At 36.7% G+C, this 67,795-nt stretch overlaps 12 protein-coding genes, 1 long non-coding RNA gene and 1 pseudogene across 23 annotated transcripts; 7 read left to right on the forward strand and 7 right to left on the reverse strand.

Annotated features, from left to right (window-relative positions):
• The first annotated feature begins 1,415 nt into the window (after positions 1–1,415).
• On the forward strand, positions 1,416–4,253 carry LOC121785712 (alpha carbonic anhydrase 1, chloroplastic-like). The gene is made up of 6 exons (XM_042184123.1): positions 1,416–1,566; positions 1,860–2,077; positions 3,319–3,425; positions 3,520–3,622; positions 3,698–3,877; positions 3,997–4,253. The coding sequence occupies exons 1-6, from the start codon at positions 1,500–1,502 to the stop codon at positions 4,123–4,125; spliced, it is 804 nt and encodes a 267-aa protein (XP_042040057.1). The 5' UTR covers positions 1,416–1,499; the 3' UTR covers positions 4,126–4,253.
• Positions 4,254–7,756: 3,503 nt separating this feature from the next.
• LOC121785800 lies at positions 7,757–9,180 on the reverse strand. Its single transcript, XM_042184242.1, has one exon. It carries the CDS (start codon positions 8,811–8,813, stop codon positions 7,941–7,943), a length of 873 nt encoding a protein of 290 aa, XP_042040176.1. The 5' UTR covers positions 8,814–9,180; the 3' UTR covers positions 7,757–7,940.
• A 1,190-nt stretch (positions 9,181–10,370) lies between these two features.
• Positions 10,371–15,978, reverse strand: LOC121788051 (heterogeneous nuclear ribonucleoprotein Q-like). 2 transcript variants are annotated; one of them, XM_042186910.1, is made up of 9 exons: positions 15,868–15,978; positions 14,004–14,429; positions 13,811–13,927; positions 13,545–13,685; positions 13,246–13,416; positions 12,541–12,748; positions 12,032–12,204; positions 11,139–11,224; positions 10,371–10,685 (listed from the first exon to the last, which is right to left on the reverse strand). In XM_042186910.1, the coding sequence occupies exons 2-9, from the start codon at positions 14,391–14,393 to the stop codon at positions 10,541–10,543; spliced, it is 1,431 nt and encodes a 476-aa protein (XP_042042844.1). In that variant the 5' UTR covers positions 14,394–14,429; positions 15,868–15,978; the 3' UTR covers positions 10,371–10,540. The 2 variants fall into 2 exon arrangements, with proteins under 2 accessions (XP_042042844.1, XP_042042843.1); XM_042186909.1 differs by having other exon boundaries at positions 14,004–15,016; positions 15,868–15,972.
• Positions 15,979–16,572: 594 nt separating this feature from the next.
• LOC121786602 lies at positions 16,573–18,317 on the reverse strand. 8 transcript variants are annotated; one of them, XR_006047229.1, is made up of 3 exons: positions 17,450–18,020; positions 17,260–17,350; positions 16,573–16,945 (listed from the first exon to the last, which is right to left on the reverse strand). XR_006047229.1 is itself a non-coding variant. In XM_042185241.1 (2 exons), the coding sequence occupies exons 1-2, from the start codon at positions 17,901–17,903 to the stop codon at positions 17,265–17,267; spliced, it is 540 nt and encodes a 179-aa protein (XP_042041175.1). In that variant the 5' UTR covers positions 17,904–18,013; the 3' UTR covers positions 17,208–17,264. The 8 variants fall into 8 exon arrangements, 1 of the variants encoding a protein (XP_042041175.1); XR_006047225.1 differs by having other exon boundaries at positions 16,573–17,125; positions 17,450–18,019; XR_006047224.1 differs by having other exon boundaries at positions 16,573–17,129; positions 17,450–18,017.
• Positions 16,845–25,063, forward strand: LOC121786601 (signal recognition particle 54 kDa protein, chloroplastic). 2 transcript variants are annotated; one of them, XM_042185239.1, is made up of 18 exons: positions 16,845–16,985; positions 17,064–17,135; positions 17,208–17,278; positions 18,968–19,696; positions 19,790–19,925; positions 20,377–20,444; positions 20,523–20,624; positions 20,771–20,923; positions 21,033–21,110; positions 21,747–21,872; positions 21,938–22,040; positions 22,399–22,499; positions 22,810–22,947; positions 23,041–23,184; positions 23,566–23,641; positions 24,178–24,263; positions 24,352–24,477; positions 24,610–25,063. In XM_042185239.1, exons 4-18 carry the CDS (start codon positions 19,541–19,543, stop codon positions 24,712–24,714), a joined length of 1,698 nt encoding a protein of 565 aa, XP_042041173.1. In that variant the 5' UTR covers positions 16,845–16,985; positions 17,064–17,135; positions 17,208–17,278; positions 18,968–19,540; the 3' UTR covers positions 24,715–25,063. The 2 variants fall into 2 exon arrangements, with proteins under 2 accessions (XP_042041173.1, XP_042041174.1); XM_042185240.1 differs by lacking the exons at positions 16,845–16,985; positions 17,064–17,135; positions 17,208–17,278; positions 18,968–19,696 and having other exon boundaries at positions 19,789–19,925; positions 20,303–20,444.
• Positions 25,064–25,293: 230 nt separating this feature from the next.
• On the reverse strand, positions 25,294–26,755 carry LOC121786604 (probable small nuclear ribonucleoprotein G). Its single transcript, XM_042185242.1, has 4 exons — positions 26,631–26,755; positions 26,530–26,552; positions 25,657–25,778; positions 25,294–25,546 (listed from the first exon to the last, which is right to left on the reverse strand). The coding sequence occupies exons 1-4, from the start codon at positions 26,663–26,665 to the stop codon at positions 25,484–25,486; spliced, it is 243 nt and encodes an 80-aa protein (XP_042041176.1). The 5' UTR covers positions 26,666–26,755; the 3' UTR covers positions 25,294–25,483.
• Positions 26,756–28,243: 1,488 nt separating this feature from the next.
• On the forward strand, positions 28,244–33,054 carry LOC121787463 (phosphoribosylaminoimidazole carboxylase, chloroplastic-like). Of its 2 annotated transcripts, none has more exons than XM_042186193.1 (16): positions 28,244–28,807; positions 29,083–29,298; positions 29,371–29,482; positions 29,670–29,732; positions 29,851–29,989; positions 30,215–30,270; positions 30,709–30,782; positions 30,876–31,023; positions 31,127–31,300; positions 31,446–31,533; positions 31,630–31,746; positions 31,826–31,923; positions 32,028–32,145; positions 32,228–32,322; positions 32,496–32,602; positions 32,711–33,054. In XM_042186193.1, the coding sequence occupies exons 1-16, from the start codon at positions 28,608–28,610 to the stop codon at positions 32,802–32,804; spliced, it is 1,899 nt and encodes a 632-aa protein (XP_042042127.1). In that variant the 5' UTR covers positions 28,244–28,607; the 3' UTR covers positions 32,805–33,054. The 2 variants fall into 2 exon arrangements, with proteins under 2 accessions (XP_042042127.1, XP_042042128.1); XM_042186194.1 differs by having other exon boundaries at positions 29,086–29,298.
• A 3,655-nt stretch (positions 33,055–36,709) lies between these two features.
• LOC121786579 (indole-3-acetic acid-induced protein ARG7-like) lies at positions 36,710–37,303 on the forward strand. The gene has a single exon (XM_042185218.1). The coding sequence runs from the start codon at positions 36,740–36,742 to the stop codon at positions 37,145–37,147; it is 408 nt and encodes a 135-aa protein (XP_042041152.1). The 5' UTR covers positions 36,710–36,739; the 3' UTR covers positions 37,148–37,303.
• An 869-nt stretch (positions 37,304–38,172) lies between these two features.
• On the reverse strand, positions 38,173–41,321 carry LOC121787633. The gene is made up of 3 exons (XM_042186427.1): positions 40,459–41,321; positions 39,470–39,638; positions 38,173–38,750 (listed from the first exon to the last, which is right to left on the reverse strand). Exons 1-3 carry the CDS (start codon positions 41,227–41,229, stop codon positions 38,302–38,304), a joined length of 1,389 nt encoding a protein of 462 aa, XP_042042361.1. The 5' UTR covers positions 41,230–41,321; the 3' UTR covers positions 38,173–38,301.
• Positions 41,322–42,578: 1,257 nt separating this feature from the next.
• LOC121786939 lies at positions 42,579–45,061 on the reverse strand. Its single transcript, XM_042185532.1, has 3 exons — positions 44,279–45,061; positions 43,319–43,484; positions 42,579–43,079 (listed from the first exon to the last, which is right to left on the reverse strand). Exons 1-3 carry the CDS (start codon positions 45,059–45,061, stop codon positions 42,625–42,627), a joined length of 1,404 nt encoding a protein of 467 aa, XP_042041466.1. The 3' UTR covers positions 42,579–42,624.
• Positions 45,062–51,716: 6,655 nt separating this feature from the next.
• On the forward strand, positions 51,717–58,160 carry LOC121786125 (kinesin-like protein KIN-5C). Its single transcript, XM_042184666.1, has 23 exons — positions 51,717–51,898; positions 51,986–52,115; positions 52,377–52,535; positions 52,626–52,975; positions 53,071–53,209; positions 53,363–53,460; positions 53,553–53,709; positions 54,096–54,165; positions 54,272–54,348; positions 54,575–54,628; positions 54,706–54,786; positions 54,856–54,967; positions 55,052–55,138; positions 55,221–55,396; positions 55,548–55,709; positions 55,802–55,909; positions 55,993–56,151; positions 56,228–56,311; positions 56,390–56,595; positions 56,670–56,771; positions 57,064–57,173; positions 57,322–57,473; positions 57,710–58,160. Exons 1-23 carry the CDS (start codon positions 51,840–51,842, stop codon positions 57,905–57,907), a joined length of 3,030 nt encoding a protein of 1,009 aa, XP_042040600.1. The 5' UTR covers positions 51,717–51,839; the 3' UTR covers positions 57,908–58,160.
• Positions 58,161–58,606: 446 nt separating this feature from the next.
• On the forward strand, positions 58,607–59,584 carry LOC121786221. Its single transcript, XR_006047128.1, has 2 exons — positions 58,607–58,734; positions 58,866–59,584. It is a non-coding gene; the product is annotated as an uncharacterized LOC121786221 (long non-coding RNA).
• A 3,056-nt stretch (positions 59,585–62,640) lies between these two features.
• LOC121786500 (pentatricopeptide repeat-containing protein At4g21065-like) lies at positions 62,641–65,466 on the forward strand. The gene is made up of 2 exons (XM_042185135.1): positions 62,641–64,529; positions 65,338–65,466. Exon 1 carries the CDS (start codon positions 62,678–62,680, stop codon positions 64,451–64,453), a length of 1,776 nt encoding a protein of 591 aa, XP_042041069.1. The 5' UTR covers positions 62,641–62,677; the 3' UTR covers positions 64,454–64,529; positions 65,338–65,466.
• The window catches only part of LOC121786501, a 2,746-nt pseudogene continuing 81 nt past the window's right edge, over positions 65,131–67,795 (reverse strand).

Here is a 67,795-nt window from a genome sequence, read left to right on the forward strand (position 1 = left end):
TCACAAGTCCATTCACACACATATAAGTTTATATCGGTAATTCTAATTTTTTTATACATGTAAATGGACTAAATTAACTTTTTATGGCCGGCCACATTATGGCCATTTAGCATCACTCATTTATTTAATTGGTCTCTAACTGTCGTATATAAATTCAAGTTTGGAGAGCTAATGTGGTCAGCCGTCCAACCAAGACAATCGGCTCTGTCACAAATTTCATGCATTAAAATTAGTTTGATTATAATAATAATAATGTCTCTTTTTTTTATTATTATCACGGGTATCTATCTGTTAGCTTGATTTGGCATATATATGCTAAAAAAAAATATATCCCATAATTCCACGTTTCTTTTTATCGCAAAAATTTTTATATCTTAATATCTTAAAGCAAGACATGAAAGCATTATCATTAATTAAAACGTCGAATCTTATGTGTTTGAAACCTATGAATGCTTTATTCAATGAAGTAATACTATCACATAAATGTCATAACCTTGATTTGTCAATAGATTACCTAATAAAACAATTTGGTATGACCTGCTAAAATATCGAATAGAATGTTAAAAATGAAACTGAATAGTCTTTCACAATAATTTAGCAAAGTATTTTATGCTCAAAGTCGGGGCCACCAAGAACGGTAATAATACAAACAGCGATAAAATCAATACGGCTTCAAATGTACATCAATACATTACATATGATGAACAACACACAGCAATATAAGCCTTTGTACTTTAGTAGATGTACCGATTTCGCAACATGCAATATATCCAAACATCACACATAAAGTAAATAACACAATCTTTCAAAACTAGGCAACCGAATAGTAAGATAATAACCACAGATACAAAAAATATAAAATCGATAAATACAAACAATTACTAAACCAAAGTCGATATATTACTGATCAAAAAGAGGAATCTACTTCAACCGATATGCCCTTAGGCACGACTATACATAACATAGTAATCACGCTTGGAAAAGATGGGGTATACTAAAATACGAGATGAAAATAATATTTTTTCATATGTCCCTTGTTAAGTGATTCATATTTCCTTTTAAGATATTTCAAGATGAGTCATTTCTTTCTTTTTCATTTTAACAAATCTAACACTTTTTTATCGGTCTTACTTAATCCTCCATTCACTTTTCGCTTAACCAAACATAACTATCTTAAATGCCGGGAAAAAAATGTTGTACTTAACATTTTTATTTTGAAAAAAGAGAAGGCAAGAAGAAGTGGAGAATAAGGTGGGGTGAGGTGTCTGCAGCAAAAAGACAGAGATATAAAGCTAAAAAAAAAGAGTGGCAGTGGTGAAACTCTAACATGAAGTGTTGCTTGTTGTCATCACTCTCACTCACACACACACACACACACTCATATATATGTGTGTGTATATATGTATATATATATATATATATATATATATATATATAACATCATCCTCATTATTCCCCATTATAGGAAGCTAGTTAGTAAATCAAATTAATTTTCAACCATGTCTTCTCCAACATTAGCTCTCTTCATTGTCACAATCTCCCTTCTCTTTGTTGCCTCTTCCCAACGTATGCCTCTCTCTCTCTCTCTTTGTATGCATTTTTAGTTGCTTACTATGTGTGTGTGTGTTTTCTTTCCTAAGCTCCAAGTTTCTTGGACCATAAATAAAAGTTTTTTTCACTTATGATTTAAGTTGTTTTTGTAAAACACATTGAGTATGAAGCCTGAAAAGAAGTTAATTACTGCACACATATATTCTAGGCACAATTCAAAAGTTATAATCTGTGGCGGCCTGTCATCGCCCTTAGACATAGATACACATCGTATCGAACTGAGTGAAATTTGTGTGTGGATGATGCAGAGGCTGATGGATCTATTCAGTTTACATACTCGGGAGGGACAGGGCCAAACATGTGGGGGAAGATAAACCCGAATTTCAGCACGTGCGGGAGTGGGAAAACGCAGTCGCCGATTAATATTTTGACTGACAAAGCTGTCCTAAACAAGAAGTTGAAGCCTTTGATCAGATCATACGGCTCTTGCAATGTCACTTTGGTCAACAACAAGTTCAATGTTGGGGTGGGTAATTACTTATTTTCTTCCTTCTTCGAACATTTTTGCTAGTTTTCTTGAATAAATAATTGTGTGATTAGTTGAAGCTCGAGCTCCCTTGTTAGCCCGGTTTTAACGAGACCGGTGAGCACGCGTGGGTTAGACCTGCTCACCCGGACCGGACTTGGATCAGACTCGAATTGACACATTTTTTTAACACAAACTTTTATTTATTAACATAATCACTTTATGGGAACGGTAATTTTTAATATAATAGAATCAGTTCTTTTTAATAAATAGTAGGAGTAGTTTTTTTATTACGAAGAAGTAAGAACAATAATCACTTTGAATTATTATAGGTGTCAATTTTATGAAATAGTGTTTGGGTCAATTTCAGGTAGGGGCCGAGTTGGGTTTGGGTTGAGTCCGGCCCACAAGAACTGTAGTGTTAGTAATAAGAGTGTTTGTCTTTTTAACAAAGAATAAGCTCGTTAAATTAACTTGGTGTAAAGGCCAAAACTGGTCCTGAACATATGTCTTATTTTACGATTTTGGTCCTATACTTTATCTTTTGAAATTTTGCATCCTGAAAATTTCAACTCAGATCACAATTGGTCCTACACTAACATTTCCGTCAATTTTTAAACGGTTATAACCCGATTTTGATGATTTTAACAGTCCCATTCGGGTTAAAAAATCGGTCAAAATCGAATTAAAACCGTTTAAAAATTGACGGAAATGTTAGTGTAGGACCAATTGTGATTCGAGTTGAAATGTTCAGGATGCAAAAATTCAAAAGATAAAGTATATGACCAAAATCGTAAAATGGGCGTATGTTCATGGCCCGTTTTGGCCTTTACTCAATTAACTAGCCTAATTTGATACTACTACTTTATACTTTAATCGATAAAAAACATATTTATTATCTAATTATAAATTAGTATAACTAGATGGCGAATTTAAGATAAATTAAAACTACTAATTTAATAATATCAATTTAAATTTGAATCTGAATCTAAAAAAGTGGTGATCCCTTAAAAAAATCGATAAATAAAGCTTAGGCTTGGCTCAATTCGATTATATACCTAGCTAATTTTGAGACGTGGGAGTTGATGCACGTGCATCCTAACAGATCTTTGGGGTGCTATGGCAATCAAACATTTGTATTTATTTATTTATTTATTTATTTGTTTATCGCAACACTTCTCGTCGTAAAAAAACTCAGTTTTACTTATCTGAAAACTAATTTTCTGTCTCCGCCACTGTAGGTACGGTATCCAGATCATACTGGGGGAGTCGTCGTGGACGGAAAGATGTACAGCTTGAAGCAAATGCACTGGCATTCCCCTTCCGAGCACCGAATCAACGGAAAGCAGTAAGCAACAACACAACTCATCCCCAAGTGTGGTGTTTGTGTTGTGTGTGCTTGTTGCCATTTTAGTGAAGAAAATGTGAATTGTGTAATGCAGGTATGCTGCAGAGCTTCACCTAGTGCACGTTACCGATGAGGGGAACGTCGCCGTTGTCGCTATTCTCTTCGACTATGGCCATGCTGATCCACTCCTAGCCAAGGTACAACACTAACTCATGCAACAAAATTTTTTCATAAAAAAATAATTTAGTTTTCAATTGCTACATATTTTGCAGATGCAAAAAGCACTTAATGAGCTTGCTTACGAGGTAAAGAGGCACGAGGACAGCCCGATCACGTTCGGGCCATTTCACCCGACCGAAGTGAGGAAGAGTTGCCATAAGTACTATAGATATGTTGGCTCATTCACCACACCTCCTTGCACACAAGATGTCATTTGGTACATTCTTGCTAGGGTAAGAAACAAATATCATTTGAATTTTTTTTATTAGTGACAATTTGTTGGATTAATTTTTGTGTTAATTAAATCTTACTATGATTTAAAAATATAATAATTAATTATCCACGTGTGTAGGTGAGATCAGTGTCCAAAGCCCAAGTAGAGGCCCTGAGAGCTCCCTTGGATTTGAGATGCAAGAACAATGCTAGGCCTTGCCAGCCAATGAATGGGCGACACGTGGAGCTATACGACGAGGATGTCTAGTGAAGGAGAACTCATTTGTGACATGGTGTATGGCATTGACAAATTGAAATGGAATGTACAATAAAGAATTCCAAAAAATTAAAAAATAAAATCAACCAATAATACCAAAGCTTAAATGTTTAGACAAATGCCCTATATGTTTCAAATTGATCAAAGTATTACTAATACGAAAATCTATGAATAATAATAATACAAAAAAATGAATATGTAATATGGTGGAAATTGGCTCAATTAGGTATACTAGAGAGAGAATGTAGCAAATATACAATGGCAACTTAGGTATTTTTATTGATTACATTTGATAGAATGAGATCATTTTCATGGCGCAGTGTGATCCAAGTCCATTACCAAACTTGGGCTTAGCCCAATCATCTTACATTTTTGGGCCTATCTTACATGTTTGGGCTCTGGGGCTTTATAAGAGGGTGTTTGGATGGGGTAATATAATTAAAGAAAATGAGATTTAATGATTTAAGTGGAGGGAATAAAGTTATTTTTACTGTAATTAACATTTTCTTTCTATAGCTTATAAGCTTAATTATCCAAATACTCTTATACAGGAACTTATAAACGCTATCCTACAAGCACTTGTAATATTTTATAAACTTTTTTAGGGTTTTAAACTCTCTCCAATAAGCTTTAGCTAAATATCCCCTAATTATTATTCCCTTTTTCCAACATTACTTCTTTTTCAATCTTTCACAACAATATATTTCTATTTTTTTAAAAAAACATGATTATTATTATTAATAATTATTATTTTTCTTTCCATTATTACTTTTTTTTTCTCTCCTTCCATAAATACATTTCACTATATTTTCTCTATAAACTTTAACATTATGCGAAGTGCAAACTTAACAATTATGATTTCTTTTGTGGGATAAGAGTGTCCACAATAGAAGCGGAATAGCCACACCACAACCAAAAAAATTTGTCCGCCCAGTCAGCGTAGCCACAAAAATTTGTCCACAGCCACAAAAATTTGTCCATCCCAATAACAACCACGCCACAGCCACAAATCACATTACTTTATCAATTATTGGTATATTTTAATTGGACTATAATAAAATGAATTGGAATGAAAAAATTAGAAATAAAAAAACATCTTCATTAACAACTAGAAGACCGCCACTACTGCTCCGTCCTCGCCGCCTTCTCGGTGCTCTCTCCACGGCCGCAGCTGTGTCCTGGGCAGCAACAGCCGCGGCGGCGGCTCTATTGTGGACACTCTAAGCAAATAGTAGTAATTGTTCTCTAATACTAACAACTCTAAGTAAACAAATTGTTCTTTATAAAGACCAGAAGGATAAGATCATTATTCGAATACAACCACAAAAAACTATACTAAAATTTTCAAATTTCATAATTTTAGCACTCAAATGTGACGTTGAGCCAATGAAGTGCATGGCTAAATTTTTGCAAAACCCCTTGCTGATAAGTATTGAAAATTAGGCAACTCGACAAAATTGGGATGAGATTGCAGAATTGTAACGACTTATATCACGATGTTTTGTAATAAATGAGTCAAAACTAATGACACACAGTAGAATTTAATAATATAAATTCAATGATCTTTAGTTGATGGTGGGTCCAAGCCCTCTACATTCTCTAAATATAAGATTGACAAATTGTGCGGATTGGATCATTATCGGATCAATCTGATATCGGATTCTTATCGGGTTCCAACTCATTAACTTTATGTATGTTCGTATGGATTATCGTGTCATGTCGAAAATTGTTAGTCCTACCGTTGGCGTTGGTAAATTACTATTACTATGCAATTTAGTTTGACACAACATGATAACGACCCAAACATAATATTACATGATTAAAACTTTATGTATCACAATCAAAACCAATGGAACATGATTAAAACTTTATCACAATTTTAAAATTTAAATAATAAAATTAAAATATACTAGTAATATTTTTATAATTAATGAAAATAATAATTTTATTTCTTATTAAATGATCTGACTCAACGTGAACTCAACATGAAATCATTTTTATTGGATCGACTGATAAGGATCCAAATCCATTAAAACTGCGAACTCAACATGAAATCATTTTTATTGGATCGACTGATAAGTATCCAAATCCATTAAAACTTGATCTAAACTATTAGTTTCGTGTGAATCCGACTAAGTGTAACACACAGAATTAATATTCTCTTCAAATCAAGAAAAATTTTAATTCTTGAGAGATTCATTAAAGATAAAAAAGGAAAAAGCGTTTTTGCCCTCACATTGTTGCATTAATTAGTTGCTTTCAATCGGAGCGACATTGCACACGTCAGTTTTTTCAATTGGCAACAACAGAGTGTGACGGGCGAGAATGAGAATGTAAGGAAGAGGATGAAAATATATTCTTTAATGTATTAAATAATATTATAATATTTATAAATTTATTAACAAGTGAAATCTTTTTTGACGTAAAAATTACGAGAAAATATACTTTTATTATTTTTGATAAATAAAATTTTGAGGGTACTCCACCGAGATCGTGATATATGCTACCTAGATCCTAACTGAAACAATCTAAAAATGAACCGTGTATAAAATAAAATAGTATAATAAATTAAACATGAATGATGCGGTATCTAATATTTTTGCAAAATAAAATAAAAATGAAGAATTCAAAGATTCAAGAGTTAAAAATTAATTTAACATTGATTATATTCCTACTCTAACGTCCACCAAACTAAATAAAAACTTAATAATTCGGTTTTCTGAAAAATCTTCTATTTGGAGAGAGACACCACAAAGGAGTAACCAAACTATTATAAAGTCAACAAAATGATGCTACTCGAATTTATTTAATCACATAAGTCCACACTTACCTATATCTGACAGCAATTCCTATTTCGAATTAGACATTTCCTAACCCACCATTGTTGACTCACACCTCACTTGATTTTTTCTATTCGATCATAGTATAATTTTATTATTTTATGGGTTGCAACCATTCGCTCAACAGTCACCACCACACTAAGCTATATATATATATATATATATATATATATATATGCTCTATAATATTCTTAGTGCAATACTCCCTCCGTCCCGGACTACTCGCACATTTCCTTTTTAGCACGAAGATTAAAGAATGAGTGTATAGCAAAGTCAACAATTGCGGCTGTAGGTGATAATTTTTACTAAAAATGGAAAGAGTGCAAATAACTTGGGACGTCCAGAAAGGAAATAAGTGCAAGTAGTCTGGGACGGAGAGGGTACTATTATTATAGTGTCACACCACGTCATAAATACTAGTAGTACTTATATCAAATAATGGTATTCCACTAATTTTTTTCAATTTAAATTTATTTATATTATGAAGACAATGAGATTTACATTATAATTATTATTTGATGGAGGAAGTGTTTAGCAATTAGTTAGTGAAACAAAGTTTCACAGATAAAGATATTCACATCTCATAAAATACAGTTGTAAAATGTGCTTGGTAAAATTCACAATAGAGCCCAAATCTTGGTAAAATTCAACAGATTTTGGAGCGATTTTTATGTCCAACACTATGACTGCTCTAATATTACCCTAATATTGCCAGATGTCTCTAAAATATTATCAAATAGCTAAATCCCTTTTTTAATATAATTCCACCGACTTAAAAGAAATAATCAAACGACTTACTTGTTCTAATTCTCACCAAAAAAACAAGAAAGTGTACTTCATTATTTACATGAATTTGATATGCAAATTAACACTCATTTCCCCATTTCATTATCCATTTTGTTTTTTTTTTCTCTAAATATCCCACTCTATATAATTAAAAACACAAAAAAACATTCAATGCACGCGTTAGCTCCAACTCACAACTCCCACGTGCCAGTCCGAACCGGAAACCGTCTCACTCAAATCCTCACCCGCCCACGAAGAAGCCGACCGCCGCCCCGAAGCAAACCGGTTCAACCCACCCAAACCGGGCGCCTCGCCCCCACCCGCCACCTCCCGCACTCTCGAACTCGCGCTCCACCGCTGCAGCTCCGCCCCAGCCTTCGTCTCATCCGCCGCCCTCCTACACCCTGACCGCGGCGCCTTCTTACTCCGGCTCCTCTTCGACCGGAACATCCCCATCATCTTTGAATAAAACCCGGCCTTCTGCTTCTTCTCCCCCTTCTCCCCGCCGCCACTCCTCAATTTCTCCGCCGCCTTCTCCCTCCTCCTCACCGAACCGGACCGGCGCCGGCCGCGCTTGGACCGGACCCTCCCGATACAAGAAACCTTGGGCGAACCCGGTTCGACCGGAACCGCCGATTTCCCGGCCGGTTCGGTTCGTTTCGGGAAAAGCCGCACGGTCGCCTGTTTATTGCACCGCCGGCGCTTCGGATCGACGAAGGTCGCCTTCTGCGTCTTCGGCAATCCAAGGATCGCGGCTTTCGACTTCCTGCTGAAGGAGAATCGCTGCAAGCTCGAGTTCGACTGCACGTCTGCAGTCAGACCCGAGCCGCCTTTGCCGCCGGAATCCTTCCGCTCGAAGAAGGTGTGGTGTTCGAACCAATCGTACTCCGCGTCCTTCGACAGCCAGAAGGACTCCGGCGGAAGGTCGGGATCGGCGACAACAACGCCGTCATCGTCGCTGTCGCCCGCGAGCGTCTCGCATGTGACTTTGCTGTCGCTGCAGACGCCGCCGGCGCAGGCGGAGACCAGATTCTCGAGATCGACGGGAGGCATGGGAGATTTTGAAGAGAGAGAAAGATGGTGTGATTTAGAGAGAGAGAGATGAATGGTTAAGATTTGAGGGTAAGTTGAGAATGGTGGAATATTAATGCATGTTAATAAGGTTTCAAATTATCAATAGTAGGCTGCTGATTTGGTAGAGAGATGCCACTTTTTTATTCTAGAAAAAAGAAGTGAAGAGGGAAAGAAGGTTCAAATTCTCATGTCAAAATAAAACAAAAAGGCATAAAGCTGTGGAGAAGAGAATGGATATGTGTATCATCATTTCTGAAAGTTTTCTTATTGTAGTACTATATTTAAACGTTACAATAGTCAATGAATTTCATGTGTTTCAGTGTATATTTTGAAAATAAAAGTGGAGAGGATTGGATTTCAAGAATTCACTTTAGCTTTTTATGAAAAAAAAAGATCTCATCTAATTGGTTATATATATAGCTATTCCTTTAAATTTTGTGAGCCTAATAATTATATTAGTGTTAGTAGGAATGTGGCATATATGAAATACAAGTTGGGATATTATCGCTCAAGCTTCACATCGCCATTCACATCTACCAATAATAGTCTTTAATATTTATTGTAGAACCATTTTTAATGTACTTAAGTTTTTATTTTATCAGAAGCTATGTAAGCTGCAAAGTGATTACGTAGGATTTTTTTTAAATAAATTAGTAATTTAGAATTGTGGTCATGGTAATTCTTACAAATTTGTTCTATACATCATTACATTGTAGGTATAGGTTCATGCTTAATAATTTGTTAAAGTATTCATTAATAAAAATCTTAAAGTTATTTTAATTTTTATATAAATAGATACTGTATTCTTTTCAATAGTCGGTGACTCGGTATACATTCATATATACGGAGTATTATTTATTTATTATCGATATTTTGAAAAATAAAATACCAAGACCGTGGTACTTTTATTAAGTGAACTTTTAAAGAGAGAGCAACGGTCCAAGAATTCCACACTTAAACTAATCATATAGATGATTAAAGCAATTCCATTTTCAACTTGCATAATTAGTTGTTTAAACTCACCAATGTTGACTCGAACCCCACTTTATAATCTATTTTATATCCCATGAATCAAATATATTTAGTTGAAATCAAACATGATTATTATAATTAATTAATTTTATTCTTTCCATTGTTACTTTTTTTTCTAATTGAAATATATTTAGTTGAAATCAAACGTGGTTCATTTTTCTGTATTATGTGACGTGCATGCTAGTGACCGAACAAAAATATTACTCACTTATTTAGCTATACTCCCTCCGTCCACAAAAAGTATGGCACTTTTATTTTCAGCACTCATTTTGAAAAAATAATAATAAATAATTTAAGTAGAGAGAAAGAAAAGTAAGAGAAAAAATAATATAAACAAAGATTTACTTTCTCTCCACTTGAACTATTTATTATCATTTTTCAAGTGTAAAATATAGGATGCAAAATATTCGTTTTTTTTTACTAAATTATAAACTTTGACCGAAATATAGCATTTCTTGTTAGCGTAAAATTTGAAATGAATTGAAGGATTAAAAGGAGAGGTTATGCACTGAACTACATTTTTGCAATAATTGGCGATGGCATGTTCACTTGTCATGATAGATTCAATATAATATGACACTCACTCCCACGATCCATAAATAAATTCAGACACTACAGGCACTAGATTCATGCTCCTCACCACAACAGATACCAGAAGCCAATTTAAATCAGAATCAATAAGGATTATAACGGCTACGCCCCCGCCCGCTGTCATGACCATGGCCACGTCTTCCCCCGCCTGAACTTCCGCCTCCCCCACTGCCACGGCCGCCTCTTTGCTGTGGTGGTGGGGTGTGTGGCTGCACTCCAGGCTGTTGCCTAGACAAAGGAACCAATACAAACACAATCCATGAGTCAAACAAACTACAAAAACTGGACTACTTGCGTGTTGGGCATTGTTGATTTTTGGCATCAATTCCGTAAGTGGTGTCAAAGATAAGGCTCATCCCCAATCAAATGGTTGTCTAAAAGGATCTTCTGAATCCGACAGATCATTCAATTATGATAGAATGCATTCACAAACAACCTATTTCAATGCATCATACAAAATGGTAAAGAGAGACAATAGATTTCGTATGATAAGGCACCAATACACTAAGTAGTTATGACGTCTGGTGTCTTTTTCCCCCTAATATGATTTTGCGATAAACTCAACTTAGCGAATATCACTACAGTTAGAGTTGATTTTTGTTCGCATGGTCAGTTATCTTGTTCGAAGACACAAATATCAGAAACTCCAGCAATTAAAAACCCTAAACTAATTGCACTTACATGACATATCCAATCCTCCCATCGGGCAAAAGCATGGGCATCATGGCCATTCCAGGAGCACCCCCCCTTCCATAGATTAGGGGCGGCTGCATTACAAAAGCACTGTCAGCAGGGTAGCATGATAAAGAGTAACACAGATAGTATACATATTATTTGACAGTTCTCTTAAAAAACAACTTAAGGAAAAAATATAGAAGAGGATGCCAGCCAACAAATTGCAATGATTAATAAACAATCATCTTCATCAACGAAATAGATGGGCATGAATTGAGTACCTTGACGCGGTCATTCCATGAAAAGAGGTTACACATGAATAATAGTTATAGGCTAATTGTTTAGGGGTTGCTAGATCAAAAGATGAAACACTGAACATTTATCAAAGTAAGGTGGTTTCATGGAGCACTGTACAAAATCATCCGATACAAATTACTTCTAAGAATTCTATACAACAACTCAATGAGTCGAACTGCCTACTACTTTCCTACCCACCTCAAAATCACCCATCTTCTTACACTGAGAAGTTATAAATCAAACCTAAAAAATTGATGGCAGTGAGTACCCACTAAAGCTCATCAATGAAGACAATCACACTTCGATTAGTGATTCCACAGTTTCCCCAAATCACACCATGCCTCCAAAATATTGACACAAACAAGTGAACATAGTTTGATAGTTATCAATCACACAAATCTGTCAGGAAAATACATCCAACTTTTGTCATTCAAACTAAAAAAGTAACATGTTTAAAGAAACCCAAGCAAGAATGTAGGATCTGCGTCATGGGGGTCACAAAACTACTAAGGTCTAAGATCTTAACCACAAATGAAGCAAAAGGCCACAAACTCAATGTGCATGAGGAAAATACAGGTGAAAGAAAACAAAAGGCTTCTTACTTGGGCAAAGTTTGCACCCGAATATCCAGCACCCAAACCATAAGATGCTCCAACCAAGCCATATCCCATATTAGGTGGATAAGATGGAAATATAGCACCCTTTTGTGAGTTCGAACCCCCAGCAGATTTCTGATCAGCTTGTGGCTTCGCAAGTGAGCATTCTACAACTTGACCTGTCAACAAAGCCAAAAATAAAGATTTAAGAGAAGCAGAATCATCTCTACAAAATCATATTATTAAGGAGCAAATTACTACTCCCTCCTAAGATGACACATTCTTTTTGCGCACTTGTTTTGGAAAAATGATAAAAAAAAAAGTTAAAGTGGAGAGAAAGTAAAGTAAGAGAGAATAATGTAGACGAGACTCTCCTCTATATTATTCTCTCTCTCACTTTACTTTCTCTCCACTTTAACTATTTATTATCACTTTCCCAAATCACGTGCGAAAAAAGAAACGTGTCGTCTTAGCTGTGATGGAGGGAGTAGGAAATATGGAGGAACTGGTATTACCATCAATTTCATACTTCTCTGTATTCTTTAGAGCTTTCATTGCACTCGATCTTTCCGCAAAGTGAACAAAGCCATATCTGCTCTTCTCCTGACCAGGTTTGGCAGGAGGAAGAACAACTTTTGTAATCTTCCCATGATGCTCAAACAGTTCCTTAAGTTGATCCTGAGTTACATCTTTTGGCAAGTTCTTCACATAGACTGCTTTGACCTGTACAACAGGAGACCGGTCAGTATTTTGTGAATGTTAGAACAACTTGTTATGCACGCCACCCTACAAAGATATATTTAGAAACTAGAGCTGAAGTGAGGGATTCTCTAAGACATTTTTTTAAAAATTAACTTTTTCATGGTCGTCGAAACCAATTACCAAAAAGCTCATTCAAGTGACTGCGGAAGAAGGGCTGGAAAGCACCGCTAGGAAAATGAAAATCGAGAAGCCTTCATTGTGGTGCAAAGCCATCAAAAAAAGGTTTTTTTCGAGATATTTATGTATACATTTACAAGTCCAATAACGTGAAGCTCCACAGGCAGAGTACACATAATAGAAGCACCAGAACCAGATGAGGAAAACTATTTTTCAGGAGATGATGAGGTTGTTCATAAACTAATATAATCAAACAATCCAATTTATCACAAATTCTAACAATATCATGTAGAACATAGATGAATCATAATCATTACAAAGAAATAGCAAATAAACAAGACCTGAGAAGACGAAGATTCTGCACTTTTAGGATCCGCCCAGCTCACAGTTGGAGAGTTATCGTCTAGCTTGAAATTTGGATTTGACATTTTCTGTCTGGCATACTCAGCACATGCATGATTGTAATACTCGATGAACACAAATCCGCGATTCCGACTTGAGTTTTGCGGGTCCTGTATGAAAATAAGTTTCATAGATGACCTACAATTTTTGTGGATATGCTAACTAACCATGCACACATATATCTTATACAAATATTTAAGAAAAAAGTTAAAATAAAAATATAAAAAAGCACCCTCACCTTTAAAAGTTCCACGGCAACAACACCAGGCCCTACTTTATTCACAACCTTCTTGATATCCTCCTCTCTCCAATTCCTGGGCACATTACCTATGAACAGCTTATGTTTTGCTTGAGATGTAGAGCATTTCAGCCTCTTCCCCTGAGATATTTCCAGAATAGAATCAGAATGAGATTTAAATATGAAAAGATCTTTTCGAACAACCATCACTTTCCTGATACAAAACAGTTACACAAATTATGTCAAATTCATGTTATCTAACAAACCTTTAGTTCTTTATTGTTAAGCTCCTTAATAGCCTTACTGGCCAATTCTTTGGTTCTGAAGGTTACAAAAGCATAACCCTTGTTCTCGGTTGAGTCCTTTCCCTTCATTATTCTGACCTGTCAATAACATGCATGTCCTTGTAAATTACGAATCCAGATATATAGCTGCTACCAGAAATGAATCTTATTTTACCTCTGTAACCTCCCCAATTGATTCACAAAAGCGCTTCAGTTCATCTTCAGAAGTATCTTGCAAAATTCCACCAAGGTACACCTCTGAACCATGTTCAGGAAGTGCAAGAAGTCCGGCATGCACTCTCTTCACGTCCTCACCTTCAGCATTTTCCATTTCATCATCACCATCAGGTTCCTTTCGTGCATCATTTTCCTCCTCTTCCTCCTCTTCCTCAACTTCCTCTTCAACCTCTTCCTCAACTTCCTCTTCTTCTTCTTCCTCTACTTCTTCATACTCAACTTCCTCCTCATCCATGTCATTGTCAGCACCAAGTTCAACCTGTTCTTCATCCTCAACAGGCTTCTCAGGTTCAGCAGATTTAGCAGCACTGGCCCTGGTTCTTGGCATCTTATATCTCCAAGAAAACAAACTTCTATAGCCGCTCTGAGGAAAGTGCAGAAGCCGGATACATTTGCAAAAGAAAGAAGAAAATTGTGGATCGGCAATAGCAAAAAGAAAGGGTATAAGGAGCTCCAGAGTAAGAAAATTGATTGAATTGGATCCATGAGGTATGGTTCCGAGGAGTTTCAAAGTGAACAAAGTTAAAACAAGGGGTGACAAAATGTACTACAAACAAGAACAGGCAAGAAAGAATGCTCAATTGTAGGAGCATGATGCTAATAAGGTACAAAACCAACGAAGCATTGAATATCTTGAAATATAGACAATGACCAATGCCGGAAAAGAAAGAACAAGGCCAAACATTCAGTCTATATCAATTTTATAGGACCAATGCACTCAAAGCAAATGAGCAAACAAAACGAGGGGATGAGCAAGTAATTAGAAATGGGAAACAGCTTAAAAGGAAATGAAAATTATGATAGACCGTATTTATCCAATAGGAAGCAAAACAGAGAATGGTGTAAGAGGTATCCCCAATAGGTCAAAAGCTACAGGTTGGATAATTAGAATGACCAATAGCTTAAAAGATTAATATCACTTCCAGAACACATGTCCAGTCTGTAATTTTCCTGCAGCCATATAATGCACAGGAACCATAAATGTGACAAATGAGCAACCTTATATGCATTTAACAGAAACATCTCACGTATTAGGTATTAGGACAATTCATGACACTTTGAATATTTTGATGTGAACTTGATTAGCAAAACCATGCATAGTATATACAGACCTTCAGCAAGTAGATAGTCGTGGGAGCTTCAAACTCACATTACAATATACTGTAGTCCAATTATGATGAAGTACCTTCCTTTAATTCTAATATTTCTCTTGTTAGTATTCAGACAATACCTATCTTAACCACTTATAATTACACCATGAAGCCGTTATTCCTCGTGTATAAACATTCGCATTTCAGAAACCACCAAAAACTGAACTGCACCAAACAGTGCACCATTACTAATGCTTATTGTAGGGGCATTCAAAGTGAAGCAAATAAAACCATGACTATTCAATGTTAACTGAAAAACATGCTTGGGTTTTTTTTAAATATAAACCGAATTCTTCGTTTGTTTTTGGATATAGGTTTTGCTTAGCTTTCAAATTTACAATTTTGAACACCTCCGGAGCAAGAATATGAACTCCATATACAATGTACGCGCACCAGAACCCCTAATTCCATTCATTCCCAAAATTCATGCGGCATCTAACACAAAATGTGCCACATATCTGAAATGAAGAATACCCTAACTCTAATGGTAACAAAACCCACTCGTCTCCAAACAATGGATCACGGCGTCGTTGAAATTAACAGAAGAGAAGAAATTCACCACACTCCCATCGAACAAAAAAATGTCACTCAGCAAGTGACCGATAACGCAAGTTAAAAATGCATAAATTGTCATGACAAAAATAAACCTACCGGCAAATTTCGTCACTTTCTCACTCTCGAAGCCCAGATTGTAGTTTTCTTCGAGTGGACAGCTAAATCCTTTTTATCGTATCTACGAACCCTAGAAGCGACTCTGACTGGCTGAATTTAGGGGTTTTGAAATTTGGGGATATTTTCCCGCATGTAGTGATATTACTGGTTTACCCTTCTACTCTTCGTATCATTGGACGTGATTTCGTGGGTGCTTTTGTCATTACAGTGCTTCAAATGACAGTTGTAACTTTTATAAATTACACTTTGTCACCCTAATTGAATTATTACACTTGTTAATTATCATCTTTATGTAAAAATAAAAATGACGGTTAAAATTAAATACTAGTCCAAGGATGTACCAGCATTTTATAAGCATCATCCTCGTTTCACATTGTTTATTTTGTTTTATATATTTAATTTGATTTCAATATATTAAAAAATATTTTTTATTTTACAAAATTTATAAAAATCAAAGTTTAATTATAACTGTAACGCCCCGTTTTCTAAACTTAATTTGTGAACCTAAATTACTTGTTTTAATGGTATTAACTCTGCGAAGTCCGTGAATTGATTGTTGGTAATTAATTGTTGTTAATTGGGGATTTGTGAAATAAACGATTATGCGAATTTAGATAATTCCTGTCCGTGAGGAATAATTATTGGATTCAATTCCGTGTTGGATTCGATAAATTAAATAAATAATTAAATAAAGGTCCAGTCCGTGATAAATAAATGGACTGCACAATTTAAAATAAAATACAACGGGCTGTGAATTAATCTAAACCAACTAAAATAAAATATCTTTAATTCAAGATTTAATTAAAGATTTTACGTAGATTTTCCTGCTCCGTGATGGAATTGTTCCTCCCCGTAACCTATAAATAAAATACCAGATAAATTCAAGTAAATCAGAAAGAGAAAAAAAAGGAAAGAAACCGAAACTCCCACTCCCCAACACACGATGCTGCAACCGTCTCTCTCTCATGAATCTCTCCCCAAATCTCTCCAATCTCTCCACCAAATCTACTACTCCTCTATAATACAGATTTCACTCTTCGTTTCTTTCTTCCCATCCCTGCAGCAAAACAGAACTTCTCTTCAAATTCCTACTCAAGGTATTCTTGCGAACTCTATCACTGTACACGTTTTTACTTCTAAATCAAATCGCCAAACGCATTGAACTTCTTGAACAGGACCGAGAAAGAGAATCAAGCCACACACTCTTTTCCATCCACTGCTAGTCTCCATTACCAATCTGACTAGAGGTAATTTCAGAGAAAATCCATCATCCTCTTCCAAAATAAATCCTTTTTGACATATGAACATATTTCTGGCAGAAACCAAGAGAAAGGAAGATAGAAGTCACAATCTCTATTATTTACAGCTTACCCGTCTCAGATTAGTGAAGGTATACACCCCCTCCAACCAATCTCGATTTGAAACTGCTGCATCTTTACGTCAAACGCTATCATCGATAAATCTGTGAATTTACCTCTTAAACGATTAATCAAAGAGAACTGGAAAAAAATATAAAAGGAGCGAACTTTAATGAACTGGAATCGAATCTGAGAAACTTAACTTGCGGGGAGAATCGAGTGAGTGTTGGGGGCGTCGGGTCTGATTCGGGGTGAATCGGAGCAACGGATGGCGGAAATTACCGACGCACGCGTCGCTGACAGCAGCGGCGTCGCTCTCCCGACGGCCCCAGCGGAGTTGGATGTGCGATGACTGAACGCCGGGAGCGACGACCGCAGTGGCTGGCGGCTGGACGGCGAGACAGCAGCGGCGGACTCCGGCGACGAGCGGCAGCGGCGCGAAACAGCAGCGACGGCGTCGGGTGCAGCGGCTGGAGATGGCTCAGAGCGAACGGCGTGCCGAGAGCAGCGGCCGACGGCGGAGGCGGTCAAGGCGGCGATCTGCTGCGATTTCCGTCGAGAAAGAAGAAGGGGGTAGAGAGAGAGAGAGGGTGTTACGTGAGTGAAGGAAGGAGTTTGGATTATTGGGCTTTTGTTTTCTTTAAGTTTGGGCCTCATTAATTAGAAGTGGGTAGAATGTTTAATTGTTGGGCTTAAAATTGTAATTGAAGATAAAGTGGAGGAAATAATTAAATCTTGGACTTTTAATTAAATGGTTTGGGCCTTCTTTAGTGGGGTATTGATTAATTAAATTAAAGACATAAGGTGGGAACGAATTAAGTTTTGGGCCGATAAATTACTTATGGGGAATTATTTAACTAATTTCCGGATAATGTGGAAGTTTAATAATTTTTATCCTATGTTCGAAATAAATAGTTTTACGAGCTTAAATAAATATTGGGATTAATATCTGCATTTTGAAGAAAATTACGAGGAGCAATCGGAGCGATTATTGACGTAAGCGGCCGACCGGCGTTGCACGCGACGCCTTGGGCGGCCGCCGAATAAACGAAAATTCGAGAAAACGAGATAAAAGATTTAAACTAGGGTGCATGCATTTTATTTACTTAATTTGAAAGTGTGTTGATTTATGTGTTATTTTAATTCTAAAGGTGATATCTCGCAAGGGAATCGTGATCGCAAAGGAAAGAAAATAGTTTTGGAATAAGCACTCGAGGTGGGCTTCTTTTCTACCCTACCCTATGTGTGGGTTTTTATTTTACTAAACTCTTTTACGTATGACCGTGGAGAGATAAGGGTGGTTTAAAATGATTTTATCATGCCGTGATTTGTGTTTTACGTGCCTATCTGGTATGGCTATGTGCCGTTGTTATATAAATCGAATTCGGGTCCACGTGGGGCCGCAAACCCTACCTGGACTAGTGTACACCTATGGTAGATCGTGTGCTAGCTACGGGCTGGCCGGTCTAGTGGCTTGGTTTGTGGCCACATTCCAAGTCATGTATTGGCAGATATGGCGAACGTCTATGGGAAAATGACTGATCAGTCGAATTTTACTATGGGAAATGATTTTAGTGCCTCGGGCCTTTCTAAAGCTAAACCCCGACGGTTACTTAAGTATGGCATGATAAATTTACAAATTTTATTGAAAATGTTTTCGGCATGAGCCCATTGAGTATTCTTATAGTACTCAGCCCTGCATGTGTTTTCCCTATGTGCAGGTTGAGCGGCGACGAGGATGTGGTGGTGTTGAGCAAGTGAATTTAATATATAATTGATGTCTTTGAACCTTGAGTGTCGTTGTGTCTTCACACATGACGTCATTCTTTCTCTTGGTCGTTTCCGCTGTGATATTGATTGCACTTATTCTTTATTGGGCTTGCAAACTTAAATTTGTTGGATATTGAATACTTGAGATTTCGTTGGATAATATTAAACTCTTGCTTATTTATTTGGATATTAATTGTTGGTCCATCTTGAAACACTAATTCTTTTCGTCCTTCTATTTAATTCTTTTAATCACGATCGCCCGTATTTATTAACCCTAAAGGGCGGTCGTGACAATAACAGAACAAAAAGAATATAGTATATGATTTATTATGTTAAAAGTTTGTTTTAAATGAATTTTGGAGGTTAGAGTCCTATAAAAGTAAAACATAAGCAACGAGTAATTTTTAACTTAATATTCTCCTTTTTTGTATTAATTTTACAATATTTTTGTAAGGGATACTAAAATAAAGTATTGAGCAGATGAAATACCGGATAACAGAATCTCCCTCTTCGAAGGTGCTATCATGGAGGTCTCCGGCCACTTCTCAGGCGTTGCTTCCCGCCATTTCCCCGCTTCTTCCTCACTCCAAATCCCAAAATTGCCTCTCCGCAGCTCACTCTTCCCCAGGAGGTCCTGCTCGCCGCAATCACTCTCGTTCTCCGCCGGAAACTCCTTTGCGGTGGGTTTTGCTGCTCCGTTACCTTCCTCGACTCACGTTATTGTCAGACGATTACAATTTCTTCCTGATTTTATATCTTTTCCGGTGATATAGAGAGAGATGTGGGGACTGATAAATTCCAGAAGCTGCGCTGGTCAGAGTAGGGAAATGCGCGGCGTCGTGAGAGCGGAGATGTTTGGGCAGCTCACGAGCGGCCTAGAATCCGCTTGGAACAAGCTCAAGGGAGAAGGTTCTTCTCTTATTTCGTGTTTTCCTGTTTTGATCGTGCTACTTTTACTTGTTTAAGTGGAATGCTCCAGCCTTCATCAAATAATCGTGTATAGTGTATTGAAATGGAGGAATTGGTTGCTTTTCTTCGCATGATAAAGAAAATATGTTGATTGAAGTAAATTTGTCATGCACTCGGATCCATATGTTGTTTATTGCTTGAGCTTTGCACTTAGCATCAACTCATTTCCTAAGATTATGCTTTAGTCTTGTTATTTTAACTAGTCTTTCTATGTTTATGAGAGGAATAAGTATGCGGATCAATAGCTGTGTGTTTATGCACACACCAGCTCCACTTTTTCTAATGATTTGATATTGACTGATTTTGTGCCTTTCCAGCTCTCCACACGAAGCTATGCCTATATGCAGGGATTTGCTGCACTGAACTTGTTTCTTATATTTCTACTATACAGAGGTCTTGACCAAGGAAAACATTGTGGAACCGATGAGAGACATTAGGAGAGCTCTTCTGGAAGCAGATGTAACAGTGTTTTTTGAGTGATAATTACACTATGATTTCCAATATGTATTCCACATACGTTTTATTCATTGTTGGCAGGTCAGTCTTCCTGTTGTTAGAAGGTTTATTCAGGATGTTAGCGACCAAGCTGTTGGTACCGCATTGATCCGTGGAGTAAGACCTGATCAGCAACTAGTGAAGGTATGGGTTATCTAGTAATTGGTTGTCAATCATATGATTTCGTTTCCCAAATTCCAATGAGGAATCAGTATACAGATGCTAGTAAAAGTTTCTCTCCGAGTTGGCCTTAATCTGGAATGATTATTATACTTTTTTAACCAATGCAGATAGTTAGTGATGAGCTAGTAAAACTAATGGGAGGAGAAGTTTCGGAGCTGGTCTTTTCAAAAACTAAACCAACTGTCATATTGTTGGCCGGGTTGCAAGGAGTTGGAAAGACTACTGTCAGCGCAAAACTAGCTTTGTATCTGAAAAAGCTGGTGATCATCTTGAATCCATATTACTTTTAACATCTTCCACCTCCAAACTTTTACTGTCTAAGTAATGTTTGACCTGGCCTTGCTTGAGTTATAATGATATGATCAACAGGGGAAGAGTTGCATGCTAATCGCTGGGGATGTTTACAGACCTGCTGCTATTGAACAGCTGGTTATTCTGGGCGAACGGGTAGTTTTCTGGAACTAGCTACTTTCCCAGTTTAAGATTCCAGTGTTAGTGTTAAATTCTTTGCCAATAATATATGTCATCATTGCATTATATTTTATGTGATAATATAGTTTAAAATAAATGCTAGCCCCATATAGTTCGCCAGCCAAGCAATAATTATTGCACTTAAAATCTTTGGTTAAATGTATATATGATTGCTTGATAGGGACTATAAGCTTACCTTCAGTGAAGTTAGGCATGCACATGCAAAAACCTAAGAATTATGATGTGTCTTAGCAAAACTCTTTATTCATTGTTATGCATGGTTCAAGAAGATATTTGTTAGTATCTTAGTTTGGTCAGTTTTGCTCACACACAAAGATGTCTATGAACTGTTTGTAGAGTTTTCAGGCAAAGCCTATATTGCAGGCCTACCACAGGCATCTGAGAGAGTCTATCTAGTTGGTAATGATTCCGTTTAGTGTTTTGGGTGAATGACTAATTATGCGAAAATGTGTCTTATCATCAATGGAAATATATTCTGTAACACATTGCTATTTATATTCAATAATGTATCTTGAGGTAGATTGATCTGTTGTCTCTTATCTTTATAATTATTCTCCTGACTTCATTCACTGACGTATAAGCTTTGAGTAGGTCGGAGTTCCAGTTTATGTTGCTGGAACAGACGTTAAACCTGCAGAAATAGCAAGGCAAGGTTTGGCAGAGGCCAAGAAGAAGAATGTAGAAGTCGTTATAATGGATACTGCTGGAAGACTTCAGGTAATGCTCCCTCTCTTTAGCCATGAGAATTTGAACATATGACCAAGTACTCTTTTTCTCTTCAGATAGATAAAGCTATGATGGATGAACTGAAAGATGTAAAAAAAGTACTAAATCCCACTGAGGTTTTGCTTGTTGTGGATGCAATGACTGGGCAAGAGGCTGCTGGTATATATGTTTCACATAGTCTTTAACAGAATTTTATGGCTTTGTTAAAAGTCGAGCAGGCCCTTCCATTAGAAGCATGCTTTAACATATATTATCATCCACATGTATATTAATTGAGCTGTTTCAAGGTTAGAGTTTCATGCTTCTTGCCAGAAATATTACAGCAATCCTTGAGCTATGATTACCACTCATCTATCTCAATTTTCCTCGTGAACTCTCATCTTAGAGCTTGTGCTTTCTCCATAACATGCTAATAGCAATCAATGGTTAAACAGTTACCTAAGTGGGCGAATGAAGCATTTCCTAATATTAGAAGAAAAAAAATACTTCACTCATAGTTTCCTTTCCTGTTCTTCAGCATTGGTTACATCATTCAATGTTGAAATCGGAATTACTGGTGCCATTTTGACAAAGCTAGATGGAGACTCTAGAGGCGGAGCAGCCTTGAGTGTAAAAGAGGTCAGACATCTCTAACTCATGAAGTTTCCTTTCTCATATTGTAATTTTTTAGTAATACGAATGTCTTGGATTCACACCTCTCGAACATTAAAGCATAAAAGCAGGAGATGATTTTCAGCATTTTTTATGATTATAAATATGAACAGAATGTTCTTGTATGCATAAATTATCAGCCTGGATTTTGCTACTTGTTGTCTAGAGATGTTCTTATATTCATTGTAGAATACTTTGTGTAAACTGATGCAAGAGCTTGGATAATGTTGATTGGTTTATAATTTTAATTAGCCATGGGCAATTGGACCTGACATAGGTATCGGGGAAGCCAATCAAGCTCGTAGGAAGGGGGGAGCGTATGGAAGACCTTGAACCTTTCTATCCAGATCGCATGGCAGGACGTATCTTAGGAATGGGTGATGTTTTATCTTTTGTGGAGAAAGCCAAAGAAGTTGTGAGTACCATAATCCCCATCATCTGAAATGTAATATATGTATGTCTTATATTTAGTGCAAAATCATGATGCGAGTTCTGATATATTGAGTAGATGCAACAAGAAGAGGCGGAAGACTTGCAGAAGAAGATAATGAGTGCAAAATTTGATTTCAACGACTTCCTGAAGCAAACTCGTGCAGTCGCACAGATGGGCTCCATGTCTCGTGTTATTGGAATGATTCCGGGCATGGGAAAGGTATAAAACCTGATGTTTGCGAGGTTATGTGCTCGTGAGTCACGACTGTATTCTCAAACAAGCATAACTTTTTCAAGGCGTAGAGTCTTGCTTGACACTAAGTCCCTGGAAAATGATTAAACAATAATAATCGTCAGTCACAGTACTATACTAGCTTCAGTTGCTGTACTGAAAATGAATTTCATCTCTTCCCTCTCACCTGGACCCTAGTTTGTTGATTGTTCTTTAATAGCAATTGGTGAAGCTGATTCTCTAAGGTTACTTGGTAGCAAGTGAAACAGTCCAGTAAATATTTATCCATGTTCATCAAATTTAAAGATATAAGTTTCTACTAGGCATTTTAGGATCATAATTAATCTCCAAAATCATGGTATCAAACAGGTTAGTCCTGCACAAATTCGAGAGGCAGAGAAGAATGTGCAATTAATGGAGTCTATGATTGAAGTAATGACCCCAGGTACTTTCCCTTCTCTTCATTTTACCAAGACCTAACAACTTATCCTGGATGATAGTATGATTAAATGTAAGTATGATTAATATCTGATAGGGATATTGGTCCCTAAAATCATAAACTTTGTCTAAAATTTGGTATTTCCCAAACAAAGTGCAAAGTTTGTGATATTATAGACTAATTTTAAAGTTCGTGGGAAATACCAAATTTTAGGCAAAGTTTATGGTTTTAGGGACCAATATCCATATATGTTATAATAATGTTTACATTTTTCGTGCAGTATCCTCTTTTTGATATGTTCTCCATCAGGGTGCAAAATACCGCATAGTTTCTTACAAGCAACTTATATTTTTCAGAGTCATAAATAAGAACAGAGATTCTTAGCTGATTTATGTGTCTTTCTAAGAATGTTCAGTTTTCAGATAATTGAAACTTCTGCATTTTTGTAAATCCTCGTGTTGCACTCATGAATTAAGCTAGATTTCAACATGAACAACCTCTATTAAAATTGATGTTGTCTGATTTTCCTCATCTCAATGCAGAGGAAAGGGAAAAACCAGAACTATTGGCAGAATCACCTGAAAGGAGGAAGCGAATCGCTAGAGAATCTGGGAAAACAGAGCAACAGGTATATATAGAAGGATAAGTTGATAGCTATAAATGGCATCTCTATCATACACATTTTTATCGTGACTCTCATTTTTATCCATTTCCAGGTGAGCCAACTTATTGCTCAAATTTTCCAAATGCGCGCACGAATGAAGAAGTTGATGGGTATTATGGAAGGTGGGTCACTTCCTACAATGAGCAATCTTGAGGAGGCCATGAGGGAAGAACAGAAGGTGATCATGTTTCGTTTGCTTTATTTGTTTCATTTTTTCGCTATGTTTTTTATTTCCTGTAACTCAAATTTGATTCCCACAGCTTCTCTTATTTCTTGTGATTTGTGGATGACCTTTTCTCGTAACTTTCAGGCCCCCCCTGGTACCGGAAGACGAAAGAAAAAAGCAGAATCAAGGAAGCAATTTGCAGACTCAGGTGCAAGACCTAGTCCTCGCGGTTTTGGGGCTAAAAACTAAACAGCTCTTTCTTTCATATTCACCCACAAAGTCCTCTACCAGTCTACCATTAGTCTATATCTGCATTTCTTCCTGCTGTTTATTGACAAGAAAATGGCTGTCAATTGCTGTTGCTGGAGGTAACAGAATTCAACAACCTTGTTGCTGTGTCTGTGTCCGAGTCTATGTGGCGAGCATTTCCTTAGCCAGCAAAACCTTACGATGCTTCACTTAGGTTTTCGCATTGTAGCATCTCATTTCATCTTATTTCATTGCTAGTTGTATTGTAGCAACATGCCTGCATATTTCCCTCCAATTTGTAAACTTTTGAAAGATAAGTGAATTTCAGCGTCTTACCTTTAGCATTGAATATCCATAGCAAATATCGGTGGATCAGTAGAGTGATTTTGTGGGCTTGGAGCTTAATCTTTAAGTGGAGTTGGATTATCACAGTGAGCCCAAAAAGAATAAAATAATACAGATGTATGAAATTATTCCAATGTATTCATTAATGAATTTTATATACATGAAAACTTAGTAAGATCATTGCAAATTTGGGGTAGTTTGACTGTGTAAAATACTTATAACATGAATCGTGGATAGCTTAACAAGTGCCAAATCAAAATCAACGATTTAGCATAGAATTAGAGGTATAAGCTGGGCACAGATGAGGTAATGTTTATCCATCTAAAACTCTGCCGAATTGATATTACCTGTCACCACATAACATGAGAAAAAAAATACAGATGCAACGCTAAACTAGAAGGCGCAGATGCATAGACATGTACAATCATTGTGCTCTAGCGACTGGCTCAAGAGCTTCAACAGTAACCACACTGTTTCCCCTGATGACCTGCAGTAAAGAAAACAGAAAAACAAAAACAAATCAAGAGTTTAGGCATACTGCAATTCAGCAAGTATGTCTGGACTAAAGCACATGACGAATCTAATAGTACTACTCACCACCATGCCAATATCAGTTTTTTCATTTCCATTCACTTCAACGGTGTTGTCCACCACCAGGTTCATAAACTGATCGAAGCCACGAAGGGTTCCAACCACCATACGGTTGGCATTAAGCTTGACTGGAAAAACGACAGATTTTCACACTTCAATGTCAAGGTGGACAACAGTGATTGAAAAACACACGGACACACACAAAACAACACTTATCACTGCTCAGAAGCTATAAGTTTCTAAATTACTAATGTAGGACAGAACGAAGCCACTCAGTACATGCCTCATGTAGCATTTTTTAGCCTAACATATTCTACAACTTACTAAACTGGAACTACTCGATGTTTGGATTCCAAGATGGAGCAAACATCAATACCTCACTAAACACAATCAGCAAGCATAATCGCGTTTTGTAATTCAAGTTACTTAAAACAACTAAAACAATAGTAAAACAAACAGCTTCAATCTAAACACTAACTGCAATTTGAATAAACAGGAAAACACAGTTAAGTTCCTATAACAAATTTACTGGATTATCCAACTAAGAATTCAACTCACTTTTAAAATTAGAATCAGATATAGTGAGAGAGAGATTGGCTTATTTTCAAAACTAATTCATGGATGGTCGTGGACATTCACATAACACAAAATAACTGATAAACTATGCTTCAAATCAAAATCAAAATCAAGATCAATAAGCATCAACATTAGACAAATTTCCGCACAATCCAATACGGAGGAAAAAAAAACATGCTACACTATGAACTTAAACATGATTTGAAGCATAGAGGGAGTATCAATTTCAAAATATACGTAAATAAACGATACATTAGCACCATATTTAAGAAAATTGACAAAAAGGAACAAGAGAGAACTCACTCTGCAGCTTCTTATCCATGTACCTGTCGTAAGAAAAGAAATGTCAACGAATATGTTTAAAAGAAACACAGACACAGAGAGAGAATAAACACGATGCTTACTTCTTGAGATCCGGCGGCTGTCCTGATCTGCTCATGGCGTAAACTTGGAGTGAAGCGAGAATGCAATTCAATGACTGTCGAAGTTCTGTTCAGCTCAGATTTGAAAACCCTAGAAAATTGGGTGGAAATTGGAGTTTTTAACGGAAAAACAGTTTGGGCCTTTTTTTGTGCGGGCTTTAATAATTTGGGCCTCTCTAAAAATACTTGGGGGTCAATGGGTAAGCAAAATAACCCAATCCGAATATTTTATTCAGTTCGAATTTTAAATAGGTTTTAAATTCAATTCCAATTTTTTGAATTGGATCAAATTTTATTTTTGAAATATTTTAGATTTTTGGGTCTGTAATAAAAACCGAAGTGATCTCGAAATCGAAATTTATTTACATATTATTATGACTCCCTCAGTTCGGGATTCCAATACGAGTTGTTTTTTTGTGCGCGAATTAAATTAAATCTAGAGTAAAGGTCAAAATTGGTCCTGAATATATAGCCATTTTACGATTTTGGTCCTAAACATTATCTTTTGGATTTTTTGGTCCTGCACATATGGACATTTGATCATTTTGGTCCTCCGTCAATATTTCCGTTAAAAACTAACGGTCAACATTATCTTTTGGATTTTTTGGTCCTGCACATATGGACATTTGATCATTTGGTCCTGCACATATGGAATTTTGATCATTTTGGTCCTCCGTCAACATTTTCGTTAAAAACTAACGGTCAACGGCCGATTTTTGACTAAAACAATGGGTTGGGCCGGGTCGTGTTTGGGTCGGGTTTGGGTTATACGTTAAGAAAAAAATAATATTTTCTTAAAATCTAAGCATAATATTTTCGTTAAAATCTAAGCATAATATTCTTAAAAAATTAATTAATATTTTTTAATTAATAAAATTAAAGTATAGTATTTTTTAATTAATTTTTTCATGAATTTGAAGAAAATATTATGCTTAGATTTTATTAAAAATAATTTTTTAATTATTTAATTTTATTATATAGATTTAATATTAATATACTTTAATTTTATTATTTTGATTAAAAAATGATTATTTTAATTTGGTAATTTTTTATTTTATTGTGTAATACCATGTTTAAATCGTATAATAACATCATGTTTTAGTCGTTATAATATTTTTAATCAACAAAAATAACTAAAAATTAAAGTTTTATAATTTTTTAATTAATAAAAAATAATTATTTTTTTTCTTAACGTGTAACCCAAACCCGACCCAAACACGACCCGACCCAACCCATTGTTTTAGTCAAAAATCGGTCGTTGACCGTTAGTTTTTAACGAAAATGTTGACGGAGGACCAAAATGATCAAAATTCCATATGTGCAGGACCAAATGATCAAATATCCATATGTGCAGGACCAAAAAATCCAAAAGATAATGTTGACCGTTAGTTTTTAACGAAAATGTTGACGGGGGACCAAAATGATCAAATTTCCATATGTGCAGGACCAAAATGATCAAATATCCATATGTGCAGGACCAAAAAATCCAAAAGATAATGTTTAGGACCAAAATCGTAAAATGACTATATGTTCAGGACCAATTTTGGCCTTTATTCTTAAATCTAAAAAACCTAAACAATTAAACGTCTAAAACCTAAAAACTAACTCAACACTGCCTCCAGAATCTCTGCAAGCGGAAGTCGACGCCGCCTCCTCTCCGGTGGTCGAGCCTGCGACGCCGTGTTGCAATACAATTCAAGAAGTAGGGATTGAGCTCATTGCTAGTTGTAACAGCAAGAAGTCACGAAGAGGTTGAGCCAACAGCTCAACTTTGGCTCAGTGGTTGCTGAAACTTTATCTTATCTTCAATTCATCACAATCAATACAGTTCCTGTTCTATACCATTCCTATTCTTCAACTATCAGCAAATTCCATCTGCTGGAGAACTCAATTGATCAACATCTTACAAAATACATCATTTTTTTGGTGGAAAATCGGCAGTTTGAGTTTGGATAGACAATGCATGGCCTGAATGCATTATCTGAAAGCTCACTGGCAATCAGGCCAGCTACAACTTCATTAGCTTTCTTCAATCCTAAGAAATCTGCAGTTTACAGGAGCTGTTTTGTTCCAATGAACATTGGCATGCAGTCATTGAAGAATTCATCGCTCAGAGCTCCTCCAGCTCATTGCAGAGCTTCTTTGGAAGTTTCTACTTGGTAATGTAGTGGAATTTAGTCTCTTTTCCCTGCTTCTGTTGCCCTATGAAATATGAATTTTTCCAAATGTCTAGGCTTTGTTTGGTGCAATTGGTATTGTTGAATTTTTATTATTCTCTTTTCAAAGCTTAATGTATTTTGTTGAATACCAAATTTAATTTTTATTATTAGATGTTTGTTATCTATTCTGCAATATGTGGTTAGCTATTACAATTTGAAGGACTTGTGTTTACCATTGTGCTGCAAATTTGATTTACACTGTATTTGATTTTCAGTAGCACTGAGGTACCAGTCCATGGGTTGTCAGAAACGGTTGTGGGCGTTCTTGGTGGAGGGCAACTTGGTCGTATGTTATGCGAAGCAGCTTCTCAGTTGGCGATAAAGGTGGTCATACTAGACCCGATGGAGAACTGCCCAGCAAGTAATTTATGTCATTATCATATGGTGGGAAGCTATGATGATAGTGCTACAGTTGAAGCATTTGCCAAGAGGTTGGATTGTATGCAGTTTTGCTTTTGATGTGAAAGTAAAGTTTGATATACTAATTTGGATGAGGTTTGTAGATGTGGAGTGTTAACTGTTGAAATTGAGCACGTAGATGCTGCAACTCTGGAGAAGCTTGAACAAAAAGGCGTAGATTGCCAGCCTAAAGCTTCAACTATTCGAATCATCCAGGTTTTACTTTCTTCCATATCACCGTAGACTGAAGCTGTAATTAACATGAAAGAATCCTTAGGAATTTATGGTTGATACACACTATGCTATATGTGCGATTAATCTGCTAGAAAGCTGTATATTATGGGTTTTGTGGCCCTATTCTCTGTATGATCACTTATACTTTGAGTAACATTTTTTGGAACAGGATAAGTACCTTCAGAAGGTCCATTTTTCTGAACATGGAATTCCACTGCCTAAGTTCATGAAGGTAATTCAGATCAGCAGATAAATTGTACACCAATGTTTAAGTTGAATATTAACTTAAAATAACAAATAAGTCACTGTTTTCCAACAAATTAATCGTGACATGGAAAATATCTGTGCAGATAGATGATCTTGAAGGTGCTAAAAGAGCAGCAGAACTATTTGGTTATCCTCTTATGATTAAGAGCAGAAGGCTGGCTTATGATGGACGAGGCAATGCTGTTGCTAAAAATGAAGATGAGATTTCTTTAGCAGTAAATGGTATCCAACAAGCAATATGAATGTTCTGTTTTGGCATGTTGGCTGAACTAGTTAATTTATGTACTCTGCTTCCTTCGTGAATTAGGACGTTTTTATCTTTGGGCTTGTATGATAGATACTTGGAAGACAAGCAGAAACTAGGAATTTCATGCATAGAACTGTTAAATAAAACTACTCATTTGGTTGCTGATAATTATATTAAATTTTGCTGTTATCCATTTTCAGCACTTGGAGGATATGCTCGTGGTTTATATATTGAGAAATGGGCACCATTCGTAAAGGTTAGTTATGTTCAGCTTCTTTCAACTAACACATTGTCCCTTGACTTCGTTACCTCTGCTGTTATGTAATTCACTTCAAGACTGCAACTGTGTTTTGATTGTGAATGCTTTTTATGATTGCACAAGCTCTGTAAACAAGAAAAGGAAAAAGGTATAAATTCCATACCAGGAATTGTAGGTTAATGTTGAATCTTTGATGAATGCCAAAAATAAGCGGCATATCCAGGACAGAATATATAACTGCATACTAATTTATATACGAGATTAGAATTTTAGGGATACCAACTTTGTCTGGAGGCATATGTGTATTACTTGCATATTGTCTTCTACAACATTGATTCAAGTGTCTTATTCTAACTACATACGTTCTTAGAGATGTTATATGGTTTAGGATATTTTTGACAAAATGATTAAATACTTTATGTTCGTCCAACACAGGAGCTTTCTGTTGTTGTGGCAAGAGGAAAAGATGGTTTTGTTCTATGCTATCCTGTAGTTGAAACTATCCACAGGTGAGCTAATATTTTTATTTTTTCATTGAAATATTATTGTTTATGTTCATCAAGGTATTAATGCTTGGCAAACTTTACTATTTCTATGTACAGGGAGAACATCTGTCACATTGTCAAATCACCTGCCAATGTATCTTGGAAGTTTCTACAACTTGCAACCGAAGTTGCATACAAGGCTGTGAGTTCATTGGAAGGTGCTGGTATTTTTGCGGTTGAGTTGTTTTTGACAGCCGATGGTCAGGTTGTACATTGATCTTTCCTTTGTTTGGCTACTTATCTTGATATGAACATCTAGATGGCATATCACTTCTGAGTTTTTTTGTAATCATTCTTCATTCTCTCAGATCTTGCTGAATGAAGTGGCTCCCAGACCTCACAATAGTGGACATCATACAATCGAGTCTTGTTTTACCTCACAATACGAGCAGCATCTGAGAGCTGTTGTCGGACTTCCACTTGGTGATCCATCAATGAAAGTTCCAGCGGCTATCATGTATAATATACTTGGTGAAGATGAGGTAGTTATACTCTTTCAGTAGACGTGGTTATAGTAATGGAATGATCAATAATCTTAAAATGTCAGAATATTCCAGAATTCGTAGGCAGTAACCCCCACCCCCGGCATTGTCAGTTTTTAGTGGTCTTTACCAAATTTGGTTGCAGGGAGAAGCTGGTTTTCTTCTAGCTAATCAACTTATTGGAAGGGCATTGAGGATTCCTGGTGCGACGGTCCACTGGTATGACAAACCAGGTTTGTTAACACTTTTGCCAAATTTGCGCATCATACTTGTGTTTTGTGTTTGCCCCATACTTATTATAGTAACATTTCATTATTTCAAATTTTTAGACATGAGGAAACAAAGAAAGATGGGCCACATCACCCTCGTTGGCTCCTCTATGGGCCTTCTCGAAACACGACTGCATTCCATATTGGAAGAAGAATCAAAACAAGACGAGCCTGCAGGTAACAGATTTCACCGCCCAGTGCACATTTGTTTGGGTGATGATTTTTGGGTATAATTAACAAATTCTTACTATTGCAGCTGCTCCTCGTGTTGGAATTATAATGGGCTCTGACTCTGACCTCCCTGTCATGAAGGACGCTGCTAAGATTTTGAGCGAGTTTAACGTGCCAGCGGAGGTTATTACATTTTCTCCCTTCTGTGGTTTCTTTTTCTGGCCTGAAGACTAGTTTCTTCACAATGTAGATGCATTTCCCCGTGCAAATGAGTTTTTAATTTACAGGTAAGAATAGTCTCAGCACACCGGACCCCTGAAATGATGTTTTCCTATGCTTCATCTGCTCGGGAGCGTGGTATCCAGGTCATCATTGCAGGTGCTGGAGGTGCAGCTCACTTGCCAGGTAGGAATTATTTGAGAATGGTATTCTTATATGACCACATATATGTAAGTGTACACGCTTTGAACATTGTGCACTGGATCAGGCATGGTAGCTGCTTTGACCCCCTTGCCTGTAATTGGTGTTCCTGTCCATGCATCTACATTAGACGGACTCGACTCTCTCTTGTCCATTGTACAGGTATAACTGTTTCCGTATTTTTGGTTAGCCTTTGGCAATTGCTTGGATTCTTTAGGATTGAAAGAGTATTTTTTCGAAAAATCATATTATGCTACTATCTGATCGTAATTGTATTTTCCACTCGAAAAGGGCCTCACCAAAATGACCTAACTCGAGCTCATATCGCTTTTCAGATGCCAAGGGGAGTCCCAGTTGCCACAGTAGCAATAAACAATGCAACCAATGCTGGTCTGCTAGCAGTAAGGTTACTAGGAATCAGTGACTTTGATTTGCAAGCAAGGTGGGGCTATCTCGTCTCGTCTGTTATAGATAGCATCAATGCTCCCTTTCCTAACCCAGCCCAAGTTACATGTTTGTCGTTTGCTAATGGAGTTTTCCATCATTATAGGATGACACAGTATCAAGAAGATAGAAGAGGTGAGGTTTTGGTCAAGGATGATAAGCTGGAAAAAGGTGGCTGGGAGGACTACCTCAATTCATGAAGATGCCAACATCGATAGCATTTTTTCCGAGCAGCTAGGTAACGGCAATCTACAATTCTTGAGAAATGAATGATGCATTACTTAAAAACGTAACTTATGGTGATGCTGAAGTAGATAGAATGGTTAGTAGTCTCAACCAATGACTTTTGATACATGTCAGTAAAGGTGAGATATTTTGGAGAGGGTGTATGTGTGTTGTGTTGACAACATGTTGCTTACAGATGTTGAATTAGAGTCCTTTTTAATTTAACCTATGTTGGTTGGAGTAAACAAAGTGAGGATGTTAGGATTGAATCAAAACAATTCTTCACTTAATTTTATAACTTAATATGAATGAAATGATTTAGTTGGACGTGTGCAGTTATAACCGGACTGGCAGTTAATCTACAATTAGGGTCGGAATTGTAACCTGACTCTCGCGGTTCAATCGTAACCGTGAACCCAGTTTATTCAGGCCGGTTTCGGTGCTAATAGTGCTAGTATAATAGTACAAGCTTTGCAATATTTCTGACTATTTATCTATTAAAACTTGTACACATTATTTTCTTGCCATGATACGAGATGGTAGCCTGCTTATGTCTTCACTTGTAGCTTATCCTTTGTCACACAAATAAAAATATCGAAAACGGCAAGCACGTATCTCACATATGTAGATATTATAATTATACTACTCCACTACATAAGTTATGCGTCATAGTACTATAATTTTTTATGGTTTGTTGATTGAAAATCTTAAAAATTCCTTGGGTTTGTTCAATAGAAGTTTCTACCACCAAATTTCCGTAAATTAAGTATATTGACGTACTCCCATTTATTATTATAATGAAAAAATGGCTACATTGCTACATTCTTGAAGACTCAATATGAATATCCACTAAATTACAAGTACTTTCACACAAGTCTCATACTACTCTCCAAGTCACACACACAAAAAAGTCTCCTTCCCTCATCAACGCTGACTTTATTTCTGCTCGAAGTCGAAGAATAATCACATGGTATAAGTTAATGATTGAAAATTGTCAAATAAATTACGAAAGATAAGTCAAATTTTAGTTTGTCTCGTACTTTTCGGGGTAATTACACCATACATACAAAATGTTTCATCATTGTTTCAAATTAGTACAAAAAGTTTTAAGTTGACATATATCATACAAAAAATTTAACTAATGTTCCAAACTAATACACTCCGTCTAAATTACTTAACACCGTTAGTTTTATTTGCTAAATCAAGAATTATATCTGCAATATGAAAATCTCCATTCAATAATGATAACCTACATTCAATATGAAGACCTCAATACACTAATAACAAAGAACACAGGATAAAGTGTTTCTTTTAACTCTTCTCTCACAAATCTCATTCACACCTGTCACCATGGAGAAGAAACAGAGCTAACGCCGCCGGCCACATTGATTTGCAGTTTGTTGGTTTTTGAAGCATTATTAGTTATATAGAGAAATTTCGTGAAGTGGAGAAGATAATAAGTGGAGGTAAGGATGTTTTGGTGGCGGTGGACGACATCGATGAGAGCTTCGATGGCCGAGGCGCTCTGTGTTGGGTGGAGAAAATCCTGAAACCGGGGGAAAATTGGACGACGGTGGTGACGCTTGCACATACGGTGGCGCTGCCTCGTTACACCACCCCCGCGGTCTGCATAATAGTAATTGAAAATCGATGCAATGGTGGAATCTTCGAGCAAAAAAGCACAAGAGAATAATGGTGCAACACACAAAGAAAGTTCAGTATGTAGGTTTTGATTTTAATGTAGGTGGATTCATCTGAATAAACTGAAAATGGTCTTTGATTGGTGTATAGTTGAAAGCTAAAACAATAATTTTGGAGGGGGGATTCTAAAGAGAGAATTATGTGTTGATGTATGTATCTCCATTTGTGTTCTTTGCATGAAATTTGTCATATTGAATTTATTGAGTACAGGTTTTCATATTGTAGGCATAATTATGATTTAGTAAAGAAAACTAATGGTGCTAAGTGATTTAGGCAAATTGTATTATAGGCATAATTCTGATTTAGCAAATAAAACTAACGGTGTTAAGTAATTTAGACGGAGTGTATTAGTTTGAAACATTAGTTAAACTTTTTGTATGATATATGTCAACTTAAAACTTTTTGTACTAATTTGAAACAATGGTGAAACATTTTGTATGTATAGTGTAATTACCCCGTACTTTTCAAATACTGAATTATCAATCATGAAGTTTGTAATTTTTGCAATTATCACATCCGTCTCATTTTCAACAAAATACATAATAATATGGAGGCCGATTTTGAACACGTGAAAATGTAATGGTTATATTGGCAATATGTATATTCCTTAAGGTGATACATGTTTATGTGATGAGTGACATGTTTAAAATCAGCTAATATAATTTATAATTTATATTCTGGAAAGGAGACAGATAATATAATTGTGAAAATTGCATATATCATGATTTATATTTATGTTTTTGTTTTAAATCTATGATGAACCAAAATTTGTTCGAATTTCATTATTTATTTCACAATTTATCCATAAATAAATAAACGTTGATTTCACCTCATGGTACACATTGACTTGGGTAGAAATAGCTAGAATGTTAGGCTCTACGCCATTTACATTCTACTCTCTCTCTTCTTGTCTCATTGTGAATGGATCTTTCGACATGCCAACCATTCATAATCCAACCAATAAAGAACCCCAATTTTCTTTCAATTTGCAAGAAATTGCCGTCTTTGTTTACTTATTTTTATATTATAATAATCAAACGCATATGCCCGACTTTTATACAGTAACATTTTCTATCTTATTGGTCCCATCATCATGGAGGTCACCACTCTAGCTTATAGTTGGTAGTCTGACTATTTATTTATTTTTATGATACCGCAAATCATTCTTTTTATTGTTTAAAAAAGATAATAGTAGCAATTAATTTCACATCTTCAATTTCATGTAATCCACCATTTTCAGCCGTCCACGTAATATAGGTTTGTGTTTGGTTCAAGCAAAGAAAAGTGGTTATGAGTGATTGTTTAATTTGCATTTAATTTGGATATGAATTAGAATAATAGAATGCTTGGCCTTTTAAATTGATAAAGAAGTTGAACCTTAAAAAATATGGTGTTGGTTCAATAATGGAACGGTTATAACTAATCATAAGTTTAGTTTTACTTGATAGGTTTATGTTAAAATGACAACACCTCTTAAAATGACACTGTGACACCACGTATCCAGCAATATTATAAATGCTACAAAGCAATAGTATAAATGCTAGACAACAGTCTAGCATATTGGATATTGCTGGCCGAGAAAAATTGTTGTACAGTGTATTGGATATTGCTGGCCGAGAAAATTTACCCTTGAGCATTTTTTATGATTGCCACATGGCAGCTGATTATTCGTCCACGTGTACAAATGATTGGCTAGGAATGATGGTATGGTGTTACTTTAAGAGGTGTTGTCATTTTAACGCACCCCTTAGTTGATATACTCTTCTAAGAAAATAAGCACTAAACCATAAAATATATTAGTCCCGCAACACTAAACATATCAGTTGTTCCAATTAATAGCATGTTTTATACTTTCAATCGATAAATTCCCAAATTCCTATTTTTCGACTAAACCACACTCTAATTAAGAATATTATGTAGTTAGAACTTACACTTGCTTCTCAAAATACAATTTGTGACTAAATGATTTAAGTTAAGAGACCATCCAAAATGCTTAAGACCCACCTAACTCCTCTTTTTAACAATTTCATAAGTCAAAATAAATGAATACACACTAATTAACAAATGCACCCACCACAAACATCATTAAATCCAAAGAGTAATCAATTCAAGTCCAAGTGAATACCTCACCCACCCCCCTCCCATCTCCCTCTACATAAGAAACCCCATCCAACTTCTCCCCTCAAATCTCACCCTCCCAAATCCAAACATGCTCGGGAAAAAACTTGGTTCAATGGGAAAACGAAGCAAGAAGGCAAAGGCCAAGGCCAAGGCATCACTAGCCAATGCCAGCCCTGAGGACTCGCATTACGAATGCCTGCTCAGGGCAGGTGAGTGTGACCGCGAAGGGTCGCACTCACCTACCACGACCACACCCACTGGGACGTTCGTGGTGTACGTGGGGGGCGAGCGACAGAGGTTCGTGGTGCCAACGAGCCACCTGTCGCACCCGCTGATGCGGATCCTCCTGGAGAAGGCCCAGAGCGAGTTCGGGTTCAACCAGAGGAACGGGCTGGTGGTGCCGTGCAGCGTAAATGCGTTTCGAGAAGTGATCAATGCGGTCGAGTGCTGCAACGGCAGGTTCGATTTTGGGGACCTGGTGCATGAGTTTCTTTAGTGCTATTGTTAGATCAAATACTGGAACCATTTCGATGTCGTTTAATGATGTCTTGTTTTCAGCCATTTTGTAATCTAGTTTAGTTCTGTCGGAATTAGAAAATTCGACGTCTAATTAGAGATTCCCAACACTACAAATTCAGTCTCTCTCTCTATATATAGCACTAGTCATTTCAATTCATCTCAATTACGAGAGAAAATTGTACGTATCTCATCATTTATATACTGATGCTGATCAATCAGTATAAAATGGCATCATACATATTGTAACGTGCCTTAAAAAAGAAAATTGATTGCGTGTAACTTCAAATTACAAAATTATGTCAAATTCTAACTTCCAAAATTTGAATGAAGAATCACAATTTTTTTAAAAAAATTGATTGTTTCGTGATGATTTGGTGATGCCCGTGAATATATAGTGATATAAACTTGAGTTACTGTGACAACGTGAATGACTAAATAGTATTTGTTTTGAGTTTAATATGAAAATTGAGAATTTTTGAAACTTTGTGATTTATCATTCAAATGTTGAAAGATTGGAGACAAGCTACAAATAATATATTCTTCGTAATTTTGTAGTCAATTAACCCAAAAATAAAACATTGTATTGAAATAGTTGTATATGAAGTTGATATATGACCGTAATCAAACACGGATATTCTGATCCATGAAATAATTAAATAATAATATAAGGAAAAATTGTCTGAAAAATCATGAAATTTGATCATATATTCTGATGTGTCCGGTGTCCCACAATTTGAAGAAGTGGCCGAATAAATCATGAAGTTTGGATTTGTTCGTAATTTGATCATAATGTTAGAAGTAGAATACACCTTCAAGCCATTTCACATAATTGGGTCAAGCTCGCACGTTCCATTGGATAGTAGATAGGGACGATAATCTCGTTTCACTCACGTCACGGGCTAGACGACTAGGCTTTGGACACCTTAATAGAGTCATAGTTACTCCGGGAATCAGTTATATAGACTAAAATGGAGAAAGAACCATGGCTGCAGGGGCGTTCACTTTTTCTTTGCCCAGCAAAAGTTGGGATGAGAATTTAATTTATCAAGAGTATCTCCTCTTTTGGAGCAATGCATACAACATTTTTCGAGACAGCAAACATATGGATTACTACACAGTAGAATCAGCCGATTAAGCTATTCCTTTCAATAGAATCCCTTTGATTCCATCAACAAATTCATTCATCTGCTCCCTTGAAAACAATGGGAATGGATACACAAAGGCACAATCTACTTCCCCGTTCCTTATCGTGTCGAATGCTGCAACTGACGGGCCTACTCCGTGAACCGAGGCACATCCAATGAAGTCTTCAAACCCGAGGGCCTCTCTCAGTTTGTTTGGAGGATCAAAAATAGGGTCCTCAAAGACGGACACTAGTGAAGTTCTGAGAGACGATGATGGAGTCAAACCAGGGTTCTCTATTGCCTTGCACATTAAGAAGTTGAGATCGGCCATGTCTGTGAAATGCTTATTCTTGTTCTTCGAGTTCATGAATGAAGAATGGACTCGCTTTGCCAGCTCCCACAAATCTTCCCCTCCTTTAATATCATGAGTGTGCAGAATGGCAGAGTGATAAAAACCTGCAAATTTTCGACCGATATGGTGAAAACAAGTTTTAACTGCAGATCTAGAGAAGTAGCTGATCACACATTTTACTCAAGATGAAAAATATCAAGATAATGAGAAGCAAAGTGAAAGTCTCCTAATAGTCTAATACTGAGTAGATAATGTGGCAGAAATGTAGGACAGATTTACCATGTTCAGCAAGCCAAAACATTTCATCAAACATTGATATTAAAATCAATCTTTCTTGAACAAGTTGTTTAGGAGCCATCCGAAACACCTGGTTTTGATTATGTTTGATTTTCAGTCTATTCAGTCAACTATACTTGGGCTTGAGATATTTAAGCATTTACATTTGACCCTCATATATTAGTGAAGCAAGTAGGGCAGTATATCTTTATTTACAATCGATCCTGTACCGGAATTTCAATCTGGCTAAGCAATACATGCTATAAATTTGTAAGTGGATGCAACATTGATGTACTTATGAATCATGACGACTTATCGAAGAGTCTAATAGAAGCTAAGGTGGAAGGATCAGGAATGAATGGTCTGTTAAAGAGTGCCATAGAAGATGTTCAAGGATTATGTTGTTTCTGCTTCATTCATATTATTTCATTAATACATTCACGAATGCCAACTTATAAGTCATTTTTTCCTCTTTTATTCATAGGTATCATAACATCCTCGAAATTCAATTGTTCTTCACTTCAATAGTGAACCCGACAGAACTTACCAATATGGTGGCTGCTAAGCACGGGATCAAGAGCAGACCGGCAATCCGTGAGAGTTACAGCCGCATACTTCTCCCACTGTTGAAGAGGGAACTTTTTTGACGCATGACAAGCAATTAACGCAGCTGCTGCCAAAGCTGCACTTAACTTTATCTCATTAGAGTTGCACCGCTGCCAAAGTAATGCCAAAACTGAAATCAGTAAGCGGGAATAGTTGTTATGCAATGGTAGATCAAATAAGTCAGTAATTTATCAGATCAGCTTGAATCCAACCAGGCAATACATCCAATTTTATATAAACAGTACTGAATTTTCAAATGATGCAAGTCAAGAAAATCAGGTAGAAAAAACAATGGAGCAAACGTTCGTTATTTAAAATCCTATCACCCCTTATCAGGAACAAAACTATTGCAAGCCCTACTGTTTCTTAACCTGATTGTATATTCGCCTTTCCATTTCTCCAAGCAGGTAACATTACTCATAGCTAGATAAGCAACAAAATTAGCCAATGTATGGTTTTAAGTAATGATCGAATCTAAAAATTCAGATAACAGAGTGGGATATTCCAACGCAGCTAGTCACTGAAAGAGAACATTGTTTCAGCTGATGAGCGTTTAAACAAAAGAACAACAACACCATATCTACGGGGATAAAAGATAAACCAATCATCATATACACAATGGCAAACCTTCACTCATCTACATTGCATTAGAACTTCCTCCCCTTCAACACTAAGCACAGCAGTCGATAGTTACTCGATTCTCCATTGCCATGTCTGTCATCGTGTTGAAAACTAGTAAACGAAACAACTAACATCCTTAGCAAGCATAAATGCAGTGTTCTAAAACAGCCTGAGACCTAATCAAAACCTACTGCATAAACCACCAATGCACACAACAATCAATCATCCACAATCTATGCCCCTATCTAACTACATCGCATCAAATCAATCACGACAAACACAGCAAATCTCAACAAAAAATTGACTCACAGACAGAATCCGGCCAGTATCCTCCGCATTCATCCTCATCCTCACGATGCACGACTGCCTAGGCGAAGCCGTGTCACTGAAGCTCAAATTAGCGAGGCGGAAAGAGTTGAGAGAGTATCCCAACATGTCGACGCCGCGCGCCCAAAACCCCTTACTCCCCAGGCCGGCGGGGATGCAATCCTCAATCCCCAAACTAACCTCCATCTCCTGATTCTCCTCCACGGATTCCGCCCGATTCCCCTCCTTCTCCTCCATCAGAGCAACTAATTCACTCATCAACGCCGCCGCGGCCGCCCTGTCGCAGACGGAGGTGTGGATGCGGAGCGCCAGCACCCACAGGCTCCCCTCGAGATGGTAGAGGCTGGCAAGGAAGAGATCGGCGTCGGAGGAAGGGTCTGGATTCTGCCAGGAGTTGTTGTTGAGCTCGTGCTCGAGGATTAACTGCAATGGCGGGATGGAGATGGAGGAAGAGTGGGATTGGAGGATCTGAGCGGTGGATTGCGTGTCGAAGGGGCGGATTTGGAGGTAGGGGGATTGGGAGGTGACGTAGGAGAAGGAGGTGGAGGAGGAGTCAAAACGGAGCTTGGAGTTGAGGATGGGGTGAGAGGATTGGAAGCGGCGGAGGGCGGATTGGAGGAAGGGGAGGTCGGGGGGCTTGGAGAAGAGGAGGGCGAGGACTGTGATGCCGGTGCCGCCGGGGACGGCGCGGCACCAGCTCAGCTCAGTGGCGCAGACGGCGCGGGATTTGGGAGCGCCGGATTGCTGCGACATTAGGTTGGGATTTGACAATGACAGGTACGAAGATGAAGGTGGTGGTGATGGGGATACTATTTCTGTTCATCGACGTTAACGATATTTTTTACTCCCACGAGTCACACCTTCACATTTTAATACGTCTTAAAGTGGAAAAAGTTAGTGAAATAATAATTAATTTTAAATAAAATCTGACTAAGATGAGTTAGTGTAAGGTGAGATCCTATTACGATTTACGATAAAAGTGAATCGGGACTCCTATTCGCAGACGAACTAAAATGAAAAAAAATGAAATTCTTATTCACTGATGGAGGGAGTATACGTAGGATCAACAATCCACTAACTCACTTCACTCCCCTTTATCATAAAATTAATATAAAAAATTAGATCTCATATTCTATAACTTTTTCAATACATTATTCTTTACACTTCTTAAAACTTGTGCACAAAATATTTATTTATTTATTCATTAAATCCTAAATATGTGGTGATTATGTGCGCAATATACGTATATACTGAGATAATCTTGGGATTCGATTTCTATACGACAAATTTGGCCCCATTTTTGTTGTACTTGTGTCCCTAGTAGAAGTCGATTCTATCATCTATAGTGTTTTTATTATGATTGATGTGATAGTTTAGATAAGAAATGTTCACTTATAATTTGGGCCATAAATTATTTGGGCTCGGATTCAGAGTGCAACATGCGCAGCTGCGTGCCTAGGGGCAAAACTATCCGTGCTCGATGATATAGCACGATACTCTTTTGTTTAATAGATTAGGGGTTAGAGTGATTATGGGCATGAAAAATTATTATTGGTTTTTCTTTTTAAAAGGGGAAAAAGGTGTTAATCACGTTGCTGCAGAATTTTAAGCATGTGGTTGATATTCGACGTCATGGTCGTGTAGTTTATGATTATTGCAACACATACCATACACATTTTAGTTTTTTTTGTTTAATTTTAAAAGAATAACAAATAAATAGCCAAACGCCTACTTACAACGGCCATTTTTGTTTTTCTATTGAATCATTTTACTTAATTATGTACTGTAATTTTTAAATTTTTAATTATATATTTTAATTATTCACTTTTAGTTTGTCCATGAATCTTAATTGCGATATGAATACCCAACAAATATAACAAGTGTGAATACTGAATAGTGTAAATACTTTTGTATGCAAACGGTAAGAAAAAAAATTAATATGATTAATTATGAATAGCTAGTGCAAGTACTTTTGTATGTGAAGATAGTGCAAGTACTTTTGTATTTAAGAATAACAATATTTTTATATGATAGTGTAAAAGTATGTCACAATGATCCTAACTGATTAATCAAGCCGATTATAAGAATCAATGAATCGCAATACATTTTTTTAAGCACAAGTTAGAATTCAAACTTGAATAATCACTCTCAAATTTGGGTCACTCCATCGATCAAAACCTTACTCATCCGTTCAACAAGCTCAGTCATCTGCTCCCTCGAGTGCAGCGGCGCCGGATAGACGCAGGTGCAGTCGAGGCGGCCTTCGCGGACGGTGTCGAAGATGGCGATGGAGGGGCCGACGCCGTGGACCGAGGCGCACCCCACGAAGTCCTCCGCGCCGATGCTCCGCTGCATCTCGAGGGAGTCGTCGAGCACGGGGTCCTCGAACACGGTGACGAGCGACGTCCGGAGGGACGAGGAGGCGGTGAGAGCCGGGTTGTCGATGGCTTTCGACATGAGGAAGTTGAGATCGGCCATGTCGGAGATATGCTTGTTGCTTTTCTTGTAATCGGCGAAGTCCATGTAGCATGTCTTGGCTAAATCCCATAAAGTTTCAGATCCTTTTACTTTGTGTATGTTGAGGATGGCTGAGTGGTAGAATCCTGTCGTAAGAGAGAGAGGTTAATTAGACGAGGAAATGTAGCTAAGTTGGTAAGATTGTATTTTTTTTCTTTGACCAATAGATTGCATTAATGCAACACGAGAGGCACTTATATAATTGTGTCATGATAGTCATCATGTTACGACGATGGCGTATTTACCAATTGTGACACTAATAAACAAGGTCATTGTAATGTGAGATGTAGTATGATACAATTAACCGGTTAGAGAAGTAATTTACCATAGTGATGAGGGGAAAGAGGTGGTTGAAAATTAGCACGACAGTCAGTGAGAGTGACGACTCCATATTTCTTCGTGTCAGAAGTGTGGAGTTTTGTTGAATTCGCTGCAATTATTGCCGCTGCTGCTAGAACTCCACACACCTTGATCCCTCTTGACTTACACCCCTGAAAAATATTTATTCAATTAAATGATAATTAAATGACCTAATATAAATTAAGGTAGCCGATAGATCACATATTTCCCTTTTCATGTGCTAACCACAAAGTAATAAATTTAGAACATAATCTTTATGGTCTAGTACAATTATTATAAAAAGAAGTGATGATATAGTATAGCATAGAAAATAAGAAATCATTATTATATGTATAAAGAAGCATAGTGTATAGTACTATATAGGAAGAATTATGGTTCATGGACTTTTCACTCGATATTTCATAGTGTGAGCCTTGTAATTTACATGTTAAATAACATAAAAAAATATTATGAGGACATGATGTCAGAGTAATACTCCCTTCGTCCACGAAAAATAGGGCTATTCTATTTTTATCCCTTGTTTTAAAAAAATGATAACAAATAGTTAAAGTTGATAGAAATGAAAGTATGAGAGAAAATACTATAGAGAAGTCTCTTGTCTATATTATTTTCTCTCTTACTTTTCTTTCTCTACGCTTTAACTGTTTATTATTATTTTTCCAAAACGAGGAATAAAAATGGAATAGCCCTATTTATCGTGGACGGGTGGAGTATTTTTTAAGTGTCTTATTAAATTGTGCCATACTAGACACTCTAATGGGACATATGCGTGAGCGAGCGTGATCTACATCGTAGACATGTAGACATATATAGCTAGGTAGGAGTAATTTGTTATATGAGTAATTAATTATCAGCACTCGATATCATGTTTTATTAAATCATTAATGACAAATTAATAGCACTTAATATTTTCATTAAGATTTACCTCAAGAATTAGAGCGGTATGCTTGCTGGCTATTTGCAGCCTCACCACCTCAGACCGCCTCGGCATTTTCGTATTTTGGAAGGTCAAATTCGTCAATCGGAGAGAGTTCACCGAATATCCCAACGTGTCCAACGCATGGGCCCACAGCGTCTTCTTCGCCATCCCAGCCTGAATCAAACTCTCGATTCCCATTTTGCCCTCTCCCTCATTCCCTATTCCCGTATTTACCCCCGAACCCCCCACCATCTCCATCAGCTCTCTCAGCAACGAGACCGCCGTCGCGCGGTCGCACACCGAGGTGTGGAACCGCAGCGCGACGACGGACCCGATGTCCGTGGCCGCGTACACGGCCACATGGAGGATTTCGGTCCCGCTGCATGGGAACGATCCCGGGTGGGACCAGCTGTTGATGTTGAGCTCGTGCTCTAGGATTGCTTGGAGTGGGGAATCGGCGGCGGCGGCGCAGAGGATTTTCGCCGTGGTTGGGGCGTCGTGGAGCTCGACGGCGTGGGGCGGCGGGGCGGCGGTTTGGAGGAAGGAGAAGGCTTTGGAGGCGCGGTTGTAGTGGAGTTTGGCGGCGAGGAGGGGGTGGCGCGTTTGGAGTTTTTCGAGGATTCCGGTCAAGGACGCGGCTATCCGTGGCGGCGGAATGGCCATTTGGAGCGCTAGCACGGTGATGCCGGTGCCGGAGGCCACTGCTCGGCACCAGTTTTGCTCGGTGTTTCCGAGGGAGCGGGCGGGGGAGTATTGTTTTTCGGAGCTGTGGATGGCGGCGGCGGCCATTTCGGCGGTGGTGGTGGTGGAGGAGATGTTAAAAAAAGGTGTGTGGAGGTTTGGAGTGGGATGAGGAAAAAGGTTTAGGGTTGGGCATGCATTTATAGTTGAGGATGGAGTTTTACAAGGGTAGTTTGGGGATTTTATGTGAATCACATAGTTTGTTTAAACATGGAGTACAAAATATTCATTTTTGTGGTGATGGCCATCTATATAACCTAGACTTGTCACAAATACTCAATGTCAAATATTGGAAACGAAAAATATGGGATTGGTCGATCGGAGACAGTGAAAAAGGTCGCCGTTGATGTTATGGATTGAGACAAGTTGCTGCATCATGGAGCCATCAAGGGTGGATTGGGGATTTTATGTGAATTTAATAACTTGTTCGGACAAACAAATATTCACTTTGGTGGTGATGACCAACTTTACAACCTAGACTTATCACAAATATTCCATGTCAAATATCAGAAACGAAATTTATGGGATTAGACACAATGAAAAAGGTCGTCGTCGGCGTCATAAGGTAGAGACGAGTTGTTGCATTTTGAAATCGGCGGCAACTCCAAAAGTTGAATTTAAATGAATTTTTCAACCTTTATGATCTGACAATTAATGGGGTCGGTCTACCCCAACCCCGACCACCTGGATCCACAATAGTACTACTGCTGTCCAAAGGTTATGCCACTTCACAAGAGGCGACGACATAATCTTTAGATAAGCAATCTTAGGTGCCATAGGAAAAAGCTTCAATGTCAAACGTCGGAAACGAACACAGTGAAAAGGATCGTCGTTGACGTCGACATAAAGAAAACAAGTAGTTGCATTATGAAATCGGCAAATAACTCCATAAGTTGAATTTAATATAGGATCACGCATCTCCAGTCTTTAGTATGTGGATATTGAAACAGAGCAATGTTTTAAAAACCGGACCGAACCGGCCGGTTCGATCGGTTCGGGTGCGAACTGGTAAGTGTTCCGGTCCGGTTAGCCCTATAAAACCAGTGACATGTTTAACCGCCATGAACCACCGAAACCGGCCGGCCGGACCGGTCTGACCGGGAACCGGTTCAAATGCTTTTCAATTTTTTTTTTAAATTTCGACCTTGATAGGAATCGAACTCAAAACCTCCCGGTGAACTTACTAACAATTCTGCCACTACACCACAAATACTTCTTGGTAATAACATGAACATAAGTTATTTTTATATGTTAAACACGAAATATTTTATCTATATAAACTAATAATTCGTGTTTAATAGCAAAGTAATTAGTAATACTAATTATGATATTTAATTATCATCCACTTTATTTATGTATCGCTTACTACTGCTAGTTTTATTATTATTTGTATAATACGTATATATGTATATTATGAATATGTGATTAATTATACTTAAAGTTTACTACTATTTGATTATATACTGGGAGTATTTACTAAATGTATGTTTTTAATTTATGTTTATTCATATATCTTTGTGTATAATATTATTTTGCCACATTACTTTTTGAAAATAATACCATGAAATTATTTATTTTTATTCATAAATATTAAATTTTTTATTTACAATAACTTACTACTAGTATAATTTATATATTTAATCATATTTATTGATAAAAAAATTAATAAAATTCAATCATTCACTAAACTTTTATAGGTGGAGGTGTAATGTTTTTGGGATATACTATTAATATATTATATATTCTATCATTCACTTAATTAAAAATATTTAGTATATTATATAATTATATATATACACATTTATAACAATATAACGGTTCGACCAGTGATTAAACCGTTGGACCGGTTGAACCATGAACCAGTGGCTTTGCCCGTTCACTCACCGGTCCGGTTTTTAAAACATTGAAACAGAGTCTAAAAGTTACTTTTATCTTGTGGTTTCATTTGATTTTCTAAAGTCCATATATATAGCGACAGAGTTTCCAAATAATTGTGGTGACCACTTTTCCTAGCTATATTTGCGAGACAGAAACACTGCCCGAATAATTATGGTGCTAAAATTGCAATTTAGAAGGCCAATAATACATTACTCTACAAATGGTCGATCTAATAAATAACTAAAAATAAGATGTAAGTGAAACCTTTTTTTTATTAGATTTTATTCCTTAAAATGGGAAAATGGAAATGTATCACGGAAAATAATTACATAAAGATTATAAAAGCGAAATAAACACTCAATTAATACAATATACTACAATACAAGCATAAAATCATTTCAGCCCCAAAAATTAATATGCATAACGTAAATGCTCATTCTACTAAAATTGATGAGAAGTATCTTACCAAAAGAGATTTGCTTTTCCGCCAACCTCTCCTTATTCTTATCATCCTATTTTAGGGCAAAATGACCTAATCACAAATCGAAGTTAATTGTTTGTCATTGCATTATATATTATTTTATTGTCAAAATTAAGAGTCATTGGCCCCAAATGACAATTTATAATAGGGAAAGTGAAAATGTGTTACCACTCTATTTTAGATAGATGGAGCCATGGAGGGTCCAAACTATTCTTAAATGGCATTTATTAATGATAAGCCAAATGCCCCACCGTTTTATTTGCAATATGGTAGTATGAGCTTTGATTTACATTAAAAATCTAAGTTACAAAGTAATATAAGAAATCGATTATCTCCACTTTTCATTACATATATAGTTTTTTTTTCACATAAATCTAAAATTTCAGTTATACTTGAATTCATACTTTTTATGCTTTCATGACTAGCCCTAGCATATTTTAGAAGTATAATTAATGTTTAAATTTCATCTTATGAACTATATATACGAACTTATTTGATTCTTAATTACTTGCTATCTTATTAAGACTTCATTAATGTTCATGTATCACAATTAATAGGTTACTTAAATAGTGCAATTCCTACTACTACTACACATATCACATTGTCACGTATAAATAATTAGGCCACCGATACTTTGTTGACTTCAGAGTACATATATGTTTATAGGGATAGTGATAAGTTGCAAACTTTAAATATTGTATAAATTTCAAACTATGATTTGAACTGTTAGAAATGTTAACAGATGGCAAAACAACAGCAATAAAAAATTTCAACACAATATCAATTGTTGACATTGTGTTGACATATTTTGTTGCTATTATTTGGTCATCTGTTGACATTTTCTAACAGTTCATATCATAGTTTGAAGTTTGTACAATATTTGGAGTTTGCCGTTGATTACGTCCATGTTTATAGGAGTATTATATTTGTTTTCTATCTTCAATTCTAGAGGCGTGGCCTTTTGAATAACAAACCATTTTTTTAATTTTATTCAAAAAAACATAATTAATAATGATTATATTAGATTAGAACAATTAATTGCTGCCTAGCTTCGTTCAAATTCCGTTGATTTGATAATTTATTTTGGTTAGGAATCAACATTTTATTACTCCACAATCTTGATTTTCTATAAAGATGGAATTACACATTCCTTTCTTCGAAATCACCCTTATATATTTTAGATTTTATATATTGTCTATTGTGGAAGATTAGATTAATTAGTGAGTTTTTAATCTGATCCAACGTTCAATATTGTTTGGGCTGATATGGTTTGCATTTATCTTGTGTGTAAAACTATACCATTCTATATGATTAAGTTTTTAAAAGCAAAAAATAAATTATGTTCAGCCAAATTTAAGCCTTTATTGAAATATGGAGTTAAAGGGTTACTACTACTAGTATACTTTTTATTTTTTTGGTATACCTTACGTAGGAACTAGACCTTCCTTTTATTCTTCGGAATTAGCCCTTTTCCGATATCATTCCTATTCCATCATCATCTCATTCATTTCCCATGTTGATTACATTCTTCCATTCTTAACTATTTTCATTTTTTCACACTAATCAAATTCTAATTTTTGGTTAATTTGTTTTAATGTTATCGATACCATGCAACGCAAAAATGTACGAGTACAACGACACATTAATTTAATTACTCTCTCCGTCCCAACTAAGTTGAGTCGTATTTCTTTTTGGGATGTCCCAACTAAGTTGAGTCATTTTTCTTTTTGACAAAAAACAAAACATCCAATCACTCTTATTTTATTTCATCACTTACTTTACTCTCTCTTTATCTTTCCTACTTTATTCATCTCTCTTACTTTTCAACACAATTTCTTAATCCCCGTGCCCAAAAGTTGTGACTCAACTTAGTTGGGACGGAGGGAATACTTATTTCATACGATAGCAAATTAAAACAGTCATATTGGCTAACCAGAAGCAAATTTGTTACGACTTTTTTAGCGAATTGGCATGTGTACGAGCCAAATAATATCCTATAAACTCTAATATTCAGCATGACAAGTACTTCTACTTAGGGGGTGTTCGGTTGGCAAGATTAAATTTCATGATTAAATATGTATCATGTTTGATTCATAAGATTGAACCCTTCAACTGAATCTTAGATAGATAGTCTCATGATAATTAGTCATAGCCTCCCCCCTCCAACTAAAATAATCCCACAACTTAATCCTAGATGGATAGTCTCATGATATTAGTCATGGTAACCGAACGCCACCTTAGTTTCCCATTCGTCTTGCCGGTTAAATTGTGCTCTATTTTATGTTTTTTAGCTATAGTTACTATCCAACCAACTTAATTTAGGTCGATGTTGTATTGTTGTAAGTCTCGTAATCTTGTTTATATCTCTTGTTCATTTTGCTTATTTGCTACGGGTGCCTCTATACCTTCCCGTTGTCGTTCTTATTTGTTTTAGATTGGGAGTGACAAAAACATGTTGCTCTACCTTTTAGTTTGAACATTTTCTCATATACAAATATTATCCTTAATTTGGGGCAAGATGATAAGCTCCAAAATACCAACCTTTTAGTTTGTACATTTTCTTTCATATACAAATATTATCCTTGATTAGGGCCAAGATGATAGGCTCCAAAATACCAACTTATTTGGAACCTTTCATGTCTAAAAACAAAGTAACATGCATATCAATCAATGTAAATTGGACTTGCAACATGCGTAAATTGGTCATAATTTTTATCACATCCTCCATTCCTAACTAAATTAAAGGTTTACAATCTCCCAGGTCAGAAAATATAAAACACGTGATCATTGATTGCCCCAACTCATTTCAAGAATATTGAATCCCCTAACTCCATCGTTACAAAATTTGATTTTTCATTTGTGGGGGTTAGCTATTTCATGTTCTTCCCATATATTTGTGGTTAGGATTAAATTTGGTGGGTGGAACTTCTTAGGGTTGAAATTTGTTTCGTTTTATTTTATATGAAAACTAGTCGAGTTTAAACTTAAATGTTTTTTGCTAGTAGAAAGTAGCATTATTTGATGTTATGAATAGAATGAACATGGATGGTACTATCTTTTAAGGCCATAATGTGGTATGTATGAACACTCTAATCCAATAGTTTGTTTTTTGAATAAAATTGTTAAATTCCAACCTTGATGTTAGATTTTTAATTTTAATCTCTTTTTTTTAAAAGCAAGGTATGGCCCTATGGCTATGCATAGATAAATCAATTAGACATATATTGCTTTCATGGAACATGTTTTCTCATGTCAACAATCGACCAAACATTCCAGTGAATCTCGATGGCAAATAAGTCGGAGAAGGATTGCCAAAAACGTGTATTGTTTTCAATTAATACTAGAATTGTTTGTTTTTAAGAATAAAAATAATATTTTAAAATTTGATATACAAAATAATACTATAAGCTTAGTGCACCAAATACTACCAAATATTCCAACAAAAATGACACATTTTTCATCTAGTTTATCCCAATAAAAATGACTCATTTCTAAAAATGAAAACACAATTATCTATATCTCATTATTTCCTTTAACATACAAAATAATAATACATAACCTCAAGAACAATTTTCCTTGAGACAGAGATTATACTAAATTTAACTTGAGACTTTATATGTCTCAAGCTAATAATACTAATCAAACACAGCTTTAGCCGTGAGTTTTAATTTAATACGGCTACCAAACAAGCCAATACACATACAATAACTATATTATAGTTAAAATAAATAAAACATAAATATGACAATTACGGCTTGAACTGCGTGTAAATATAGAGGTGCACTAAAACTTTGGCAAGTGGCAACAATGACAGATTCATGAAATAAAATTCGTGTGGCCGGATAGAATGAAGAAGTCGTCGGCGGCACTCGAAGGCAGAGGCAATGCGATAGGTCGTTGGCAATAGACGATGAGCGAAGAACAAAAGTAAATCCTAATCTCAAAAAAGTTAGGACAGAGCTACCTTAACATGAGATCGCCCATAACTCTAATTGTTCGAATTAATGAAATTTTCTGATCCTCATTGGCCAAGTGGCAAAATGCAAAATTTTCCTTGTAAAAGCAAAATTTGAAATTAATACACGTAACGAATAAAAAAGGTTATACCCATAATTCAGATAAATCTATTGGGCCTAAGACCAATTTGAACTACTCACAGCAAACCCACATAATTCGGATCCGAGGGCCCAACCCGACTAAACGGAGTCACTAGAATTCAAACCCAAATTCTGAGACATCTTGAATCGTCCGATCTCAACTTCATGATCTGACGGCTCAGCTACAGTTTACAGAGTGTATTTAGAGAGAGAGAGTGAAGTGAGCGCTTCTTCAAAAATTCAAATTATCAAACCAGATTCATCCCGCTCCACTTTCCGCTCTTCAATTCTCACACACAACACATAGTGGAGCAACCAATTGCGATCGATAGCAGATCTTAGACGCATACCTAAGTGCGGGAGCTCAGATATGTCGTCTCGTCACGAGAAGGAGAAAGGCGTTAATGTTCAAGTTCTCCTCCGTTGCAGGTAGTGTGCATTAATTTGAAAATTAGGGCTTTTTTTCTTACTGAATTTGTGTTTCATATCGACATGATTTCATTGGCCATTTCGCAGACCGTTTAGCGACGATGAGTTGCGGAACAATGCGCCGCAGGTGGTTACGTGCAATGAGTACCAGAGAGAGGTCTCCGTTTCGCAGAATATCGCTGGAAAACATATCGATAGAAATTTTATGTTTGACAAGGTTAATTTTCATATTCTAATACGATTTCATTTTCCTAGTTTTCGTGAACGAGCATTGATTTGTATGGTGTATTGTTGTAGTAGTGTCTTTTTCTTTATGATTCAGTTGAAATAAAAACATTGTAGAAGCATTTGGCTTTAGGTTTTGGAACTAATCGAGTTGAGTTTAAAATTAGTGTTGTTGAAGAAATGAGTAGATTTAGGGTTTTGACAAGCATTTCAATTTTACAAGAACTGTGTTATAGTTAATTTTCATATGTAGGTGTTTGGGCCTAATTCCCAGCAGAGGGATCTATATGACCAAGCAGTTATCCCGATAGTAAATGAGGTTTTGGATGGTTTTAACTGTACAATCTTTGCCTATGGACAAACTGGCACTGGAAAAACATACACCATGGAGGGAGAATGCAAGAGGTCGAAGGTAACCTACATAATACAGTTTCAGTTACCTTTTTTGTTTTTATTGGGTAGCTGAGTTTGTTTTGAAGCTTGATTTACTTTTATCTTGAAGAGTGGTCCAAATGGAGAATTGCCTCCAGGAGCAGGAGTCATACCCAGAGCAGTAAAGCAAATATTTGATAATCTAGAAGGTCAATGTGCAGAGTATAGCGTGAAAGTCACTTTCTTGGAGTTATACAATGAAGAAATAACTGACTTGCTGGCTCCTGATGAAATATCAAAAATTGCTTTGGAAGAAAAGCAGAAAAAACAATTGCCACTCATGGAAGATGGCAAAGGTGGCGTTCTTGTGAGAGGACTCGAAGAGGAGATTGTGACAAGTGCTTTTGAGATTTTCACGTTACTTGAAAGGGGATCTGCAAAGCGTCGAACTGCAGAAACCCTGTTGAATAAACAATCAAGGTTTTACATGATCCTGGCAATCTGAATATGGTTATATATATTCTGATGAAATATATCAAAATTGATTCCCTTTCTTTTATTGTTTTTGGTTGCAGTCGGTCACATTCTCTATTTTCTGTAACAATTCATATAAAGGAATCAACCCCTGAAGGCGAAGAACTAATAAAATGTGGCAAGTTGAATTTGGTTGATTTGGCGGGTTCCGAGAACATCTCACGTTCTGGTGCTAGGGAGGTAAGATCTCGCATCTTGCTGAAGTCTTTTAGTTATAATCTGTTAGACAATCTGTTAAAGTTTTTAATATCATAGTGCTTAATTAATAATCTCTAGTTATAACTTATAATGATGTCTTCATTTTTCTTATATATTATTCATCAATGTTTCTAGGGAAGGGCAAGAGAGGCTGGAGAAATAAACAAAAGTTTACTTACCTTAGGGCGTGTAATAAATGCTCTTGTCGAGCATGGCGGGCATATTCCTTACAGGTTGAATTTTCAATCATGAACTTGATTGTTTCAAACAAATTGCAATTTGTTTATAAGTACATTTGAGTCCTATGTTTTATGTCTCTCAACAGGGACAGCAAGCTAACACGTCTTCTACGAGATTCATTGGGGGGGAGAACAAAGACATGTATCATTGCCACAGTATCACCAGCTGTACATTGTCTTGAGGAGACCCTCAGCACACTAGATTATGCCCATAGGGCTAAGCACATAAAGAATAAGCCCGAGGTCCGTTGCAACAGTTATCTTTTCATAGCTCCTGCTTCCTTGATTTATCCTTCTCCTTTTTGAGGGCTTTGTTCTTGTATGTTACTTGAGAATAACTGAGATAGGTTTGTCCGTGTAATCTTATTTCTTATGCTCGGTTACCTGGAACAGGGTTTTATTTTGTTGCACATGTTGTCATGGGCTCAATGCAATCAGTTGTTTTCCTGTCATAATTATGCTAGACAAAACTAACTGAACTTTCAGAGTTTTCTCATATTCATCACAGTTATCTTTGGGATAAAATACTGATCCTGAACATTATGATCTTGTTGATTGGTTTGTATTTCTGTGACAATATGCAATTTCAGATGGCTTCAAAAGTTATCTTAACACATCTCTACTTATAGGTGAATCAAAAAATGATGAAGTCGACTCTTATCAAAGATCTCTATGGTGAAATAGAAAGACTGAAAACAGGTACTTGTTTTTATCTCTAGTTAGCTATGCATTCATCTAAGCTTCTTTTTAAAGTCATAAGTACTACTTTTTAGACTTAATTTTACATTCACTCCCACACACACAGAGGTATATGCTGCACGGGAGAAGAATGGTGTGTACATCCCCAAGGAGCGGTACTATCAAGAGGAGAGTGAGAGAAAGGTGCTCATACTTTGAATATTGTTTTCTTTTTTATCCATACAACTTTGCTCTTCTGGTTCATTGAATATTTTCATATAGTATTATTCAATGGCGAGAGGCGTATGTTGCTCAGAATAACCATATTCCTTTTTAGTTTTTCCGAACTACAATTATGAATTAGCAAATGAATTATTATACATCATGTTATTTGTCATTGCATCATCTTTTGTTTTGGTTTATTGTTTAGGCTATGGGTGATCAGATTGAACAAATGACAGTGACCATGGAAAACCATCAGAAGGTAACACACTTTATTCTTTTCAGGATCTAGCTAAAACTGAAATCTTATAAAATCTAAAAGTTGAAATATGTACACAGAAAACAGAGGAATTGCAAGGAAAATACAATGATCAGGTCCAACAATGCTGTGCTTTAAGCAACAAACTTGATGCAACCCAAGTAAGTTATATTTACAGGTTACTGTTTTGTGTTATATGATTCCTGAGTCTTATGCCTAGATGTTTGCAGAAAGATTTAGACTCAACTACCAAGTTGTTATCAAACACTGAAGATGAGCTAAGGCTTTGCAAATATTCCCTAAAAGAGCGAGACTTTATCATCTCTGAACAGAAAAAAGCAGGTATTTGGTTATAACCTGCGGTTGGACTTTTCTCGTATGGTGCCCATTGCTTAGTGTCTAACAAGTCTTCTGATAATTTTATAGAGAATGCATTGGCTCATCAAGCATGTGTTTTGCGAGCTGATCTTGAGAAGTCTCAAAAGGATAATGCTTCACTATTTCTCAAAATTGGTAAGCAGTTTTTTTTTGTATCCTCTAGTATCAAGATTTTAGTCCGACACAACTCAGAGCTTGCAATGGTTATTTCTTTCAGCAAGAGAGGACAAACTGAATGCTGATAACAGATCGACTGTGAATACATTCACATTTGATCTTACCCAGCAGCTTAATACCATTTCTAGCTCACTGGTTGCATCTGTATCCCGGCAAAAAGAGCACCTCCAGTGTGTTGAAAACATCTGCAACTCGTTTCTTCAGATACATGATAAGGTTTGCTAAAACTGTATTAGGTGGTTGCTACTCGCTAAATTTTGCATCTTTCCTTGTAGTTTATGTTAATGAGTGTTCTGGAACATTAGTTCTGCTTGTCTGAAGCTAGTACATCAGTATATGCAGTCATCTGATTGGATGTTTCTTGTAGGCTCATGTGGAACTAAAACAGAAAGTGAGTTCTTCAAGGGCTTTGTATGTATCTCATTTTGAGGCAGTACAAAATGTTGTCCATTTGCACAAAGCTGGTAGTAATGCTGCTCTGGAGGAACTTTCTGCTTTGGCTTCTTGTAATTCACAGTCTATTGAAGCAGTATGCAAACACTCTCCTTTTACTGATTATTTTCCCGGTGGTCATTGCTTTGTTAGATAGAGTCTAATGCTTCTTTCTTCTGAATTGTTCAGTTTTTAGCTGCTGAAGCTGTTGAAGTGAAATCAGTTTTCAATGATCTTCATGATATTTTATCTAGTCATCAAGGGGAAATGGCTCACTTGGCAAGAGAGCTTCGACAGGTTTTGGATATTCTCTATGTAGAATCTTTTTGGGCCTCTTTCCAGTATTTTTTATCCTAAGTAGATACATTTTGTATGTGCAGAGATTTATTGCAAGTACAGAACACCTAACAAGTACATCAGAATCTATTCATGGATGTGTTGATAAGATTTTGGAAGAATCTAAAAGGCTCAAATGTCATGCAACTCAAGTTGATGAAATTCAGATGAAGAGCATAGCAGAATTTCGGAATTCTTATGAGGTTTAGCTCTAGTTGACATTTTTGACTATGCTTCAATTTTACTATTTTTTTACTCTAACACGTTTGATGTTTGCAGGAACAATCAAAGTCAGAAGCAGAGAAGCTCATTGCTGATATGACCTCTCTTGTTTCAAAATGCATGCTTCGTCAGAAAGAGATGGTTCTGATCATTTTTGTTTCAGTTCAGTTATCTGTTTTTTATGTTTGCATTTATTGATATGCAATCTTTTGTAAACAGGTGGAAGCAAAGCTGGATAGTCTTAAGGATAGTGCAATCGGAAATAAGATATTCTTGGATGGCCATGTTTCTACAATTGATGGGATTACAACAGATCTTAAAAGAAAGTGGCAGGATTCCTTTACACATGCAGATAGTAGTTTTAAGGAAAATGCTGATTTCTCTGCTGCCAAGCATTGTCGTATGGAGTTGCTCATGCAGAGATGGTGAGAATTTGCTGCTATGAAATCATTGTTTTGTCTTATCCATTTTTACTGATTTCTTGTCCTTTCTTACTCAGTGGAAGCAGTGCTGATACTGCTTTGACGCGGTGGCAAACAATGCAAGAATCTTTGAATGGCATGGGAAAGCAAAATTCATTAGCCATTGACGCACATGTTAGGTTGGTTCATTTACTTTAAAAGACTTGTTTAATTATTTCACTGAAAGGAAAGAGGACAGACTAAATAATACACTCACTGGCTAATCCAAATACCATCTTACTTTCTGGATCCTACTATTTGTATCTATTTGTGATGCCTGATCCTTTTTAATTGCGCAATGAGATCTGTAGGTATCAGACACTCTGTGTTCGTTCTCTGTCAATATATGATCTTACATTCATTTTAATGGATTCTGTTTGAAATTTTTTTATGCATTAAGTGCTTTATTCTTGGTGGAATGCATCTTTTCAGGAATATGCATTATAGCAATGAACAGCATGATGCTGAAATTGAGTCTGCAAGAGAATTGGTTGAGGAGGACATCAAAAGAAATAGCGATGATATTATTCAGTGTTTTGATGGTCAGTTTTTCCTGATATTCCTATGATAATTGAAAATTACAATGTCTAATCTTGTGTTATGGAATTCTTTGCTGTGCATTTGATGGAATGGTTTATACCTTAAAATGGATATCCACTTCGGATTGACATTATATCTTTTTTTATCCAGGCTTGTCAGAACAAGAGAAATCATCTGTTTCTGAAGTTTTGTCTACCTCTAAAGAGCACTCAGAAACGATTCAGAATCTTCTTAACGATCATTCCCAGCAGTCAGCCTGCATTGAGCAACATGCTATTGATACTTTTGGGCAGAAATATGCGGTATATTCTTTTCTACTTCAATGGTATTCTTATCCTTCTCAAAAATCTCGTGTAGTTTAAGAAATAGTAACACGAAACATAGCACGTGGCTATTAAAATATATTGCACCTTTTAGCATGTTTCTATGTGGACATTTGTATTGCTTCATTTAGGTTGTGTTCATCAAAGTATTCATCTCATTCAATCTGTTTAAGCCTACACAAAAATGACATTCAGTTTTGCTTTCTTGATGCTAGGACTACGAGCCTACTGGCATGACACCTGTTCGAAGTGAGCCTGATATTCTGGGCAAGGAGACTATCGAGTCACTCCGAGCAGTGCCTATGGAGGCCCTTCAAGAAGAGTTCAGGGAAAACCATCCATTTGAATCTTTTCATGCCAAGCAAGTGTGGCCTCAGGTTGCGCCTCGTGAGCCGCTGTCGGAGATCAACTAATAGCAGCCATGGCTTAACCTTTTTGGCATGATGACTCACTCCCTAACTCTGGATTTGTACTTGTATACATCAATATGAAATGATGCATGAGATCATAGGGAAAAGTAGTTGGTCTTTGTAGGGCATGGTGTTTGTTGTAGGGATTCTCCAATACAAATGGATCCTTTCTTGGGATTTATTGAATATTGTAAACTTATCATTGTTCCATTAACCACTCTTATTTAAGAAAGTGCGAAAATTTGTCAGCTTGAAATCTTCTTTCGAAAGATAAAGCTAAAATGATACTCAACTCTTATTTAAGTGTTTTTAACATTACTAAAACTTACCGTTTTATATACGAATGAGATTATGAGACAATTTCAAAAAATGAAACTATAATTTAATATTTTAATGTTAATTATTACTATGAAATTAGCTAAAATTTGACTAAACAACGAAAATAATGTGCATAAATCATTATATTGTTCAACGTGAATATGTAGATTATCCAAAAGTACTTTGTACTCATGGTTTTGTACATGTTCAGAATTAAATTTGTGATTATTAGAATTTGATCAAATTTGATGATATAATTAATTATTTTTTAATGTATGTGGATCCGATTTTTCTTTAAATCTTAATACTATTTTTTAAATTTATATAATCGATTATTAATTGACGAGTATTATTATTTTATTAGGATTAGGTTTTGGTTTTGGTTTTGTTTTGCTTTTCCATTTCCCTATTTATTTGTCGTTCCCTTCGCCAATTATTCAGAATTCATCCACCACTAGGTCAAGCCGTCAAGGCGCCGCCTCCACGACCACCGCTATTTATACGGCGCCGAGGTAATTCTGCAACTACGCTTGTTATCACTCAACCAGTTTAACTATTTCTATTATTTTCTGTTATGCTTTCTCTTTTCTTACACAAATCCATTTAGATACTCCTTTTGAGCATTTCCCAAATTCGATTTCAGATCTTTGCCTGTGATGCTGTTACTCTGTTTCGGTAGATGCTGACTATATAGCCACTTCATATGTTTGACGAAATGCTTAAGAGGGCTGCGATTGAGTCCTTTTTCTGTTGTAAAGGACCTGATTTTGGGTTTCCGGTTTTAGGCAGGTTTTTGAAGGGTGGGTACGAGTCTGATGTGGTAACCTTTACCACTCTTGTCAAAGGGTTTTTATTGGTTGGAAAGATCCTTGTTGATATGGAAATTGTTGGCCGAGGAACTGTGTGAGTCTAATGAATATAATGTCTTGATTAATGGGTTATGCAAAGCTATGTGAAGTGTTTACGCTCAGCTGCAAACCTAATGTTTATACGTCCATTTTGGTCTTGGACAATGCGAACCAACAAGCCGAGCAACATGATTTTGTTGCTTCATAGCGATGGTAGTCTCCATTTAATGTTGTGACATATAATTCAATAATTAAAGGGTTATGTATCATAGGAAAAGAGGATGAATTGTTTTATATTTGAAATTTTTCGGCAGAGATGATGTTCCAATTGATATGACAGAAATGGTGTTCTAATTGATATGAGAAAGAAACTTGCAATAGCTTGCATTTGTATTTGTATTTGTATATCTATGTATGTTCCAATTGATATGACAGAAATGATGTTCTAATTGATATGAGAAAGAAACTTGCAATAGCTTGCATTTGTATTTGTATATCTATGTATGTAAAACCTTATAGAGAATATTCTCTTGATGATTTAATGTTCATAAGCTTTGTCTAATTTTTGAAACAATTTTTGATTATCTCTGTGTTCAGGTTCTTGAATAATGAGAAAATGTGTAATGAGAAAATGTGTAATGAGAAAAAGATGTGATTCTCATCCTCCTCTACTCTTACTGCATACGAGAAATTTCGGAATATGTGTTTAAATTTGCTGACCTTTCGAGATAAGGGATTCAATTCGCTCACCTTTTGAAATATGGGTCTGAGACACGCGAATTTTTTGGAATTAGGGTTTTACACTTTTTTATATTTATTCTCTTCATTTTTCTTATTATTTCTCTTTCAATAATTATAGATTTACTAAACTATCATTTTAACTCGTCTCTCAAAATTTTCATTTTACCTCCCTCCAAACGATTTGTGCTCCACTCTTTAAAGTCAATCTTCTCTCTCAAATTCTCACGTTCACGCCACCAAGCACTTTATTCTCACAGCCTCAGCCCTTTTCCAGTGGCTGTGTATATCTTCAAGTGTGTTATGTGTAACACCCCATCTCCTTATCATCACATTGGGATCCAAATCAATCAATTCATCAAGGAAAGCAAACATATTTTATTCATGACATTGAAAACACCATGGCCGAAACTTGCTTCGCGAAAGGCAGACCGCTCAGGCTGCTCCTTATACTTGCTCGCTAATCCTTCTCGGCTCCCACTATCTCCAATTGTAATGTGTACAAATCCACAACCACAAGGATCGGATTTGCCATTGAAGACACGTTTTTGTGTAGCAAGATATTTCAATCAATCAATTCTGTGCAGCTGAAGCAGAGGCTAGACGGAGGAGAGAGTGGAAACATGGATTATTACGCGTTGATGGGATTGAGGAGAGGTTGCTTGAGATCGGAATTGGAAAGAGCGGCGAAGAGTGGAAGCGGAGGTGGTGAAGGGTGGAGGCAGAGACGGTGAAGAGGCGCCGGGAAGAGGTGGCGGCGAAGTGGAAGGTGGAGGTGGAGGCGGAGTGCTTGGCGGCGTGAACGTGAGAATTTGAGAGAGAAGATTGACTTTTAAGAGTGGAGAGTAAATCGTTTGGAGGGAGGTAAAATGAAAATTTTGAGAGATGTTAAAGGATAGTTTAGTAAATCTATAATTATTGGAAGAGAAATAATAAGAAAAATGAAGAGAATAAATATAAAAAAGGTGTAAAACCCTTATTCCAAAAAATTCGTATGTCTCGGACCCATATTTTGAAAGGTAAGCGAATTGAATCTCTTATCTCGAAAGGTCAGCGAACTTAAACCCATATTCCGAAATTTCACCACTGCACACACACCAATTTAATTATATGGAAAATTATACTCCTATATGATGAGAATCTCATTAAAATTGTGAACATTTTTATTTCCATTTTATTTCCTTTCTCTTTTAGTACTTTTAATAAAATAAAATTTTTAAAAAATATGACATCTATGTTTAGATAGAGAAATAGTGATGTCAATAATGCTGAGCTATGTTTAGATTTGTTGTAAATAGTTGTGCAAAATGTGGGTAACGAATAAAGAAAGTGTTTGAAAAACAAATTAAGATTTTCATGGTGCCGGTAATTAAAATTATATTTACGGCTTAAATTCCCTTAGTTAATGCTCCCCCTCCAAAAACTTACAAAGTTATATTCCATCTGTCCCATGTTATTCGCACTTTTCATTTTTTATCATAAATTTGAGATTGAGTTTTTAGTATAATTAAATTATTATTTAAGTGTATTGAGACACACTACTTAATAAATGAACAACTAAACCTAATATATTAATTAAATACATTAGTCCTAACATAAACTATAAATAATATAAATAATTTGAGATGAGCTGAAATGGAATGGTGCAAGTAACATGAGATGGTGAGAGTATTTGACACAGGTTTTAACGTGTAACTAATATAATAAGGGAGAGGAGAAAAAAATAGTGGCAGTAATGTTAGTGGCTTATGATGTCCGCGTTACTAGTAGTTCAAAACTTTCATTATTTAGTTTGTCTTACTTTTGGGAACGGTCCAAAATGGAAAAAAATTAGTCTATTTTTTTTTTGACGGATGGAGTATCATAAATACCAAATTCAATTTCACAATTAGAGCATCTCCAATGCACGGATGTCCCATTCGGACATCCACTAGGACATCCCAAAAACACCTCATGCCACGTCACTAGAACTTCCCATCCCACTGCCACGTCACTAGGACATTCCCTTCACAATCCACCCTTCCTATCGCCCTTCCTACTAGGACTTCCCGCAATAAAAAAAAATCACAAATTCACAAATAAAGCAATTTACGTTTACGGAAATAAAATTTCAACACGAATACGAACGAGAAAAATTATCAACTTCATTAAAAAAAACATACATGATTTGAAAAAAAATTACATAGTAATAAAACAAAAAAAGTAATGACATCAACGTCAACCCCTCCGCGTCCAAACCTCTTCGAATAGAGATGTAGAGAGAGAAACTTGTTAACACAAGTGGTGCGAATGAAATGAAGTTCAACGAGCCGTATATATAGAGTTTTTAAAAAAAAATTAAATACCTGACGTCCGACCCGGACGTCCGACCCACGCCACAATGGCGGACGTCCGCCCGCCCGTCGCCCCCACGTCCGAGGACATCCGACGTCCTTATAGGACGTCCGTATCCGAGTTGAAACGCCACAATGGCGGACGTCCCGATCGCCCATCGCGGATGTCCGACCGGACGTCCGCCATTGGAGATGCTCTTACTATGCCTAACTTTTGTTTGCAGAACCAAGTTTTTATTACGATAAAAATTTATCAGATGTGAAGACAATTGAAATTTAGTTAAATTTCACGAATGATTTAACAACTAACCCATACTTGTTTTATCAATATAACTATAATTATATTTTCCCGTATCAAATGGAAAATGCTTGATTAGTCGTAATACTTTACTGTTCTGTTTCAATAATTTAAAATTGAAAATCTTATTTTAGAAAATTTAATTCGAAATGGCTGATGAATTAGTTTGGTATTACTTTGAATTTCGCATTCAATTAGTTTCCGACGACAGAATTTCTCATTCCCGCCACCATAAACGATGCTCAAATTCACATTACAAATCCTCGCACCTTCAAATCATGGCCGCCGCCGATTCCTCTCCGTGCTCGAATCCGCAGCCCACTCCCAAATTCAAGCCCCAGTTTCTGAATTTCCAAAAAAATTCAAACTTTTGTCACTCCCTAAATGCAAAAATATCTCTCAATTGCGAAAACTTCACTGCGAGCTAATTGTTAACGGTTTAATCTCAGAGCTTTCCACCGCTAACAAAATTCTTCACGCATACACACTCCACAAAGATTTGGAGAGTTCGTATGCATTGTTTTGTGATGTTAATGTGAAAAATTCTTACTTTTGGAGTGTTATGATTGGTGGCTTTGCCAGAGCTGGTGAATTTCTCAGCTGTTGCAGAGTTTTTAGGGATTATGTGAGGTCTGGTGATTTGCCTGATGATTACACTTTGCCGGTGGTTATAAAGATTTGTAGGAATTTTATGGACTTGGGAATGGGGAGATTGTTGCATTGCTTTGTGTTCAAGTGTGGATTTTGTTGTAATACTTTTGTGGCTGCGGCGCTCATGGATATGTATGCGAAGTGCAAGGTGATTGGGGATGCGGGGAGGGTGTTCGATGAGATGCCTGAGAGAGACCTTGTTAGTTGGACTGTGATGATTGGGGCTTATACTGAATGTGGGAATCCGGAGGAGGGGTTGGAGTTGTTTGATCGGATGCGAGAGGGTGGAATTGTGCCGGATAAGATTGTGATGGTTAATGTTGTCAATGCTTCTGCGAAGCTGGGGTCGATGCATAAGGCGAGGGTTGTGGATGAGTACGTGAAGGTGATGGGGTTTTCGTTGGATGTGATTCTCGGAACTGCTATGATTGATATGTATGCGAAATGTGGGAGCTTGGAGTTGGCGAGGGAGAAGTTCGACGGGATGAGGGAGAGGAACGTTGTGTCGTGGAGCGCGATGATTGCGGCGTATGGGTACCACGGGGAAGGCCGGGAAGCTCTTGATTTGTTTGGCATGATGTTGGGAAATGGAGTGTTGCCTAATAACATCACGTTCGTGTCCCTCTTGCACGCTTGTAGTCACTCTGGTTTGGTTGACAAGGGTCTAGAGATTTTCTCGCTAATGCAGGACAAGTATGGGGTGAGGCCGGATGTGAAGCATTTCACTTGCGTTGTTGATCTATTTGGTCGTTCTGGAAAACTCGAACGTGCCTTGAGTTTGATTGAAGATATGAATATTGAAAAAGACGCGGGGCTCTGGGCTGCGTTGATTGGTGCTTGTAGGATACATGGTGATGTAGAACTGGCGGAGAAGGCTGCAACGTCCCTCCTCGAATTACAACCCCAGAATGCAGGGCATTATATACTACTTTCCAATATTTATGCCAAAGCTGGTCGATGGAAAGAAGTGGCCAAGGTTAGGGAACTAATGACTCGTCAAAGAATAAAGAAAATTCCGGGTTGGACTTGGATTGAAGTGGATAACAAGATCCATAAGTTTGGCGTTGGAGACCATACACATGTTCAGTCGAGAGAGATATACGAGCAACTAAAGCAATTGCGTGAGAAACTGGAGCTGGCTGGCTATGTTCCAGATACGAATTTCGTTCTACATGACATTGATGATGAGCTGAAGTTAGATATCTTGCATACACACAGTGAGAAGCTGGCAATTGCGTTCGGACTAATTGCCACACCCGAGGGAACTCCCATTAGAATTACGAAAAATCTTAGAGTTTGTGGTGACTGTCACACGTTCATCAAATTTGTCTCTGATCATGAAAAGGTTACTTGTTGTTCGTGATGCAAATCGCTTCCACCATTTCAAGGACGGAGCTTGTTCTTGCAGTGATTACTGGTGAACGTTTTGCTATTGTCTGGTATGCTAAAAGCTATCCTTTCCTTTATCCTTCGTGCTTTGTTTCTTCTCCTTTATGCAACTGTTTTGATATCTTGGAAGTATGAAACATGGCCATCTTTGCGTAGTTTGCTTTGAGGGTTACTCAGTTGATGATTATGCCGAAATGTGTTATTCATAGTGTGATAGTGTTTTCATTTTACATTTAGTAGTACTTTCGCTAAGTGATGTTTCGATTTATTTGTAAGAATAACCAATTATCTCCCCAACATACACTCAATAAAACGTAGTTTTGTTGGAAAAGGGTCTCTACCGTTGGAGAGCATTCATCAGGAATTAAATTTTGGAGAATTTTCTGGACTAATTGAGAAGCCTTTAACACTAAACAAGTCGTAAATTTGTGAAATGAACTAGATTATCCTAGAACTACCCATGTTCGTTATATATATGGCATTAGGCAAGTGGTTGCGATGAGATAGTTGTGTTTGATATCGTTTACACCATTGTTTCGTATCTCTAAAGGCACAATACTTCTTCAGTTAAGTGCTCTATTGTTAAGCATTCAACTATCGTATCTTTTGAACATACACAATACAGAAGATTATACTATTAAGTAGTCATGGTTCCAATGGAAATGATAGGCTTTGAAAGTTACATCCGCAATTCAAGAACTTGTGTATAAAGATATAGCAATATAAGATGCGAAACTATGCACATCATGTGAGTGAAACTAGTATATTTATATGCATATATATTTAATTTAAGCTAATTTTTATCTACATTTAGTACCTGAATTCCTGACCAGCCCTTGTTAACATCATCGTTAACAGAATCTGACTCGTTCGCCCAACCCCACACGATCCTTCTATTCGTGGAAGGGTCAAAGAAGGATTTGGAGGCATAGAAGTTGCCATAGTCATACCTCAATCCATTCCGGTTATCAATCATGCCTTCATCAGGTATATACCTATCAGTTATGGTGTAATATGTCCCTATTGTGTAGTACTCATATCTAGTATCGTCGAGGCTGATTTTCAACACATGCTTAACTTTTGGCCCATAACAGAAGTGTCGAGTCCGTTGCTTCCAGACTCTGAAACAGGAAATAACTCGGGACATTCCCAATCCCAGCCACAGCGTGCAACGGATGCTTGGCTTTAACCCAGTGCGTGAAATCCCGACTCCTGTATAAATGAGCGATCCCCATTTTCCTAACACCACCACTTATGGTTATTCTCCAGAGACCGTGTCTCCCCAACCATGCGGTTGTTGGGTCACGGAACGCAGTCTTGTTGATCCACCTATCTGGGACGATCAATGGGTTGTTGTCGGGCTTGACCCACTTAGTAAGTAATGGATCTGATAGGTTGGCTGGGATAGCATAGTTTTGGACTTGGGTGTTGTGCTCGTCTGTGATGCCTGTTATAGGATGATGGGCTTACCTCCGGGGAGAACCGTTGTTGAACCCGACCAGCACCCAAATTTGTCGAACGGCCGTGATGGGTAGATTGCTGCGTCTAATATTTTCCAGTTGATCAAATCTTGTGAGACAGAATGAGCCCACACCATGTTTCCCCATACAGAACCGTTCGGATTGTACTGATAGAAGAGGTGATAGTATCCTTTGTAATACATCGGTCCTGTTCAAGACCAGACCGAGTTTTTTTAGTCACATGTCACACGAAAACAGCAGACCAAGAGACGTAGACGGAGAAGGAGAAAGAACTCACCATTCGGATCTGGTAATTGTGCACCGTTAAATCGCCATTCAGGTACATGAAAAGAGGTAAATCCATTAGAATAAATTTACAGCAGATTGCTTAATTACAGTGGAGGAAATTCACACAATTAGCAGAGTATATTAAGTAGTAAGATACTTATGTGCGTGTTTTGTTGAAGTTGATGTAAATACAGTCTGAAAATAATGCATGATGCATCCATAGACATAACTACTGTAATAAATTGTATTTGCATTATGTGCTTCTGAAATGGCCAGAAAGTATGATTCGAATTGTCTAGGGACCACATAATAAATACTCCCTCCGTCCCGGACTACTTGCACTTATTTCCTTTCTGGGCGTCTCAAGTTATTTGCACTCTTTCCATTTTTAGTAAAAATTATCACCTACAGCCGCAATTATTGACTTTGCTATACACTCATTCCTTAATCTCCGTGCCGAAAAGGAAATGTGCGAGTAGTCCGGGACTGAGGGAGTACTTGAAACATTTCATATAGTATAATACTTGCATGCATGCAAATTTACAGAATTTTCAGAACCTTGGTCATACTTAACTCTCAAAATTAGCTGGATCTACTCGAGTTTGGTGGGACCCTCTTGGAGTGTGTTAATTTATAATGTTATTGCAATACACTAATAAAACTATAAAAGTATAAAACTATGTTAGGAGCTACTACTTCGTTTAAAGGGCCTACTATTTGCGTTATTTATGAGCAGTTAAAACATATACAGCTGGAAAATAATTATCAGTTACTTGAAAATTTTTAACCTTTCTTGCCCAAGCCATCTTTTGTATAAATTCAGGCTCGTTTGAATTTGGTGCTTATTAAAATTGTTTACTGGTAGATGTCATATATACTTGCACGCATTCACATAAATAAAAATGTGACAAGTTACAATAATTCAATGGACAGATTAATTAAGATATACAGTACTAATAGTACTAGTCAATCAAAACTATCCAGACATTAATATGCGAAAATTCTAAGTAATTTAATAAAATTGAAATGTTTGACTTCCTCCAAACAAGACAAAAATTCCCAGCAAACACAAAATCAAATCACAGTGAAATAATAAATGTCAGTATATGCAACACATCACATAACAAAATACTAGTACTACTTTTATTCAAACAAAAACACTAGATTTGTTGCATCCTCAGAAAAAAAAAATCAGATAGAGATACAATTATCGAATCTAGTCACGTTTTCACGTACAAAACACACATGCAAGAAAATGAATCCATAATAAATAAATAAATCACTAAAACAATTATGTATGTACTCCATATTCCTATATTATTATTATCAGTCATTTAAATCACGAAATCTGGTTAAATTCCTTAGATCTTTATCATTTGTCTCGCTCGTGTACAAAACGACGTTTTTGGTGATGTTTAAAACGAGGGGGGGAAATTCGACGTACCATTCATCCAGTTTTTAGTGGGTTGGAAATGGTAGCCGGTTCGGTAAAGAAGCTGCACATCAGTGGCAGCGAGGGACTGAAACTCGGGGTAGATTTTATGCAAAGAGTCGACGCCATTGTTGAG

Source organism: Salvia splendens, chromosome 22 (assembly GCF_004379255.2).
Source record: "Salvia splendens isolate huo1 chromosome 22, SspV2, whole genome shotgun sequence".
Lineage (NCBI taxonomy): Eukaryota > Viridiplantae > Streptophyta > Magnoliopsida > Lamiales > Lamiaceae > Salvia > Salvia splendens.

Coding starts and splice junctions, on each gene's coding strand:
- LOC121786602 (XM_042185241.1), bottom strand. CDS start 17,903: ATGAGGCCCAAACTTAAAGAAAACAAAAGCCCAATAATCCAAACTCCT. Junction 17,351..17,449: donor TCACTCGATTCTCCCCGCAA/GTTAAGTTTCTC, acceptor GTAAATTCACAG/ATTTATCGATGATAGCGTTT.
- LOC121787463 (XM_042186193.1), top strand. CDS start 28,608: ATGCATGGCCTGAATGCATTATCTGAAAGCTCACTGGCAATCAGGCCA. Junction 29,299..29,370: donor GTTGAAGCATTTGCCAAGAG/GTTGGATTGTAT, acceptor TGAGGTTTGTAG/ATGTGGAGTGTTAACTGTTG. Junction 31,534..31,629: donor CCACTGGTATGACAAACCAG/GTTTGTTAACAC, acceptor TCAAATTTTTAG/ACATGAGGAAACAAAGAAAG.
- LOC121786604 (XM_042185242.1), bottom strand. CDS start 26,665: ATGAGCAGATCAGGACAGCCGCCGGATCTCAAGAA. Junction 26,553..26,630: donor CAGCCGCCGGATCTCAAGAA/GTAAGCATCGTG, acceptor TTCTTACGACAG/GTACATGGATAAGAAGCTGC. Junction 25,779..26,529: donor CATGGATAAGAAGCTGCAGA/GTGAGTTCTCTC, acceptor TCGTTTTTCCAG/TCAAGCTTAATGCCAACCGT.
- LOC121787633 (XM_042186427.1), bottom strand. CDS start 41,229: ATGTCGCAGCAATCCGGCGCTCCCAAATCCCGCGCCGTCTGCGCCACT. Junction 39,639..40,458: donor ATACTGGCCGGATTCTGTCT/GTGAGTCAATTT, acceptor TTACTTTGGCAG/CGGTGCAACTCTAATGAGAT. Junction 38,751..39,469: donor GCTTAGCAGCCACCATATTG/GTAAGTTCTGTC, acceptor GAAAATTTGCAG/GTTTTTATCACTCTGCCATT.
- LOC121786500 (XM_042185135.1), top strand. CDS start 62,678: ATGCTCAAATTCACATTACAAATCCTCGCACCTTCAAATCATGGCCGC.
- LOC121785712 (XM_042184123.1), top strand. CDS start 1,500: ATGTCTTCTCCAACATTAGCTCTCTTCATTGTCACAATCTCCCTTCTC. Junction 1,567..1,859: donor CTTTGTTGCCTCTTCCCAAC/GTATGCCTCTCT, acceptor TGGATGATGCAG/AGGCTGATGGATCTATTCAG. Junction 2,078..3,318: donor ACAACAAGTTCAATGTTGGG/GTGGGTAATTAC, acceptor CCGCCACTGTAG/GTACGGTATCCAGATCATAC.
- LOC121786939 (XM_042185532.1), bottom strand. CDS start 45,061: ATGGCCGCCGCCGCCATCCACAGCTCCGAAAAACAATACTCCCCCGCC. Junction 43,485..44,278: donor ATACCGCTCTAATTCTTGAG/GTAAATCTTAAT, acceptor AATATTTTTCAG/GGGTGTAAGTCAAGAGGGAT. Junction 43,080..43,318: donor TCTTTCCCCTCATCACTATG/GTAAATTACTTC, acceptor CTCTTACGACAG/GATTCTACCACTCAGCCATC.
- LOC121786579 (XM_042185218.1), top strand. CDS start 36,740: ATGCTCGGGAAAAAACTTGGTTCAATGGGAAAACGAAGCAAGAAGGCA.
- LOC121788051 (XM_042186910.1), bottom strand. CDS start 14,393: ATGCCAAGAACCAGGGCCAGTGCTGCTAAATCTGCTGAACCTGAGAAG. Junction 13,417..13,544: donor TTGCCGTGGAACTTTTAAAG/GTGAGGGTGCTT, acceptor ATTTTCATACAG/GACCCGCAAAACTCAAGTCG. Junction 11,225..12,031: donor CGGGTGCAAACTTTGCCCAA/GTAAGAAGCCTT, acceptor TTTGTAATGCAG/CCGCCCCTAATCTATGGAAG.
- LOC121786601 (XM_042185239.1), top strand. CDS start 19,541: ATGGAGGTCTCCGGCCACTTCTCAGGCGTTGCTTCCCGCCATTTCCCC. Junction 22,500..22,809: donor CAGCCTTGAGTGTAAAAGAG/GTCAGACATCTC, acceptor GACCTGACATAG/GTATCGGGGAAGCCAATCAA. Junction 22,948..23,040: donor TGGAGAAAGCCAAAGAAGTT/GTGAGTACCATA, acceptor TATATTGAGTAG/ATGCAACAAGAAGAGGCGGA.
- LOC121785800 (XM_042184242.1), bottom strand. CDS start 8,813: ATGCCTCCCGTCGATCTCGAGAATCTGGTCTCCGCCTGCGCCGGCGGC.
- LOC121786125 (XM_042184666.1), top strand. CDS start 51,840: ATGTCGTCTCGTCACGAGAAGGAGAAAGGCGTTAATGTTCAAGTTCTC. Junction 52,536..52,625: donor GAGAATGCAAGAGGTCGAAG/GTAACCTACATA, acceptor TTTATCTTGAAG/AGTGGTCCAAATGGAGAATT. Junction 55,710..55,801: donor ATTCACAGTCTATTGAAGCA/GTATGCAAACAC, acceptor TGAATTGTTCAG/TTTTTAGCTGCTGAAGCTGT.